The sequence below is a fragment of the Camelina sativa genome, chromosome 11 (assembly GCF_030686135.1).
Source record: "Camelina sativa cultivar CO46 ecotype springtype chromosome 11, ASM3068613v1".
In the NCBI taxonomy this organism is placed as follows: domain Eukaryota; kingdom Viridiplantae; phylum Streptophyta; class Magnoliopsida; order Brassicales; family Brassicaceae; genus Camelina; species Camelina sativa.
The window spans coordinates 37,011,821-37,080,938 of NC_141890.1; the positions used below are offsets into that span (position 1 = coordinate 37,011,821).

The 69,118-nt window shown below is 37.7% G+C and overlaps 10 protein-coding genes, 2 long non-coding RNA genes and 2 pseudogenes across 23 annotated transcripts; 6 read left to right on the forward strand and 8 right to left on the reverse strand.

Annotated features, from left to right (window-relative positions):
* The first annotated feature begins 1,915 nt into the window (after window positions 1-1,915).
* LOC104725195 (dihydroflavonol 4-reductase) lies at window positions 1,916-3,971 on the forward strand. Its single transcript, XM_010443813.3, has 6 exons — window positions 1,916-2,345; window positions 2,433-2,602; window positions 2,670-2,864; window positions 2,966-3,125; window positions 3,202-3,394; window positions 3,512-3,971. Exons 1-6 carry the CDS (start codon window positions 2,228-2,230, stop codon window positions 3,807-3,809), a joined length of 1,134 nt encoding a protein of 377 aa, XP_010442115.1. The 5' UTR covers window positions 1,916-2,227; the 3' UTR covers window positions 3,810-3,971.
* A 363-nt stretch (window positions 3,972-4,334) lies between these two features.
* LOC104725196 (proteasome subunit alpha type-1-A-like) lies at window positions 4,335-6,728 on the forward strand. The gene is made up of 2 exons (XM_010443814.3): window positions 4,335-4,894; window positions 6,047-6,728. Exons 1-2 carry the CDS (start codon window positions 4,544-4,546, stop codon window positions 6,527-6,529), a joined length of 834 nt encoding a protein of 277 aa, XP_010442116.1. The 5' UTR covers window positions 4,335-4,543; the 3' UTR covers window positions 6,530-6,728.
* An 881-nt stretch (window positions 6,729-7,609) lies between these two features.
* LOC104725197 (uncharacterized) lies at window positions 7,610-8,597 on the forward strand. The gene is made up of 2 exons (XM_010443816.2): window positions 7,610-7,856; window positions 8,131-8,597. The coding sequence occupies exons 1-2, from the start codon at window positions 7,736-7,738 to the stop codon at window positions 8,361-8,363; spliced, it is 354 nt and encodes a 117-aa protein (XP_010442118.1). The 5' UTR covers window positions 7,610-7,735; the 3' UTR covers window positions 8,364-8,597.
* Window positions 8,598-13,343: 4,746 nt separating this feature from the next.
* LOC104725198 (zinc-finger homeodomain protein 13-like) lies at window positions 13,344-14,391 on the reverse strand. The gene has a single exon (XM_010443817.3). It carries the CDS (start codon window positions 14,246-14,248, stop codon window positions 13,565-13,567), a length of 684 nt encoding a protein of 227 aa, XP_010442119.1. The 5' UTR covers window positions 14,249-14,391; the 3' UTR covers window positions 13,344-13,564.
* A 126-nt stretch (window positions 14,392-14,517) lies between these two features.
* LOC104725199 (uncharacterized) lies at window positions 14,518-17,036 on the reverse strand. Of its 6 annotated transcripts, none has more exons than XM_087471257.1 (9): window positions 16,889-17,036; window positions 16,614-16,783; window positions 16,433-16,507; window positions 15,761-15,841; window positions 15,448-15,517; window positions 15,283-15,374; window positions 15,146-15,187; window positions 14,975-15,055; window positions 14,518-14,760 (listed from the first exon to the last, which is right to left on the reverse strand). In XM_087471257.1, exons 2-9 carry the CDS (start codon window positions 16,635-16,637, stop codon window positions 14,674-14,676), a joined length of 552 nt encoding a protein of 183 aa, XP_087327383.1. In that variant the 5' UTR covers window positions 16,638-16,783; window positions 16,889-17,036; the 3' UTR covers window positions 14,518-14,673. The 6 variants fall into 6 exon arrangements, with proteins under 6 accessions (XP_087327383.1, XP_010442120.1, XP_010442121.1 ...); XM_010443818.3 differs by having other exon boundaries at window positions 16,614-16,685; window positions 16,889-17,034; XM_010443819.3 differs by having other exon boundaries at window positions 16,614-16,726; window positions 16,889-17,029.
* A 4,212-nt stretch (window positions 17,037-21,248) lies between these two features.
* Window positions 21,249-22,600, forward strand: LOC104725201 (uncharacterized). The gene is made up of 5 exons (XM_087470851.1): window positions 21,249-21,594; window positions 21,690-21,925; window positions 22,036-22,136; window positions 22,210-22,269; window positions 22,374-22,600. Exons 1-5 carry the CDS (start codon window positions 21,378-21,380, stop codon window positions 22,456-22,458), a joined length of 699 nt encoding a protein of 232 aa, XP_087326977.1. The 5' UTR covers window positions 21,249-21,377; the 3' UTR covers window positions 22,459-22,600.
* Window positions 22,601-22,679: 79 nt separating this feature from the next.
* On the reverse strand, window positions 22,680-24,204 carry LOC104760686 (uncharacterized). Its single transcript, XM_010443820.3, has 2 exons — window positions 23,579-24,204; window positions 22,680-23,474 (listed from the first exon to the last, which is right to left on the reverse strand). The coding sequence occupies exons 1-2, from the start codon at window positions 24,006-24,008 to the stop codon at window positions 22,834-22,836; spliced, it is 1,071 nt and encodes a 356-aa protein (XP_010442122.1). The 5' UTR covers window positions 24,009-24,204; the 3' UTR covers window positions 22,680-22,833.
* Window positions 24,205-24,608: 404 nt separating this feature from the next.
* Window positions 24,609-40,599, reverse strand: LOC104725204 (uncharacterized). Of its 5 annotated transcripts, none has more exons than XR_015570364.1 (4): window positions 40,346-40,525; window positions 39,916-40,171; window positions 39,548-39,740; window positions 24,609-24,834 (listed from the first exon to the last, which is right to left on the reverse strand). It is a non-coding gene; the product is annotated as an uncharacterized LOC104725204 (long non-coding RNA). The 5 variants fall into 5 exon arrangements; XR_015570361.1 differs by lacking the exon at window positions 24,609-24,834 and adding an exon at window positions 27,169-27,397; XR_015570360.1 differs by lacking the exon at window positions 24,609-24,834 and adding an exon at window positions 36,748-37,084.
* On the reverse strand, window positions 37,393-39,200 carry LOC147934914 (glutathione S-transferase T3 pseudogene; annotated as a pseudogene). The gene has a single exon (XR_015570359.1). The product of XR_015570359.1 is annotated as a glutathione S-transferase T3 pseudogene (transcript).
* Window positions 40,600-49,486: 8,887 nt separating the features above from the next.
* On the reverse strand, window positions 49,487-50,344 carry LOC104728645 (MADS-box transcription factor PHERES 2 pseudogene; annotated as a pseudogene).
* A 918-nt stretch (window positions 50,345-51,262) lies between these two features.
* Window positions 51,263-53,214, reverse strand: LOC147934915 (uncharacterized). The gene is made up of 6 exons (XR_015571392.1): window positions 52,787-53,214; window positions 52,345-52,485; window positions 52,019-52,071; window positions 51,755-51,891; window positions 51,596-51,666; window positions 51,263-51,512 (listed from the first exon to the last, which is right to left on the reverse strand). It is a non-coding gene; the product is annotated as an uncharacterized LOC147934915 (long non-coding RNA).
* A 5,583-nt stretch (window positions 53,215-58,797) lies between these two features.
* On the reverse strand, window positions 58,798-63,140 carry LOC104725206 (uncharacterized). Of its 2 annotated transcripts, none has more exons than XM_087476548.1 (2): window positions 60,028-63,127; window positions 58,798-59,449 (listed from the first exon to the last, which is right to left on the reverse strand). In XM_087476548.1, exon 1 carries the CDS (start codon window positions 62,682-62,684, stop codon window positions 61,899-61,901), a length of 786 nt encoding a protein of 261 aa, XP_087332674.1. In that variant the 5' UTR covers window positions 62,685-63,127; the 3' UTR covers window positions 58,798-59,449; window positions 60,028-61,898. The 2 variants fall into 2 exon arrangements, with proteins under 2 accessions (XP_087332674.1, XP_010442126.1); XM_010443824.2 differs by lacking the exon at window positions 58,798-59,449 and having other exon boundaries at window positions 61,752-62,027; window positions 62,318-63,140.
* LOC104725207 (BRI1 kinase inhibitor 1) lies at window positions 63,039-64,635 on the forward strand. The gene has a single exon (XM_010443825.3). The coding sequence runs from the start codon at window positions 63,393-63,395 to the stop codon at window positions 64,416-64,418; it is 1,026 nt and encodes a 341-aa protein (XP_010442127.1). The 5' UTR covers window positions 63,039-63,392; the 3' UTR covers window positions 64,419-64,635.
* A 3,081-nt stretch (window positions 64,636-67,716) lies between these two features.
* On the forward strand, window positions 67,717-68,861 carry LOC147934916 (uncharacterized). Its single transcript, XM_087471872.1, has 3 exons — window positions 67,717-68,010; window positions 68,092-68,313; window positions 68,397-68,861. The coding sequence occupies exons 1-3, from the start codon at window positions 68,008-68,010 to the stop codon at window positions 68,592-68,594; spliced, it is 423 nt and encodes a 140-aa protein (XP_087327998.1). The 5' UTR covers window positions 67,717-68,007; the 3' UTR covers window positions 68,595-68,861.
* The last annotated feature ends 257 nt before the right edge of the window (window positions 68,862-69,118 follow it).

A 69,118-nucleotide genomic window follows, 5' to 3' on the forward strand; every position in this document is an offset into this window, starting at 1 on the left:
GAGGTTTCAACTAACTTGGATTTTTTTTTTATGTGTTGGTTTTTGCTTAAAGCATTTTTTCAGCTAATTTTCTCGAACTCTTTTCCTTTCTATTATATGAAAAAGTGTTAAAAAGAAATGATTATTTAGTTCATAACAAATAACATACTAACATTTATAATTATATTTATAAAAATAAAACTTATAAATTTTCTTTTTTGTAGTAAAAAATTAAAAAAAAATATATTGAAATGATGTTTCTACAATTTTAGGTGGTTTAAGAGGTCATTTATCAGGCCAACAATTATTCTCAGTTTTTCTTCTAATTATTTAATTCCACTATCCTTTCATACATTTTAAATTGAAACCATACATATGTCTAACTTTATGATTGACTTAAATGTTACTTTATTAGTATTTATGTTATAAGCTTATTAATAGACTAAAAGGATGTGTTATTGCATCATATTTATATAACTTCAATTTCAGTTTAAAATATTTTAATGCACCTATAAAATTTTTGTTTTTGTTTAAATCATTATTGTAAAAAAGTTTCATCTTTCTTTATTCATAACAAATATCATTTTTTAGTTCTAAAAGTTTGGAATCATAATAAATTGTCTTTGGAAGAAAGAAACTTAACAGAACATGTATATACCTTTCTGGGTTAAAAACTTTGATATGTATGCTTATATTTATTATATTTATTTTTATATACATAACTTATACATAAGTATATTTTTAAATAATTATATATATTGTATATGTGTGTGGATATTATTAAATTATTGACCCATAGTTAGATAATCTACTTTGATTTTCGAATTGTGTTTAAATATATTATAAAACTAAAACAATAATTTGATTTTTGATTTGTGTAGAAAACAAACACAACCACTATTTACCTTTTTTTATCGTAATAAAAAGTTTTTATAAGCTATATAGTGAACAAAAACCAATTACGTATTGTCTCCGTAACTATGTAACAGATGCAGTAGTAAGTAACAGATCTGTTGCTTAAATATGGTATGGACCATCGGTTGCTTGCTTCTTGTCTTAGGGACCTCACGAATGATATTGACGTGAAATGTTGGTTTCCACAAAATTTTCTATAAACTTGAACAAATAATCTTCCCTCTCCACCACAAACGTTTAGACTGTTTTTATTCATTTTATGATTTGCTTACGTAAAATTTTGACTGTATATATATGTTTTCTTTGTCAATGAAAGTTTGGTTTAATAATAAATAAAAAGTTTGAAAACGATTAATTAAAAGAAAAAAGAACGTAAAAGAAACTCTCGTCTCTCTATCTCCCTCACCAAACAAATTCTAGTCAAACGTATTACACCCACCAGTCGACTAAAAAATACACACCGACGGAAATAATAAAATCAACTTACCAGATTGTGGCGTACTCGTGAGTAAACCCCCTTTCCCCCTTTGTACTATTTATTTTTCTCTTTTTTTTTTAAGGTTGATTTTAAACTTGTTCTATGTCCAGTTTAATTTTATTTTTTTCCTTAACAAAAGTAACTGTTTTTCGCTTTATTTAATTTTTCTATTTAAAGTTTATTTTAAAAAAAGTTAATTCATATTTTTATTGTATATATATATATATATCTTAACTGGAAAATTGATGGTAAAACTAGCTAATTAGTAACATTAAAAACTATTATCATTTTTAATTAATTATTCTTTTTAGGATTTAAGTTTGTGTGATATGGTTAGATAAATAATTTTAATTATATATTCTATAGTGAATTATAAGTTTTGTAATTGTGCATTTGTCTACTTAATTTTTTTAAAATATATTTCTTTACCAATAAAAAAAATACTTTTAAAATTTAGGCTCATCAAAGATGCAAAACATACTTTGAAATTATCAAAAAGATATATATATATATATATATATATGTACATATTTAACAAGTTTTATTATTTAGTTTTAATATTTTTATTATATATCATTTGTGTCCAGACAATATATTTTCCTAGATCCTCCACTGGTGACGTACCATACACATCTCTGTAGTCTTTCGCCAACCAACGTTCCCCACGTGCTCCGCCGGTTGGTAATCACGTGTCCGGCAGCTTCTTTGTTCCCACAATCTGTTTTCTTCAAGAAACGATTCTTGATCTCTAGTGTCTTATTTATAACGTCTTCGTAGCACATAGAATTGTACCAAAACCTACATAGAACATTAATCTTTCCCTAAAGCACAATCCATCTTTGTGACACAAACAAAATGGTAAGTCAGAGAGAGACCGTGTGTGTGACCGGCGCTTCAGGATTCATTGGTTCATGGCTAGTGATGCGATTACTAGAACGTGGTTACTTTGTTCGTGCCACTGTTCGCGATCCTGGTACGTATCTATATATGTTCTCTTACAAACTCGTTTCTCCTAAGATTATATAAACTTAACTTTAGTAACCGGATTTAATTTATAAAGGGAATTTGAAGAAAGTGAAACATCTCCTTGACTTGCCAAACGCCAAATCGAAACTCACTTTATGGAAGGCCGATTTGTCTGACGAAGGAAGCTACGATGACGCCATAAAAGGATGCGACGGTGTTTTCCACGTGGCAACTCCCATGGATTTTGAGTCAAAAGACCCTGAGGTGAGTATATTGTATATATGAATAATTATTAATAATCAATATTGAGTTTTTAATGTTTGTGAATCAGAACGAAGTGATAAAACCGACAGTGAATGGAATCTTGGGGATATTGAAAGCATGTGTCGAGGCAAAGACTGTACGAAGATTCGTATTTACTTCATCTGCGGGAACTGTTAATGTCGAAGAAAATCAAAAGAGTGTCTATGATGAACAAGATTGGAGTGATCTTGAGTTTATCATGTCCAAGAAGATGACAGGATGGGTATACATACTAATTAAAATCACTTTAGCTAAGGCTGATCTTCTTCAAAGTAATTTAAAGTTGATCATATATATATATATATATATACGTTTTTTTGGCAGATGTATTTCGTGTCGAAAACATTAGCGGAGAAAGCAGCGTGGGATTACGCCGAGGAAAAAGGATTAGATTTCATTAGTATTATTCCAACATTGGTGGTCGGTCCATTCATCACAACATCTATGCCGCCTAGCCTCATCACCGCGCTCTCTCCTATCACTCGTACGTGTGCGCTTCTTCTTTTGTTAGAATGTGAATTATGTTATATCTAAAACGATGAATAAACATAATGCTTCAGGGAACGAGGCACATTACTCGATCATAAGACAAGGACAGTATGTGCATTTGGACGACCTATGTAATGCTCATATCTTCTTGTACGAAAAAACTGCTGCCAAGGGACGTTATATTTGTTCCTCTCACGATGCCACCATTCTTACTATGTCCAAATTTCTCAGGCAAAAATACCCCGAATACAACGTACCTTCAACGTAAGTAATACCGGCTAAAGCCTCTGATCTCCTCGGGATAAGGACTTGAGAAAATATTTAGGCCCAGTTTCCTTAATTATGCAATCAAATATTTCGCTAAATAACTCTTTGGAACAGGTTTGAAGGTGTTGATGAGAATCTAAAGGGCATTGTGTTCAGTTCCAAGAAGCTGACTGAGATGGGGTTTAACTTCAAGTATAGTCTCGAGGAAATGTTCATTGAATCTATCGAGACATGTCGACAAAAGGGGTTTCTCCCGGTTTCTTTCAACAAAGTTCCGAGTAAGGATGACAATATTGAGCTCAAAACAGGAATTGGACTAACCGATGGTATGATGTCATGTAACGAGACAGAACCAGGGGTAACCAGCGAGAGAAACGATGCTCCCATGCAAGCACAACAGATGTGTGCTTAGAAAATTTTATATTATTAAATTGTGTCATATCGATTTACGATTGGAGGTATGATTTGGGTTTGTCTTTACGTTACTAATCATAATTTATCATTGGCGAGTGATATGAACTGATATATAATGTATGTGTGAGTATAACGGTATATGAATGAACCTATTTACGTATTTTAAGAGTGTTGTCTTTGAATCGACTGAAACTTTTGCAAGTTATATTTGTTACAAAAATCTTAGACTTTTGAATGGTTGTTTATAAGTTTACCATGATATGGAGTTTTTGAATAGTGGAATGAAAAAAAAAAACAGATTAATATGGAGTTTTATGCTCAAGTGCGTACTAATAGGAAGATTTTTTGTACGCAACAATGTATACTAGTCTGTAATAATGAACGGTGAATTAAGTGCCGATTAGTCTGCTCCGAAACATACAACCATTCAAAAAGCCTTAAGATGATTTGATCATTATTGAAAAAGACATTGAAAGATGATGCTATTGTTAATAAACATAGGCCTAAAGTCTCGGCCCAATAAGTTAGAGAGCCAATACTTGGGCCAACAGTAAATCAAAGCCCATTTGTTAAGTTGTATCGAAGAGAGAGAGAGAGAGAGAGAGAGAGGAGCATCAAAAAGAGTAAAGAGCATCCATGGCTTGAAGGAAAAGAAAAGTTTCCTGAGCTTTGGTCTGTTCTATATAAAACCCTTTAGACCGACGAGTAAAGAAGAAGAAGAAGAAGCAAAAAATGTTCAGAAACCAGTACGACACAGATGTTACGACATGGAGTCCCACAGGTCGTTTATTCCAAGTGGAATACGCCATGGAAGCAGTGAAGCAAGGATCTGCAGCAATTGGACTCAGATCTCGTTCCCATGTCGTCCTCGCTTGTGTCAACAAAGCTCAATCGGAGCTTTCTTCTCACCAGAGGAAGATCTTCAAAGTCGATGACCATATTGGTGTCGCAATCGCTGGTCTTACCGCCGACGGCCGTGTTCTCTCTCGGTATATGAGATCGGAGTCTATCAATCACTCTTTTACTTATGAGTCTCCTCTTCCTGTTGGTCGTCTCGTTGTTCATCTTGCTGATAAGGCTCAGGTTCGTTTTTTTCGATGATGCTCTTAGCTATTAGTGTAATTGTTGATTTAGATTTGGGTAATTTTGGAATGAATCATACTTTGACTCACTTAGCTATTAGTGTAATCGAAATTGAGATTTGGAATCGATTACACTTGATTTTTGTGTGAATCACTGAGCCCAAATTTAGCCAAATAGCTTCTTGAATTTGCGCTTAGGGTTTAGATATAATGTCTTAGTGATTTGCTCTTTTCTAAGATGTGACGATATGCTGAGAATGTGTTTTTGTCTTCTTCAATTACTGATTTGAGTATGTGATGAATTTTTGATGATTTGGAATTAGAGATGAGGTTAAGAGCAAGTGTAATAGTGATCTGAGGTGATTAAGACTTAAATTAATAGGGGTTTACTTGATTTAGCGGATACTGAGTTGTAGGATTTATCAATTCCTGTTTTGTAAATTCTTAGGATGTTGTTGTTGTCACAGTTGCATAATCGTGTATACAGAGGTTTTACCATTACCAAGAACATGTCATGACATTAGGATTTTGAGAATGAGTTTTGTTTTTCTTCCGGTACATTTACTTGTTTCTGCAGTTGCCATTACGAGGATCTATCGTTATTTCGTCTAATAATTGGATTTAGGTTTGTATACAAACATTCACTTTTAAAATTAGGATGCTAGAAGACTCAGTTTGATTTTCTTTTGGTACTTTTGCTTGTTTGTGGAGCTGTCACTAAGAGATTCAGTTGTCATTTTTAAGATTTGGACTTTGGTCTTCATTTTGCATCTAGTGTTCCATTTGTTGGCTTTATTACATAGTTTGTCCTGCCCTCATCTTTTTTCACTTTTCTCACCGGTCATTACTCCTGCTATGATGTTCAACATCTTGCCTATCATTATGTGATACATATCTCTTCTGTTTAATCTCTCTAACTAATGGTTTCTTAAATTAGCTATTTTACTTTTCAGCTACATCTCACGTTTGTTGATGTCTATAACGCAACTGTCGTTATATTCCCATTTTTGATTGTTGGCTTGCTACAAAGCCACTAGCAATATGTCTTTCTAAAACGAACAGTCTTACATGTTTCTCATTCTTATGTTTTTTTATGTGATACTTCTTGATCTAAATAATATATTCTTCTTGTGTGTGTTTTCCTTGTGAACAGGTCTGTACCCAACGATCATGGAAACGGCCCTATGGTGTGGGTTTACTGGTAGGTGGATTGGATGAGTCTGGCGCCCACCTTTACTACAATTGTCCAAGCGGAAACTACTTTGAGTACCAAGCTTTTGCTATTGGATCCCGTTCCCAAGCGGCAAAGACCTATCTGGAACGCAGGTTTGAGAGCTTTGGGGATTCTTCAAGAGAAGATCTTATCAAAGATGCAATTTTGGCTGTTAGGGAGACATTGCAAGGGGAAACGCTGAAGAGTTCTCTCTGCACAGTCGCTATTCTAGGAGTCGATGAGCCATTCCACTTCTTAGACCAAGAAGCGATACAGAAAGTGATTGACACATTTGAGAAAGTGCCAGAGGAAGAGGAAGGCGACGAGGCTGGTGAGGGTGAGGCCGAAGCTGCTGCTGTTGCACCTGCAGAACAAGGTGGTGCTGGTGCAGGTGACCAAGACGTGGCTCCAATGGAAATGTAAGGCTTTTGTGTGTGTGTAACGCTGGAACTATTTTATTTTGATGTTAGCTGGATTTACTTTGCAAATGGCTGCGGGTTTAGATGTATGCTTGGGAACCTCGTGAAGTTGTCATTTGGTGAGATAAACTCAATAGCTGCCATTAAGACTTTCTAGTAGTTTGCTCTTTTGGTTTTAAATCTGAAATCTGTTCACGACTTCCTATCTCGTTGTTTCTGCAATTCCTTGGTGAGTTGGTGTCAAGCTAAACGTAGACTTTGATTATAATATCAAATTTATGATAAGTTCGACGTCATTTAGTCAAATAGAAAACATAAGTGGCCCCCTACATGGTGACAACTACGGAAAACATTGGCTGATGCGGACCATGTAAACCAGACCCATTGACTTTGCCTTCTCTCTCAATCATTTGCTTATCCACCATTTGTTTCCGTATATACCATTAACCATCAAAGAAAAAATGATTAAGAGTTTAGAATTGTTATCTACGAACTAGTTGATCATATGTAATTAGGTTAACAAAGAACAAACGTGTTTTTGGTATACGAAGCCATTTTGAACTAAGCACTAAACAACGTCCAAATTGATTGAAGAATTCGAGGGGAAAAAAAAACTAAGAAAAACACTATCTTTCACGATTCATATTTGTATAAATATCCTACATTCCGAGAAGGTTGTAGCGACAATCCAATGTCAATCCGTTTCGATCAAGAACATAGGAGCACTGAATTGCTCTGTGAATATGGGCATCAAACCCTGATTCTGCAACATTGTAACATCAAGTCATGTGGTCTACTATCTATCTAGTCATAGTTGCTATTTAACGTTCCAAATATGGATTTAAAATTAGTCAGTTGGACCAAATGACAAAACAAAAAAATTAGGAGCGGATTAGACCGGACCGAAAATGATACCAAAACAACCACCATCCTAACCACCAAACATAAGTTAATTAAATCAAACAAACTTGTTGAAATGCTTGACTTCATGCGAGATTATTAAAACATACAAATAATAAAAATAAAATAAACAAGGAAGAAAGTGTTGAGAATGTTATGCAAACATGGCCAGCTCGACGTTTATTTGTTGGAAGAAGTTGTCTTCTTCCCAAACCCATTTTGTATTTTCTGGTTGGGTTATTAAGGATGAAACAAACATCATCAATCTTTAATTTGGTTAGAAAATAAAAATAAAAATTGTTGTTGAGAAATGAAAGGAAGGGCCTACGTCATGATCTTCTTCTTCTGGGCTCTTCTCACCATTATCACCCCAATGCTTATTAGCTGGTCTCAATCTCTCAAAAACCTTCCAACACTCTCTGATGATCAAGGTATACTTCTTAACAATCTCTTCTTACATCAAACGTCATTTATATAAGTCATGAAAATGATCGTTGACTCGGTCCTTCAAAGGAAGTTGAACCTTGCATCTTCAATTCAATCCCGCTTGGAAATAATTATTTAAACCCAATAAGGGTATTATCAAATGCTTGTTCCAGGCTTAGGGAGGCTACTGGCTCAGGCCCGAACGTTTTGGTTGATAAAAGTGAACATTTTAGTTTTTCTTCTATAAAAATATTCAATATTTTTTTATATGGATTTCAGAAAAAAAAATCAAGGAATCTAGTCCAAGGCGGATGATGGGATATACAGAAGAAATGCATTTGGCACAAGAGTTTGTTAGTCGCGTAGAAGAAGAGAAGTTGGTAATGGAGCCTTCGATGGCGCCAACGCCTGAAGATAAGCCTGTTATGCCTTCACTATCTTTTGCGCGATTAGAACAACATGAAGGATTAGTCGCTAAAGATGCACATCCCATGAGTTTGCGACAATTTTAAAGAGATTCTTTCTTTGTTTGTTTATATCGGAGATTATCTAAATTATCTTCTTTAATCAAGTAAGTGTTCATAAGGTTTTTTTCGTACCTTTTCGATTATATGAAGCCTAATGCTGGCGAGAGAAGCTCTTGTAAATATGTAAAATTGTCATCCTTTCGACAAAAGCCAATGGTAAGAAAAAAAAATTTAAACCAAAAAAAAAGCCAATGGTAAGAAACTTTCTTTTGGTTATTATTACTACTATATTTTGAAATATACGGATGCAAGTTTAGAGATGCCAAATTAAACCTAAAGACGTCTGGTCGCATAATACTGTAAAGTGGAGAAAAATCATTCAGGCAAAACTTAGTATACGATGAAACCTAATGTGTGTGACTCTCACTTTTTCGCCTGTATTAAAGGTTATCATTGCATTTGCATTAGGACCACCAACGTTGAAATCTTGTTGAGCGAAGTAATCTTTTTTCGGTGATGTCTTCTTGAATAATGGTGTCACCATATGTATCATGGACACGATCCACTTCTCCTAACTTCTCAATTACCTTCTCTTCATACTGGTTGATTTGTGGTGGATTTTTTTTTCTTTTTATAATTTAATGTTAAATTATATTCAAACAAAATATAATATTTTTATGACTATTGCATTGTATAGTTGAAAAGAATAAAGCCGAAAACTAATTTGAAATCAAGGTCTAGAGGAACCAGGCTTGCAAGCTGTTATCATATCGTCTATCCCTAATGAGGAGAAGAGATAAAAATTGGTTCCATTGGATCGTGCGGTCTCCGGTTGATAATCTGTCTTGCACTGCAAACCAAATACAGAAGGAAAACTTTGGCATGGCATGCATAAACCATACCCCATTATACCAAGTCACGTTGGTTGCCACTCTGCATGTGTGATTCCACGTATCAGTTGTAGAGAACTTTGATTTGTAAACATTATTTCTTCCCTTCCATATACAACCACATCGTCCCCCTCATTACGGTTCTGCCATTTGACATAAAGTGCATTTTTTTACCGTGTTTAAAACGACCACTCGGTGTCGCACTCGACAATGACTAGTCCACGCCTCTGCTAATGACTTGTTTTTGCGGATACCCATATCAATAATTGTAAAACCCCAACAGCCATCTTATTTCGTGGGTCCTATGTCCACTTCTGATCCATGGGCCCACCTTGTTTAGTGGGCCTCATGTATTCTCACTAGGCTCGTGAGCTCATCCATATCTGACGATTGGTTTGCTATGTTCAGAAGGCTTTAAAGATTTGTTGCCGTTTCTACAAATCACCACATGATATTTTCCTGTGTTTTGTCCTCACTCGCACAGTTCCGACAATCACTTCCCGGAAGGTCACCCATCATGAGACTACTCGAGCTCAAACACGCTTAACTCTGGAGTTCTCTCAGGACCTTTGACCAAAAATATAAGTCCACTTTGGTGACATTGGTGGTCAAATCAATTCTTTTCAACCTCTATGCAAACCAGGGTGTCAAAGTTCACCCCCACTAAAATATTGCACTGTGCTCATTGTGCACCAAGACCGTCATCTATGACGGTGTGAGCCCACTCGACTCCACACTCGTCTGGGTTCGATTTTGGTATACCACTTACAACGCCTCGACCGCCACCTTAATTAGTGGGCCCTATGTACACTTCCGACCATGCGCCACCTCTCCTACAAACTTACTCCAAGATATACATTATTGGGCTTCATGTTATGAAACTTATGGTTGTATAATTCATTCAATGGTAAGAGTACATATATATAGGGGTACACAAGCCCTAAACTCAATAGAATCATAAACCTATTTACAGTGGGAATAGGTAGCGACGATGGGCCTTGTAAACATGGCCTTGTATGGATCGGTTATGGAGATCCATCTTCAATGGTTTACAACACTCCCCCTTGGATGACATAACCGTGTAGATGCTAAGAGATCATAATAATACGCTTGGGGATGCTGCCTCATTAAAACCTTACCAGGAAAACCTAGTGGGACAAAACCATGGTGAAGGAAAAAGAGTATAGCACGTATTACTCCCCTTGTTCTGAACATCACTAAAGATCCTTGAGTCTATGCATCCCAATCTGATGCGTGAGCTTCCTGAATGTTGATGTTGGTAATGACTTGGTGAAAAGATCGGCTGAGTTGTCGCTAGATCGGACTTGTACCACTTGAACTTCACCGGCCTTTTGTAGTTCATGTGTGAAGAAGAACTTAGGCAAAATATGCTTCGTCCGATCTCCCTTGATGTAACCGCCCTCTAGTAATCTTATATATATTTCATTATCCAGTGGATCATATAAAAATGCGGTCACTACATCCATTAGCCGCAGATCAAGACTTTCTCTTATAGCCATACTTATCAAAAATCTAAAAGTCGTTGCATCCAACACAGGGGAGTATGTCTCCTCATAATCTATCCCCGGTCTTTGTGAGAATCCTTGTGCTACAAGCCGTGCCTTATATCTCACGATTTCATTATGCTCATTTATCTTCCTCACAAAGATCCATTTGTGTCCTACTGGTTTTACATCGAATGGTGTCCATATGATCAGACCAAACACATTTCTTTTCTTTAATGAATTCAACTCCACGTTTATGGCTTCTTTCCATTTTAGCCAATATGATCCTTGAGTGCACTCTAATATGGACGTGGGTTCATGATCCTTATTCATTTCAAATGCTACCTTATATGCAAATATTTCATCGATGTCAACATCTTTTCGGTTCCATTGAATTCCATACATGATATAGTTTGTTGAGATCTCATTATTATCAATACCTTCAGGACCTTGAGGTTTGGCGTCCCAAACCTCATTGATCGGTTCTTTAGGGTCTACCGCGGTCATGTCTATGGTTTCCTTAACCTCGGTTTTAATTGCACCTTTCTTTGATTTCTGAGGGTTCTTATCTTTGGAACCTATTGGTCTACCACGTTTCAAACGTGTCTTAGACTCTTTACCAACTTGATTGTGTCCCTTTTGAACATCAATACGTACTGGTGCATCACAAGCTGGTATGTACGATTTTGTAACTTTCTTTGGGTCAGCAAAGGAATCTGGCAATTGATTAGCTAGCTTTTGTAAATGTATAATCTTTTGGATCTCTGCTTCACATTCCAGAGTCCGAGGATCTTGCCAATTCATAGATGTTTGATTCCATGATATCTCTTTGACCAGCTTGTTTGTCTCTCCACCTAATGTAGGGAATTCGGATTCAGCAAACTGACAATCCACGTATCTAGCCTTAAATAGATCACCGTGGTTGGCTCTAGATACTTAATGATGGTGGGAGAATCATATCCAACATATATTCCCATCCTCCTTTGAGGTCCCATCTTAGTTCTCTGTGGTGGTGCAATGAGTACATAAACGGCACACCCAAATGTCTTTAGATGGGATATGTCTGGCTCATGACCCGTGAGTAATTGGGATGGTGAATATCTGCTCACTAGATGGCCTGATGCGTATAAGCTCTGCTGCATATAATACTGCGTGTCCCCAAGCCGACACAGGAAGCTTCGACCTCATGAGTAATGGTCGAGCAATCAATTGAATTCGTTTAATGAAGTATTCAGCTAATCCATTATGTGTATGTACATGTGCCACGGGATGTTCCACACTTACCCCCATGGACATACAATAATCATTAAACGCTTGGGATGTAAATTCACCAGCATTATCTAGACGTATAGTCTTAAGTGGAAAATCTGGAAAGTGTGCTCGTAGACGTATGATATGGGCCAACAATCTAGCAAACGCTAGGTTTCCAGTGGACAATAGACAAACATGCGACCATCTGGTCGATGCATCAATGAGGACCATAAAATATCTAAACGTCCCACATGGTGGGTGTATTGGTCCACATATATCTCCTTGTATCCTTTCCAGAAAATTTAAAGTCTCTTTAGTTACTTTGACTGGTGATGGCCTTATAATGAGTTTCCCTTGTGCACATGCTACACACGTGAGATTCTTAGGGATAACTCGTCTCTCTTTTAGAGTGTGCCCTTTTGAATTTAAGATTAGCTTACGCATCATGTTAGAACTGGGATGGCCAAGCCGGTCATGCCATAAAGTGAATTGTTCATTGAACATCTTGTTCATTGCCATATTAGCTTCTATCATATTTACTTTGGCATAGTAAAGGCCAGTAGATAATGCGGGTATAGTCTCTAAGACTTTCTTAAAGCCTTGGGTGATCTCAGTAATGTGTAGGAACTCTTGGTTTCCTTCACCCTTAGTTTCAATATGGAAACCATTCAAACAAAATATCTTTGAAACTCAATAAGCTCCTTTTTGAGCTGGGTGAATTTAAAGCATATGATATTTCAAGATGCGTGCCCTTAGGTAAAAGAATATGGGCCTGGCCGTAGCCTTCAATGAGACTAGCTATACCCGCTATTGTGCTAATATTCGCGTTTTCAAAGTGAGATTCATAAAATATCTCTTGTCCTTCAAAATCGTGTGGCTTGATCCACTATCCACCACAAGTATGTTCTTGTCTTCAGTCATTTCTTAACCACCGATTGGGTTGAATGGATTGATCCGAGAGCTATAAGACCATGGAAACAACGAGCTGATCACGAGCTGTAACGAATTGCGAGCTTGAACAAACAAGGGCTGACGTGTGGTTTTAGCGATTTAGGGTTAAGGGATTTTCTCGTGATGAGTTTGTTAATTCGAAAACTTTCTAGTGTTTAGAGCAAACTCGTGCTGATAACGTGTTATGAAACTTATGGTTGTATTATTCATTCAATGGTAAGAGTACATATATATAAACAAGCCCTAAACTCAATAGAATCATAAACCTATTTACAGTGGGAATAGGTAGCGACGATGGGCCTCGTAAACATGGCTTGTATGAGTCAGTATTGGAGATCCATCTTTAATGGTTTACAACACTTCAAAATTTATTTTCCTATGTTTTTTTTTTTACAATAGGAGAATGTAATAAAGTAGTAGCTCACTTGTTACCACAATTTGGATGTATTGATAGAGTTTTATGCTGAATCTCTAATGCAGCCAATCTGGCTACAAGAGCAACTTTGTATGGAACAAGTTTAAAATTAATACAAGCACATTTTTGAGGAAAAAAAAAAAACTACCGATTAGGGTAAGCCGATAATGATGAAATCGTTAATTATACGTTACATCATTACACAGTTGCACAAAATAGAGTTTGGTAAACTCATCAGTTCTTATCCTTGTGATTGTTCATCCAAATCTTAAACTTCTTCCGATTTACTCCAATCTCTACGCAAAACTCTTCAACTTCATCTCTCATCTCAGGCCTCACCTTCCACCGTAGCTTCTCCGCGTAATCCTTCATTTTCTCCGTCTGCTCCGCCGTAAACTTCGTCTTCAACCTCTTCACTCTCTTCTCCACCAAATCTTCTCCTTTCTCCTCTTTCTTCTTCTTCGCTTTGCTTTTTCCGCCGCCGTAAGGTGAGCAGAAGATCTGACGGAACTGAAGCGACGAAATCTTGAGAACTTCAAGAACCGTCTCGGCGACTCCGTTGTCAGTGATCAGTTCTTCACGGTGGAAGTTGCGGTGACAGCCGCATGCGGCGCAATTTAGAGACTGGTCTTCCTCCTCCTCGGCGGCCGTGACGAACTCGCCGCAGCCGTCGTAAGCGGTGGTGCCGATATCGGCGGCGTGATTCTTCCTGCATTCTCCGTAGTGTGGTTTGTGAGTGACTTTGAAGATTGATTCGAGGATCGGTGGTGGCGCGTGATGAGTACGCGTGGGTTTGGATTTAGGTTTGCGTGTTGTTGGTGGTGGATAATGGACGTGGTCTCCAGTTTCACGGCAAATGGGTTTGACGTTACGGCGTCGTTTGAGTTTTTCTGCTTCCTTTGGTTTGATCTCATCCATCTGTGATGATGAAAGAGGAAAGAGAGTGTTTGTGGGAAGAAGAAGAGTCGATACTTTTTAGGCTGGTAGAAATTTTTTTTTACAGTATTCAAATTCCAACAAAACTTTAATGGTTCGGTTTGGAAAGAATTCTAACTAAACCGAAATGAAGGCTCGGTTTGATTGTTTAATAGTCTACCAAACCGAACCAACATCATACAATCTTTTTCCAAGTTGTGGATTTGCTGACCGGAACCAAAACTAATCACCTAAACACTAGTTTGGTGTACTTTGATTTTAATGCCCATGGCCATAAGTAATCAAATTATTAAATTCCTTTCAGAGACAACGAGAAAAAAAAAAAACACAACTTCAATAAACTAGTTTTAAAAAATACTTGTTCTGTTGTTCATGTTTCTATGTCTGAGAGACCAGGAACGTATTAGCTAAATGCTTGCCATTGCCAATACTTCCTTTATCAGTTTCTCAGTCAATTCTTTGGGCAGACCCATCACGCTATCGGTTGTCCCAGCCTGGTACAAACAATTTATCAATAACTCAACATTCATGGTTCAAATCGATATCAAAAGATAAGAGAAACAAAATCATAAGATCAACTTCTTGCAGTACATATTTGTAATCTATCTATGATATTGAAGGAATAAGACTCTAGACTTGAATCCACGTAAAGTGATGTGTTATGGTTCAGATTATGTTAATATATGGAGAAAGCAAGAGGACTCTAACCACTTCCTTAACGCATGGCAATATTAGAGGATGTTCGATTAGGAGTGCACCAGCCACCTTAAGCACTGTGCCTTCCTCAATCTGGTCACCAACACAGCCCTTAACTTAGTAGAGCCCAAGTAATGTTAATAAGGTGACATATGTATTAAACTTGTACCAAACACCACTCACCAGTTTCTCGATAGTCTCCTCCGGTATTTCATTGAAATAGGTCTGTTAGGAATTTACATCATCAGCTGGTGCTATATATATTTTACAAAATGTAAAATATCCCAACTCTTACGGAATACAAAAGTAAAAAATGTTACCTCCACTCTATCAACGCCGGATTTTCTGAGTCCTGTTTTGAGATTTGTCACAGCCACAGAACTCACTGTTGCTGTGTGTCCCTTGGAATAGCCTGCGTTTTGAATTTATATATTGAACCTAAGCCTTTTGAGTTGTAGTTAACAAGGACGATCATGTGAACGTACCTCTTATGTACTCCCTTGCCTCTTCGACACTCGAGGGTTTCTCTCTGACGGCATCTTCATAGACTACCACCTTCACAGAAGTCAGATCATTAAATCCAAGTCTCACCTAGACTATCCAATATCACCAAGTACCACTTATGTCCTTAGAATGCCCCATCTTTCATTAGTCAACTTACATACCAACTAACAATTTATACAATCTTAGCTCTTTAGACTCCATTTTATCACTAACGTAACCTATTTACAGCTAGCTAGATGATAATGTCAAAGTAAACTTTGCGCCAACACAGAAAGTTCAAATATAGATCAGTACTTGGTCACAAGTAATAAGTAAGGTCGACTTATCCTCCTCTATGTTGTCACCATCAGGGATCCGCCGCATGATTGCTTCAGCCTGGGAAAAAAATTTCGCCGGTTTATTAATGTGTCTGACGAAGAGGAAATGCTATATGAAACACCTTTGGTTATACGGTGGCCTAAGATAAGATATATGCATGAAAGAAGGTCCTTCCAATTATTAAAACTCTGGCGGAAATAATAGAACATGTGATCTCATATCATGTAGGCAGATCATAAAGATATAACTTGCACAGAAGATAACAGATACGGAAAACAAAAGTAGATCAAGACCTAGAGAAATGACACATAATAGCCTGAGAGTAAAATATAGAGAACCCAAGCCCGTAGGGCTATTAAGAATGTGTTTTGCCAAGAAGATGATGCATCCCCAGAGACATAAAATGGAACTTGGTGATAGTAGATGGAGACTTTACTAGTACTTAGCCAAACCAAAAACTACATACTGTATCCGATGCAATCAAGATTGTAGGTTGTTGGTCCTCATCCTCACATGCAGTATGTAGTTTCGACACAATAGCATCAGCATGTGATGCAGTATGTAAATAAATGCTTTCTTTATTTGAAGAAAACAACATGAACAAGACTTCAAAGCAGTCAATCAATATACACAAATAACCCATTTTACCTTTGCCTCAGCTAAAGCCAAAACCAACTCCTCAGGTTTATCTTTGCGGATGCTTTTCTCATCAATATCAGCACTCTACATTAACAATTACAAGTAAACTTTTACTTACAATTAAACGAACCCAAATACAAAAAATGCAATCTTTGAATAAGTTCAAAAGGGACAAGAAATTAGAAATTACCATGAGAGTGAATTGGTATCCCATGTCTGTGAGTATCTTACGTCGAGCAATCGAAGATGATCCCAAAATTAGCTGCGAGGAAAGAAGAATCACATCACATCACCAACCTCTCTCTACATAGACACCAAATTCCACCAAGGGATGGTTTTGAAAACGCAGAAAGGTTCTAGCTTTAGCAGATACATTAAAAAAAGGAACAAGCAAAAACATCAAATTCCACAGTTCAATTGCAGAGATGGGGGCAAATCTAGAAACCTAATGGAAAAGAAGCGGACCTTGAAGTGAGGATGAATCGATTCCATTTTTCTTCTGCAACTAGATTGCTGGAACTTGAATAATCGTTATCAATAATCGGTAGTGTTGGAGTTGGAGGCTCAAATCGTTAGCAAAGCAGCAAATTTTTTTTTTTGGTTTTCAACTTCTACTAAATTGCATTACGAGCCCTTTTATTTTTAGTTATTTCCGTTTCTCGGTTTATAAATTAAGCTGAAAAACCAAATTGCGTCCATCGAACGTTAGGGTGGGCAAACCGAACCGAACCAAAAAATCCCAGACAGTAATCAAACCGAAGTTTCTTAAATAACATGAATGGTTAGTAAAATCCCATATCCAAATTAACCAAAACCAAACCGAACCAATAATTAAATAATTAACTGAAATATTCGAAAACTTAGAATATATCTAAAATAAAAAAGGGCAATTGTCTAATTAGGCTTTTGTGCCACAAAAAATTAGAAATTAGACATTTTTATTCATGCTTCTAGTTTTAGGCTTTTTTTGTGTTGCAAAATGATGGTTTTGCCCTTGTATAATGGGTGAGATTTTTAGCGCTTCTACTATGAACGAAATCAAATCCACTTCTGTTATTAATCTTACACTCAAGATACCAAACTACAAATAACCAATTTGTTTATTTCAGAAAGCATTCATTTCGAAAACAGAGTAATCAGAAAAGCAAAATTTATTAAAATAATATTTATACTTCTTGTTAGAAGATTTTGAAGATTCATTGCACCATATTAACATGTCTAAACTTGCGACATATTCAATGGCCTTTAAAGCTTGAGCAGTAGTGCATGTCCCAGAATCCTACAAAAGAAGCAAAATAATATGATTGAGCAACTTGAAAGTTAAAAGGAGATACAATTTTAATACACACATTTAACAAACATCACTATACCGTAAGAAAAAATGGGACTAAAGGAACCCAAACATGAAACATATAACATAACAGACATTTACCATCCAGCACTATTTACACCCTAAGAATAAATAGAATCAAGGGAACCCAAACTAATCATATGAAACGAACACTATATACAACACTATACCCTAAAAAAAATGGGACCAAAGGAACCCGAACATACCGAATAAACCACAAAGAAATAGATAGAAAGAAGAAAATTGTAACTACTGAGGGATAACATAGGAAGTTATATGCACAAGATCGAAAGCTGAACAACATAACAAAACTGTATCTAGAAACTAAGCGTATCTACAATATAGAAATTAGAAATAATATATATGTATAAACTAAGTAATATATGTGTGCTCCAATTTGTAAATAGTTCCAGGGTTCCCTTGCTCAGGCAAAAACATATAGGTAGCCAACAACTTGTAGCTTTCTGCATCAGTTCCTCTGCTATTCCTAACAGCAGCTTCTTTTGCATACCAAGCCTTCATGTAGGTCACAGAAACTTTCAGCTTGGCAAAAACAATGTCTGGGATATCACTTGCTCTTGGTCCTGGGCGACCATTTGCGTACTTTCCGTTAAGAACAGATGCAATAACCTTTGACGATGCAAGCTTTGCATATTGTGCCCTGGATGTTATTGTGCACGTGTGGATTAAGGTACAAGTACGAACTTCAAAGTTTTTTGAAAACTTCGACACAACATGCCCAAACACTCTCCATCGGCATTTAAGATCAACACAAACAAATATAAGCCTCTGCGGGTCAGACCTTGTTTGCCGGAAATAGAACAGTCGTTTGATGGCATATATGGACATGGTGTTTTGCATTTCTTCTTTGTCTTTGAACACGCGCCCTTTAAAAATTGCATCTTCTTCCGCTGATAGAGTCCCACAACCGTTAGTGTTGGTCAAGTAAAGAACATCGTCAAACACTGGCTCTGCATCTTCAGCTGGCATATTCTGCTCATATGTAATGGCGTCATTCAAGGTTGGTCGAGAAACCCGGTCATACCTTGCAGTAGCAACATATGACAGAACCTGGTCGCCAACATCTCCTGTACCCCCATCTGGACCTTGCCCTCCCACTGAATCTTCAACCAAAGAGTCTCGAACATGTGGCATGCTATGACATTCAGCATCTTGTGGTTCTACTAAAGAAGATGGACCACCTTCTTCTAGACGAGATCCAACAAATTGTCCATCAAAGTTCTGGTTAATAGCATCATTCCAACCAGAGTAGTCAAAATCTTCATCGGCTTCGTTAGGAGAAGCAACAACACCATCTGTGAAATATTGATCAGTCCCAGGACTTAGGATATTGTCTCCATAAAAGTCTTGGGTTAAATCTGAAAGAAAGTATGGAAAATATCGACTATTTTTTGAATCTTTTTAAAGAATCCAATATGGGTGGTATCTCTGAGATGGTTCAAAAATTTACTTCTTTTTATTATGGAGAGTAGGAAAACTTTTAGAGCAACTCCATTGCTTATGCAGCCACTTGGATGTAAAAAAAAAAATAATAATACTACTTTTAATTTGATTTAATTATTTAATTATTTTTTAATTTGCCCAACCAATCAAATAAGATAATAGTAGACTCTGTGTTTTAATAGTTTTCAGCAGAGACACTTTTTTTTCATCTCTCTTCTTTTCTTATTTTTTTCATTTTTTTTATTCTCCATACCCTCTATCAGATATGCCCGATGAAGATGGTCTTAGAATCTGAAGTTAAGAAAACATTATTTATACGCATCCAGAGAAAACTACAAGACCAGATGGAATGCCATATTTATTCTACCAATTTTTTGGGTATTTTTAGGGACTTCTTTCTAACCGAAAAATTTGATAAAAGACTAAACAAGAAAAATATTTTCTAATTCCAAAAATAGATAAGCAATTCAAAGGATAGTAGAGTTTAGGCCAGCTAGTTTTTGCAACGTGAATTATAAGATTATATCTAAGATTCTTTGTCTAAGGCTTAAGAAAGTCTTGCTTATTTCAGAATCACAGTCGGCATTCGTTTTCAGCAGACTAATCATAGATAACATCATAATTTCTCATGAGATGTTCCATGGCTTACGCCGAATAAGAATTGCAAATCGGATTTTGGCCATTAAAATAGATATGAGTAAAGGTTATGATAGAGTAGAATAGAGTTTTTTAGAAACTGTTTTTTGATACGGTTAGGCTTTAATTCAAAATGGATATCTTGGATCATGTGGAGTGTGAGATCACTCTCGTACCAAGTGTTACTAAATGGTCATCCTCGAGGATACATTACTCTTCAAAGAGATTTACGACAAAGAAATTCATTATCACCTTACTTATTTATTCTATTATATAAAAGTCTTGATTGCTAATATTAGAAAAGCAGAGAGGGAGGAGAAACTGATCAGTATAAAGTGAGCTTGGAATTTCACTTCTATATCGCACTTATGCTTAGTGGATGAAGAACAGCATAAAATGGTCATTGATATTATAGGAAACTATGGGAAAGCCTCTGTGCAGGATTAAGGATGTCTCTGAACTAAAGAAATTTTAAAATAGATTATATACTGTAATTTTTGTGGTGATCTGTAGGAATGGTAAACAAGTCTTTAAAGCATCTGAAAATAATGCCAGCCACAAACCTAGAAACGGTATGGAGGCCTACGGAAGATAGTGGTTACGAGATATAGTATATGTACTAGATGATCATAGACATGTGCATTAATCAATATAGCCTCGACGAGTAGAGAAACAAAAGCCCACATAGTTTTTTCATCCCTCATTTCTTCTTTGAAGCTAAAAACATTGGAACTAGGCCTTGACTTTCGAGTAATTCAATCAGTTCTAATTCGATTATATTCGGTTTTGGTTTTAGAGTTTAGGATCCATATAGGTTCCAAAAAAAATTTGGTTTGGAGTTGGTTCTTTCGGTTATGGAGTTTAGAATCCATTAAGATATTTTTTGAAGTATGTTTTGGTGTTCAGGTACTTTGAGGTAATTCTAATAATACAATTATAAATTCAAAAATATCAATTATTCTTTGATCTAAATAATTAAAATATTAAATTAACCAAAATATAGAGAAAATTTATTTATATTCTCTCTGTTTCACAAAGAGTGTCATTTGGACACAACTCACAATGTAGAATTATACATGTTTGCCCGTAATTATTAAATGATAAATGATTTAAAGTTAATGAAAATGAAATTTTAGTTAAGAGATAAATTAAAAAAATTAGTATAAAAAATACATTAGAATTGTAATGTAAACAAGGAAAAATCTCTAGAATGACATTGTTTATTATGAAACAAAGGGAATATTCATCAAAATTTAACCAACTCTCTAAATTTTTTAGATTTTTTTAGTTTTTCAATTACGTAAAATAACCCGAACATAATCTAAACCCGAACCCGAAAATAGAAAATACCCTTCGAATAGGCACTATATCCACAATCCCAAAAGACTCGAAACGAACCTGAACGGTAGGGATACCCGATTAACAAAAACAATTAAACAAATCACAGCATTCTTATAAATACAACATGGGCGGGGGGTTGCACACATATCTTAACTTTAGTTAATGTTAGCCATGGCTCGTCTTATCCCAATTTCCCAACCGTTCTTCTCTTCAAACACTAAACCTCAACCACCACCAATCCCCGCCGCTCAAATCTCCGACCACCAATCCCCACCGCAAATTCTCTCTCGCAGAGACACCATTCTCCTCTCCTCCACCGCTTCTCTTCTCCTCTCACTCTCCCCCACCGATCCCGCTTCTGCCTTCTCCTTAGGAATCTGTACACACACACAAACACTTCCCACTCTCCGTTTTATCACCATATCTTCAATTTGTGATTTTTCTTTTTTTTTTTTTGAAATAATTTGAACGCAGCAGGACCTAAAGAGTGGCTTAAAGAACAGAAGAAGAAGTCATCAAGATTCTTACTCGCTCCCATTGGTGCATCTCGTGAAGCTCTCCGATCTGCTTACCTTTCGATTACTAGTGAATCTGAGTATACGGATAAAGATTTGGAGAATCTTCAGAGTCTGTTTAAGTCTTCTGCAAGAGACTGTGTTCCTAATGAGAGAAGCTCTCTTGTGGACTTTCAGTCTAAATCCGGAGTCGAGGTTTTGTTGCTGTAATCTTAAAGTTTTTTTTTTTTTTTTTTTTTTAATTATCAAATGATCTTAAAGTTTCGATTTTTATGAAGATGGTGTGATGTGATGTTGTTGTTTAGGTTTGTACATTCAAGCTTGTTGTGAAGAATGCTGCTTCATTACTAGATGATAAAGACCCACTCAAGTTAGAAGCTGAGAATATACTCAGTGATCTCGTTAGGTATGTGCTAGTTTGATTCTATTGAATGTCTCTGAAATGTGGTTCTTTGTTAGTTGATTTCGTGTATCCGCAGGTCTTTCGGTTCCTTGATCGTGTTGTCGAATGGGATTGATATGAATCTTCCTTCTGATAGGTTAGTGATTTAAATTATGAAGGGATCTTATTCCTTTTATGTCTTCTCTGTTACTTATAGAACGATGTTTATATAATGCTTTCAATGTTTAACTTGTTTCTCAGAAAAAAGGTTGCGGATGCGGTTACTGATGCTATCTCTTATCTTGACAAATTTGAGAAGGGTGTTAAGGACTGCCTTGAGATATGATCTGAGATGAAGTCTAGTTCTCTATTCCTTCTCTTCTTGTGAACTAGTTATGGCTGTATAGGTGTACCAACAACATCTGTTACAAGTGTCTTGTTGAAAGAGATCTCGTTTTATATAAATATAATCATATGCTTGATGCTTAGCTTCGTTTGAGTTACAGTAAGTAAGGAAGGTTATGCTAGATATTGAAAGGCATGATAAGCATTCTTTCTTCTTTGTAGTTTTGCAAGCAGATGAAATGTAGTGAATTGTTCATACCAATGTTTTATACATCATCAAATTACCAATAACCTCCTACACAATTTCTGTGGTGTGAAAGACTCATATATATGTTCTGCAAAAGCGTGCAGTGCCAAATGTACATCTGCAAGGAGTTTACAAGCTCACATGATTCTCTACGAAATTATCTTGAGGCGGTGAACCAGAAGCTTCGACCAAATACAAACGGCAGCATGGTTTTCCATCATCTGGATGGATCTGTGCAGTCCTTGGCAGGCTAAGAAGTTTGTTGAAGAGATTGAGTGGATCATGCAGCAGACCGAAGTTTGCATCTGGGTCACCAATCTGTGAAAGCCTGACATGAGAGAACCCCAAAGATGGTAAGAGCTGGTCAGGCCAGTCACTGTAAAAGTGGAACACAGAGTTTGGGAGTGTAGCAGACGGTTTGTTCATGAAATCCGCCAAGAGTACTGTGCTGGTTACTGCACACTTCTGAGCTATGAGCTTCAGTACTTGCATTGCCTCTGTGTGAGACAGGTAATAAAGAATGCCTTCAAGAACCCATACAGTGTTTATATCTGGCAGAAAACCCGATTTCTTAAGCTGTTCAAACCAATCGCTGTCTCTTATATCAATTGCTACTCTGACTAGTGATTTCGCTGTCATCCTAAGCTCATCTTTAGAATTTACTGCAGCTTGAACTAAGCTTGTTTTTGTTTCCAAGACATCTTGAAAATCCACTTCAAATACATTACTTTTGCTCAAGCAATTTAGTCTGTATGATCTCGCATCCATTCCTGTAATTTCATTACACCATTCCATGTTGGCTACTTATCTTAAACTCATGCTTAACATATATCATGTAATTTCACAAATATAAATTAAATAGGGGAAACCAAACCTGCACCAAGTAGCACAACCTGCGAAGATGCATCACTTTCGAAAGAATCCAGAGCAGCTTGAATCCTTGTGTCAAACCATAGAGTTCGAACGGCTAGAATCACACCGGAAATCTCTCGAGCATTGTTGAGCCGGTCAGTCTGAATCTTTGTGTGTAGGTTTCTCAAATGTGTCTCTCCAGCAAACAAGTGAGCGAGAGGATCATGAATGACATGTTTCCACAAAGCTCTTCCTGCAGCTGTTTGACAAGCAGACTTCTGTAGGTAATCCCACTCACTTTGAATGCTCATATGCAGTTTCTTCACACCTTCACTATGTAAAACCTCGGGTATCACGAATTCTTCCTCTATATCCGGCCATGTCGTCGTAGTAGACGCTGATGATTCTTCTTCTGCTTCTTCTTTTGGCTTCTGCTTTTCTATTTCAGACATGGTTTCTTTCTAGTTCTCTCTCCTGAGTGAATAATGTTTTGTCTGATATATAATGAAGGAATGTGGAGAAATTATTTGGTATTGGTCATAGAGATAAGAAAAGAGAACCACACATAAAAACAAAGGCTTAGAAGCAAAAGCATACGTTCTTCTCTGCGTAACCACTGGCTTTTTTCTTTCCTCTTAAAAGAGCAACGAGTGGCTCCACACTCAAGTTGCTTCTTTTAGCCCCTTCCACTATTTCATATTTTTTTAACTTAATGATTTTGACCAACTAATTCTAAAGCTCGAGTGTCCACTCGTTTTTTCTGTTCTTTTAAAACGTTTCTTTATCAATTTGTGAAAGAACCCATTTCACTAGTTTTTCCAGTTCTTTTAAAACGTTTCTTTTTCAGTTGATTTTGTCCAATGTGAGAAATTTTTGATGTTATTTTTATTTCAATTTGTGAAAGAACCCATTTCAATTTGTGAAAGTAAGATAAATTTCATGTTGAATTCTAAAACAATCTGATCTGTTTTTTATATATATAAATATTCTAATAACTAATAACTAGTGATCTCATACTCACTAGCAACCTAATCCTAATCAATAACAACGGATAACACAAAGCAATTACACTATACAATAATGAATAAAATAATTACATAATACCAATTCCAGCAACAAATCAAAACATAAACAAAGTCACATAACCAGCAATCCTAACAACCGTTCTAGACAACTAAGTTCCACTATAGCATTCTATCAAAGACAGAGCAATCAACCGACCCTCTAAAACATCTTCCTCTTCATAGTCTTGATTACACGATCACACTTTGCCTTTACCTGCGCCACAACACAAAAGAGAGGCGTAAGTATTACCAAAAATACTTAATGAGGTAATCCTTCCATCTACTGGGCTATACATACAAGCAATAAGATCTCTCATGCCACAATCAACAAACAATAAAAACAAACCAAGCAACACAGAGCAAACACATCAACAGCCGCTGTTGAAGGTTGGTGTCAACCTATACCCGTCTGGTGTCGATCATCACTAACACCTGACGAAGGCTGTGTCGACCGACAAACGACATGTGTCGATCGATACAGACTACCTTTCGTCGACCGACACACTCCTTGTGTCGATCGATGCATGCTCGATATTTCACGAAATCCCTAATTGCATCGACCAACACCTCCACATGGCATCGATCAATGCACGTAGGTTTCTCGTGCCGCCCTCGCATTAGTGTCGACCGACACACGCTTTGTGTCGATCGACACTCATGCTGAGCATCGCTTCTTCACGATCAGAAACTCTGAATCTCGCCTCTAGGATTATTAGTCTACCTACCTTAGAGCGTCGATTCCTTGGGAGAATCATATCAAGTGGTGATGAGCATACCCTTGAGTTTGGTATTCTATCATTTTACGATCTTATAACCTTTCATCTTCTTTCTATCATTTTCTATCTTTTCTATCTTCTTTCTTTTATCTTCTATCTTTTTCATCTTCTATCTTTTCATCTTCATCATTTCTTTATTTAATTTTGTATTCAGTTTAAAACGAAAAAGAAAAGAAGAAGAAGAAAAGAAAAAAAGAAACAAGAAAAAAAAACAAAAAAAAACAAAAAAAAACAAAAAAACCAAAAAAAATGTAGAATAATCGTCGAGAACGTGGGATCATCGAAGATGGAGGGCTTGAGATTCCAAATCTACAATTTCAAGCACTTATGGGAGAGACGCGATGCTCATTGAGGGTTGAGAAGAATGTCCTCTACGAGAGGTTGGATGAAGTTGAAGCAGAGGCAAAACATAGATAACCAAATGTTTTCAATCATAGCAGAGAAAGAGATCGACCTAGGTGTAACAGAAATGAAGAAGATGACTACTACAGCCAAAGAGGCATTCGTCTAGTGAGGGTCAACGGCGTCTGAGATGAAACAGAGAGGCTAGAGAAAGAAATGATGATGATTTGAGAGGAATCAAACTGAAAATAGCACCATTTTATGGAAAGAATGATCCATATGCTTACTTGGAGTGGGAAAAAAATGGAATTAGTCTTTAAATGTCAAGACTATTCGGACCGTGAGAAGGTTCAAGTGGCTGCTACAGAGTTTTATGATCATGCAATCAATTGGTGGTATCAACTGGTTACTAGCAGGATGCGCAACCGAGATCGGCCTGTTGACACATGGGATGAAATGAAAGCAGTCTTGAGAAAGAGATTTGTGCCCAACCATTATTACCAAGAGTTACACCGAAGACAACAAAGGTTATCTGAGAGAAGTAGAAACATGGAGGATATGTTGCCCAAGGATGATTTGGTTGAGAAACAACTCAAGAGGAGGGGTCCAACACATCAAGCTTGTGGTTTAAGTTCATCAACTTTGAAACCAAGCTATTCTATGGAGAAGAAGACAACCCCAAAATTGAGCATTGAAGCAAAGCCTACTACTACCTCCAAAGAAACAAGAGAAAAGTGTGGGGAACTTGTTGCCAAAGGAGAGTTGTTGGTTGCGAAAATACCATTAAGTGTGCAAGTCAAGAGAGAGGAGAATGTGCAGCGTGAGAATATGGTTCATACAAAATGCCACATTCAAGACAAGGAGCATAAGGAGTTGCCAATTCAGGATAATATGTTGGAAATAACAAATTCACTGAGTGAGCAAACGGAAGCCGAGGAACTATAGCACAAAGAGGTCAGCAAAGATCAGACTAAGGAAGCCGCGAAGGAAGGCATGATCATCAACAATCTTGGCAGTAAGGATGATTCAGCTAATGCCAACAAAAAGAGGTATTTTATATTTTTTACACTTGAAGTTTATACCCTGGATTTCAAAATGGTGGAAGCAGTCGACTTTATTTTTGGAGATTCAACATTTTTCAAACCAGAAAACAGAGTAAAGAGTTTACTGGCAGTGGTTCTGGAACCAAGTAGAGGAAAGCCAACGGTCCATATATTCTCTTAAAGAGAAGCCACCAAAATCACTTCAACACACTCTAACCCATGGCCTTACAGTTTCGAAGACGAAACTTTTTCAAGAGAAGGGGTATTATATGATCATGAGGCCATCTGAAACAACCCTTCCCTTTTTTTTTTTTTTTTTTTTGACATTAACAATATTAACTCACTAGTGGTCCCATACCCACTAACAACCTAGCAACAATCAACAACAGCGGATAAAAAAGTTTCGATTAAACCAATAAGATTTCCAACAATAAAAATCCAATAACCAACAATGCAATAATCCAGAACCAACAATGAAATAGCCAAGTTCCAACATCCTACAATGTTCAATCAACTCGACACTAGCAACCTAACAATAGCTAGAACACAATCAATCAAGCCTCTAGAATATCCTCCTCCTCATCGCCTTGATTCTACGATCACACTTTGCCTTTACCTGCACCACAAACACATATTGAGATGCATGAGTATTGTCAAAAACACTCAGTGAGGCCATCCTCTCATCTACTGGTCTATACACACAAGCAACTGAGATTCCAATGTTAAGCTAAGCAAATAAACACAATCAACACATCAATCCAGGCAAAACTCAACATCGGATAAGACTGGTGTCGATCGACGCTAACACAATAGGGTGTCGACCGACACTATACTGGTGTCGATCGACACCACGCGAACTGCACGAATCTGAACGTCGATTCTCCATTTCAAATCATCCCAAAACCGTCTCAAACTCTCCCAAACGCCTCAGGAACCTATGGGAAACACGAAAACAACAAACCCAAGCAAGCAAACACCACAAAAAACAAAGAACAACCAAACAAAAGAGATCTCAGGCTTAGATCAGCCATGGTCAAGCACTCACCTCTTTTGCAGGAAGATTGGATTGAGAAACGGTGGAAACAACACCTTCACAAGCTTCTTCTTCGTTCCCAGCAACAACTCTCCCTTTCACAGCTACATATCTCACCAAAAACCACCAAGAACAAGCCAAAATCTCTCAGGAACACTCTCCAACATTTTCTCTCTTCCTTCTCTCTTTTCCCACTTAACGGTGACAAGACAATTCTCCAAACCCTCACTTTCGTCGCTTCCTCTCTTATAAATGCGGTTAGGGATTTCTAATTGAACCAAACCAAACAAAACATCAATTAAAACAAACCAGATAAAACCGGAAAATATTGGTGTCGATCGATACACCAATGGTGTCGATTGACACTCAGACAAAAAATGCCATATTTGGATCGCGGATGTTACACCATCCAAGAAGATCCTTGAGTCTTGTTCAACACGAACAAAGTCGAAGATCAATTCTTCCAGCCAAATGACTATTTGGAATACATTCTTACCTCATTTAGAGCATATCTCGAAGTGGAATCAGTCTAATCAGATTTCGGATGATGGAGTTATTCATTTTACAAATCAGGTGAACTCATGGCTATGCGATATGGACCTACGAGTATTCAACGGAGGATTCCGAGTAAGTCCGAAGGATTCAAGCTATGGACCAAAATGTTCTGCAATCTTGATCCATTCCAGAACCACGGAGAATTGGAATCACATTAATATAAGTTCATATGTGAAAGATTTGAATATTTCAAGTCAGTGGATCTATCCTAGTCTCAGTTTCACGTCTGAGTCAAAGATCATATTACAAATATCAACTCAGCAACACTTTCGACACAAAACCACTTGGAAGATGTTAATGGAACTCGTATTTTTCCAACAAGCTCAGGAACAGAAGATTTGGCACATGGAATACAAGGATACACTTTATTTGTCAAAGGAGGTCAGTCTAGTTCTTCACCTAAAGAGCTTTAGGTCCAATTGGTTTATGTGCTTCCAGAATTATGTTTGGCAACCAGGAATTGTTTCTACTAAACCCAAGGTGAAGAAATCATACAGTCCATTTTGTTTCTCATCAGCAAGTTGGACCAAAGAGTCAAACAGAAAGAAAATCAAGGATGCACTTAATGGGTCAATTCAAGAGCTTATGGGTAAAGAGAACATGAGAAGTTCTATTGGGGATGTTTTCTATCAAGTCTAGCCTACTTTCAGCCTAATTCAAGTCCAAGAAAGCCCAAAATAATCACTTTATTTTGTGGTCAAAGAGGAGTGACGAAAATAAAGATTAAGAGTCACATTGGGGGAAGAAAAACATGCACCAAGAGTTGGGTCTTCATTCAACTTACTATCTTAATGAACTCCTACTTTCAAGAATAATTAATACTTGACTTTGTTACCAAGTTTCTTATCTCTTTATAAACACATGTAATCTCATTTGAGAACCATCGATCAATAATCCAAGAGATCTTTTATCTTTTATTTGAGATTGGAAAACTCCTTTGTTTCTTTTGGAACTTGTTCTTTCTCCTTGGTGGGTTACATCAAAGAGTTCTCCTTGGTGGGTTACATCAACGAGTTTTCGTTATATCAAGTGATTTCGCCGCACTTGATGTTGCCATTCATTAGCTGAGGAGTGAAGAGTCGTTAAAAGAGAATCTTGGGCATAAGGATTTTCGGGATTCGTCTCACCACTTGTCATCTTTCTCTGCGAAGCTTCTGTCTAAATTTCCATCGCCTTGCTTTGTTTGGTTTGTTTTAAGAGAGTTTGGGGCATTTAGATTTCCGAGTTTATATCATGCCTTATCGTCCAGCTTCGCGAGCCATCAGAGTTCTAGGATTATCAGTCTACCTACCTTAGAGCGTCGATTCCTTGGGAGAATGACATTAAGAGGCATTCACCATCCCCATGTCCTTATCCTGAGCCAACCGCACTATGCTCAGAAGATCTGCTCTATCAACCGCCTCCAAACCCAATAGCTCCTGAGAGACAACACACTAATCTCTCCTACCATAGACTCCATGTCCTGCTCCTGAGTCGAAGCCGCCCTTTTCCGACTCAGAGCATCTGCAACCAAATTAGCCTTACCAGGGTGGTATGCTATCTCTAGATCATAATCTGCCACCAGCTCCATCCACCACCTCTGCCTCAAATTCAGCTCATGATGAGTGAATATATACTCTTATGATCTGTAAATAACTGCACCTTCGCGCCATAAAGAAAATATCTCCAAATCTTCAGGGAGAAAAGTACAGCAGCCATATCCAAGTCATGGGTAGGATAATTTTCGTCGTGCTTCCGCAACTGCCGCAAAGCATAGGCAATAACCTTCCCATGCCGCATCAACACACACCCCAAGCCAACTCTAGATGCATCTATAAACACCACATAGGGCTCACCCTGCTTTGACAATGCCAACACTGGTGTAGTATTCAGCATCTCTTTCAGCCTTGTGAATCCCTCCTCACACTCCTGTGACAAAAAAAAAGGGACATCCTTCCCTGTCAACTTAGTCATTGGCCGTGCCTTGCTTGCAAATCCCAGCACAAACCTCCTATTACAACCCAAGAAAACTCCTGATCTGTGTGGCATTCTGCGGTCTAGGCCAATCCCTGATGGTCTGAATCTTCTCCGGATCTACAGAAACTGTAGTGATCCACTCCTTGTGGTGCAGGCCGGACGGACGTGAGAGTACGGACAGGCCAGACCGGGAAGAAGTACTATGAAGTGGTCAAGGAGTATTCAATCAATCGTGGGATTGACCAGCCACGATTGATGAGGAAAACCTACCAAACGGTCGATCAAACGGTCGAACGTACCAGTATACGTAGCATGCACGGGATCATGCATGGGAAGGTCACAGTACGTACCAAGTCCGAGTGAGACGTACAAGATGATGGGAGAAAATTTAAGTGCCATGGAACAGGACACCGTATGTGAGGGAAGAGTGGATCAGAGATGGACCAAGAACCATGTACCACGAACAAATGATAATTGGACATGAAACACGTATGGGACATGGCCAGGACAAGGGGGGGAAGAGGAAAGGTCTCGCCATGGGATGCTAAGCCACATGTCAGCATCTTAAAGCTTCTCCGCCAGTGTGTGAGATGCACGCGCTCGTGAGACTCGTCTTGCGCCAACAAGTGTCAAATGCATGGGAGAAAAATGACACTTGTCAATTGAAATTTGCCACATGCTTGCATGAAGGAGAGATCGAATGGGCTATAAATATGACCCTCATTCCTCTCATTTTTGACCAAAACCTCTCATTACACCCAAATTCTACCAAAATTATCTCTCAACCTTTTGGAGTTAAAAACCAAGAGTTTTCGAGCAAATAAGAGGAAGAAGAAGGAGTCTCGCTGGAGGGAAGAGCTAAGGAGCAAAGGAAAGTGTTGTCAGATCGGCGTGGTGTGGTGAAGCTCAATCGGCCAAGTTCTTCAAGTGAGGTGAGTTGTGATTTGTTGTTTGTGGGAGATACACTAGCTTTCTAGCTCTTGTATCAGTCCTTGTGTGTTGCATGTTCCTTGTTGCATGTAGATCTAGAGGACTGCATGTAGACAAGAGGAGATTAAAGGGGGGGGGGGGGGGGTTCATGCATTTTTGGGGAAGTAATGCATGATAACCTAAGGGAAATATTTTCTTGAGGTCAGCTGCAAGTGTGAAATGCCTTGCATGCTCGATTTTGGGGATTTTTGATCATTGGATCAATGGGAATAATTTTGGAAAATTAGCTGCAAGTGTAAATGGCCTTGCATGCTAGATTTGGGGGGTTTTGATCCTTTGGATCGGTGGAAAAATTAGTACAAATTTTTCTAACATTAAAAATTAGATATGGCGGTTGTGCATGATATTAAAAATATTTTGCAAGTATTTTGGGAGAGGTTAAACCCTCATAGACATGATGGGAGATCTGTCTACGGGATGGGTTATTTTTGGTGAGGCCATGCAAGAATCTACGGGATGGAAAGAGCCGCATGTGTGCCCAAAAATAGAAAAGAATGATATTGCGAAACCTCATGGATTTTATTGGAGATCAATCCATTGGAGAGTTATTTTATGAAACATGCGAGAATCTCCGTGATGGAAAGAGCCGCATGCATGTGATAACAAGGAGAATTAATCTTGGAGAATATTTAACCCGGGGGTTAAATGATGGGATAGGTGCATATAGTTTGCATGCATGAGTAGGAAAATCATATGTTGCATGATCGTTTCTTGCTTCTTATAATTGTGATACTTTGTTTGATTGCTTGCGTGTGACACTTGCTTGGTTGTGTGTTTGTGATTGATCTAGTACTTAATTCTTTGTGTCGATAGACTTAGAGTTAAGTGCTTGTCCTAGCTAGTCCGCGAGTTAAATGTCTTGGTTCGTAGCTAGAGGTTGATCTCTGTTCCCGACATGTGTGAGGATGTCCGGTGAGCTAATCTAGAGGGATCTCACAGAAGGACATTTTGGTGTCTAACTAGCTACTAGCCCGAACTGCTGCATGACGATGCGGCCATGAATGCCCGGTTGTTTACAAGGAGGTAGCAATGCGGAGGATGTGGGTGTGTCCGGTTGGTTGCTTTTGTGGTATCAATGCGGAAGGTGTGTTTGGGACAGAACAGAGGATCGAAGGGCCCTAGGATGTTGTGTGGTTGTCTAAGTAAGGCATGGTTGCCTAGAGTGTGGCGTGGCGGCCCACTTTTGGAAAGTCTAGAGTGGTCAAGTTATCTTGACGCACGACTAGCAATCTTACCCAGGGTTTTGCGGGTAATAAGGTGTGGATGCCAAGTTAGAGTCAAGGTCTAGATGAGTCAAGAGTCTTGATTGTTCATAGACTTGATTGTTTGTTTGTGTGATTGACTGCTTGCTTGTTTACGCTTCCGCATTGCGTGCTTGTTGTTTGTTGTTTGGGGGTAGTTGGATGGGGGAAGATAGCGTGTTAGAGGGTTACCCAACTCACTGAGTAATCTTAGTTTACTCACTCCTATCCACAAATGTTTTTGTCTTGCAAGGAAGACTAAGTGGGTAGAGTTGAGGGTTAAATAACCGGCTAGGGTCTTTTCGTGCTGTGTAGCAAATCCTATATTTCTTCAACATGTTTTTCTTCGAATGGATCCAACTTTTTTATTTAAGTATTTCTATTTGATTTGTAAACATTTTACTTAAGTAATAAATCAAGATATTTTCTTATATATTCGGACAAGTGGAAATGGTATGGTCTAGTCCGGACCAGCACAACGCCGCGTGCGTTCCGAGGGTTGAAAAGCCTAAGGGATGTACATAGTGGGTAGGCGGCTGTCGGTGGACTGGCTGGGGAACGTAATTCATTGGTGGAACCTCGGTCGGATCGCGGGCAGTTGTCCTCTATGTGACGTCGTCCGGGCCGGTCCGCGGTTAGTCTGGCCATGTGGACGGTTCAGGGGCGTGACAGAAACTCCCTCTCCAGACACAATGTGACCTAGAAATCTCATCTCCCTCTACCAGAATCTACAGTTGCTCAACTTGGCAAACAGTTTCTGCTCCCACAGCTTCTCTAGAACTGCTTTCAGATGCACTGCATGCTCCTCAGGACTCTTAGAATAAACCAGGATATCGTCGATAAAAATAATGACAAATATATCCATAAGTATGCTTAATTATTCATGAACTTGACTATCAATGTGCTTGTCTCTAGAAGTTGCCTACTCCCTATGCCGTCGCTGATTCCTCTCTCGTTCTTTAGTGGATCCAAACATAAAAAACATAATGCAGAATGAATAGCATTGTAGCTAGTACATAGTCTAACATTAGTAGAGGAGAAAGCCTCTAGTTAATTTATCCAAGATGCATGGTTGAGTAACTGCAAGTAAAAAGGTGGTCCTATGACTCGCTGGGGCAATTGCAAATAATACAAGCATAAAATGATATCCAATTATAGATTCCATCCCTACGTGTAGACATTTGATTGAGCATAAAATGATATCTTTTCATTTGAAAGGTAATTGGTAATCTTATTAATATATTATTATAATTGTAAAGGAGCATGAAGACTAGATATTATATTGAGGATAAATTTTGTATCATATGTGTAATGTGAGTTTTCTTTTTTTAGGATGTCCACTTAAGGGAAAAAAAATAACATTAAAGTTAATTAAAATTACAAAAAAATTTAGCATTTTTATATTTAATTACTGGTATTTTCATATGAAAATAATAAATACAAAATATCTATTTAAATGCATAAAATAAAGTTACAAAAAGAAATTAAGTTATAAAAAATAAAAAAAATGTTAGTGGTCTAGAAAATAATAATATATATATAATTCGAAACTATACTATCAAAAGCGGAGATAAAAAAACAAGAGAGAAATGTTTTTAGTTAAATGATTACAACACCAACTCGCCGAACCAGAAATCATTGGTGTCGACCAACACCATCCTTGGTATCGATCGACACCCATCCCCAAAACCCACATTTTTGGTTCGCGGATGTTACAGTAGAGATTGACTATGAATCGGTATTTGTCGATTCAATGACGAAAAAAAATAATAAGAGGAGAGCAGCGAAGGGAAGGCGATTTTACGGTTTTGATCCATCAATGCTTGGGATCGTTTCCGAGATTGGTTTTTGGTTAGAAATTGGGGTTGCTTCGGTTTTTGGTGTGTGTTGGGTCTGATTTTATAGGAGGAGGGTGTTTCTCCGACAATGGCAACGCCATATCTGGACTACATACGAATGTTTTCTTTGGTTGGTTTGGTCTAAAGGGTTGGTACGGTGGATTGATGGATGTATTGGTTTCGACAGTGTGGGATTTGGTTTGAAAATGTCTCGAGATAAACTCATTGAGTTTATAAACAAGGAACTTATATTCAAGGATTTATGGGTCAAATTGAATAATTGTGTGATATTTGTTGGAATAAATATTAAATTTATTTAACCAAAAATCATTTTATATTTATATTATATGCAACCTTTCAGCTAAAGATTTAGAAAGAGTTTGAAAGAAGGACGAAAGTTAGGCAAAATGACTAATGATCTCTAAAGTATGGTCTTGAGCTCCAAACTAAAGCTTTGAACTTGGAGGATTCTCTTTTCTGAAATGTGCTTAATTTTTCATGAACTTGACTATCATTGTGCTTGCATTTAGAAGTTGCTTGTTACCTATACCGTCGCTGATTCCTCTCTCCTTATTTAGTGGATCGAAACATAAAAAAAAATAATGCGAAATGAATAGCGTTGTAGCAGTGAAGTCATACTCAGATACTAGGAGAAGCAGGTTATCAAAGCTAGTATGTAGTCTAACATTAGTAGAGGAGAAGGCGTCGAGTTAATTTATCCAAGATGCATGGTTGATTAACTACAAGTGAAAAGGTGGTCTTGTGACTCGATGGGGCAGTTGCAGAACATACAAGCAGAGGAAGCGCCCTTGTACCAGGTAATCATTTTATCACTGGTTGTCAAATGGTTGTGAACATCAAGCGAATCTATGAATGCATATTTGGGTGTTGCCAAAATATACATTATATGTGTTATTCATGGTTTAACGATATTAGAATACTGTTTCTCGGCAAAATGTAGGATCCACACCACTAGCCAAACTCATCAAAAAACAACCTTTTTATGTGTGGTTTGTTTTGTTGGTATAATAATTGTTTATATAGGAAATGAAAGGTGCTTCTTACCTATTAGGGATTTTATTTCTTTTATGGTCTCATTAGTCTTAGATTTTTGTTGAATTTCAGATATTGTATTTGTTTCACGCCTACGTGTAGGCATTAGATTGTGTATAAAAGGATAACCCTTTAATTTTAAAGATAATTGGCAATCCCAATTATAGAATCCATCCCTACATGTAGGTATTTGATTGAGCACAAAATGATATCTTTTCTTTTAAAAGATAATTGGTGATCTTATTAATATATTATTTTATGTGTAAAGGAGCATGAAGACTAGATATTATATTGAGGGTAAATTTTGTATCACATGTGTACTGTGAGTTTTATTTTTGTTTAGGATGTCCACTTAAGGGAGAAAAATTACATTAAAGTTAATTAAAATTACATAATACTGAGCAGTTTTATATTTAATTACTGATATTTTCATATTAAAATAATAAATACAAAATATCATTTTAAATGCATAAAAAAAATTACAAAATGAAATTAATTTATAAAAAAATACAAAAATATTAGTGGAATAAAAAATAATAATATATAATTCGAAACTATACTAGTGATAAAAAAAAATGAGAGGGAATTGTCTTTAGTGAAATTGTTACGATACAACCTGTGCGACCGATCCTACCGGAGTTCGACTCTACTAAATCATGTTATCCCGCGTAGTAGGGATTGGCTACGAATCGTTCTTGTCGATTCAATGATGACAAAAAAACAAGAGGAGAGTAGCGAAGGGAAGGCGATTTTTAGGGTTTTGATCCATCAATGCTTGGGATCTTTCCCGAGGTTTGTTTTTTTGTTAGTAATTGGGTTTGGTTCGGTTTTTGGTGTTTGCTTGGTCTGATTTTATAGGAGGAGGGTGTTTCTCCGACAATGGCAACACCATATCTGGACTACATACGAATGTTTTCTTTGGTTGGTTTGGTCTAAAGGTTTGGTACGGTGGATTGATGGATGTCTTGGTTTCGACAGTGTGGGAATTGGTTTGAAAATCTCTCAAGATAAACTCATTGAGTTTATAAACAAGGAACTCAGATTCAAGGATTTCTGGGTCAAATTGAGTTAGAGTTACTAGAATAATTATGTGATATTTGTTGTTTTCTTTTTAAATTTTTTGGAATAAATATTAAATTTATTTAACCAAAAATCGTTTTATATTTATATTATATGCACCCTTTCAGCTAAAGATTTTGAAAGAGTTTGAAAGAAGGAGGAAAGTTAGGCAAAATGGCTAATGAATCTCTAAAGTATGGTCTTGAGCTTCAAACTAAAGCTTTAAACTTGGAAGATCCTCTTTGCTGAAGTGTGCTTAATTTTTCATGAACTTGACTATCAATGTGCTTGCATGTAAAAGTTGTTTGTTACCTATGCCGTCGCTGATTCCTCTCTCCTTATTTAGTGGATCGAAACATAAAAAAATATAATGCAGAATGAATAGCGTTGTAGCAGTGAAGTCATACGAAGAGACGAGGAGAAGCAGGTTATCAAAGCTAGTATGTAGTCTAACATTAGTAGAGGAGAAGGCGTCGAGTTAATTTATCCAAGATGCATGGTTGAGTAACTACAAGTGAAAAGGTGGTCCTGTGCACTCGACGGGGCAGTTACAGAACATACAAGCAGAGGAAGCGCCCCTGTACAAGGTAATCATTTTATCAGTTTTTGTCAAATGGTTGTGAACAGCAAGCGAATCTATGAATGCATATTTGGGTGTTTCCAAAATATACATTAGGGCAACTCCATTGGTGGAGTGTTAGCAAAGTTGCTAAGAACAATAATTTTGCATAAAAGTAAATAAAAGTGAAGTTAACAAGTTTTTAAGAAACTTTCTATTTTTATGGGTCCATTGGCAGTATCTAAAATTGGGATCCTTAATTCAAAAATTTTATTTTGGAAATTATTAAAGTTTAATAAATTTTGTTTAATATTATATATTTATAAAAACTTGAAAATGAATATATTTCATAAGATTTTAAACAAACAATACATAAAAGGATATTTAAAACACATTACAAACACAATTAATTGTAATCTTGATTGGTGCCAAATTTCTGCCATATATTCTCAACCAAATCATCTTTCAATCTTTGATGTATTTTTCGATCATGAACTTTATTTCGTCTGTTCATTATCATTATGTTAGTGAGATTTGAAGACATATCTGTTGAATATGCGAGATCAACTTGTGAAGCTCTACTTGAATCTGCTTGTGCGAATGCTGCGGCATCAAACTGAGTAGCGTACCCATCTCTTTCGTCTTCTACTATCATATTGTGCAATATGATACACGCTCTTATTATTTTTCCAATTTTTGCCTTATCATGGACAAGAGCTGGATTCTTTACTATGGCAAATCGAGCTTGTAAGACGCCAAAAGCACGCTCGACATCTTTACGTGTGGCTTCTTGACATGTAGCAAATAAAGATGATTTCGGATCTTGTGGCATTGGAATTGATTGGATAAAAGTAGCCCAATTAGGATAAATACCATCCGTGAGATAGTAAACCATATGATATGCTCGTCCGTTGACAAAGAATTTCACTTTAGGAGCTATACCTTGTAATACGTCATCAAAAACTGGTGAGCGATCGAGAACATTGATATCGTTCAATGTTCCTGGAGGTCCAAAAAATGCGTGCCATATCCAAAGGTCTTGTGAAGCTACAACCTCTAAAACAATTGTTGGCTTTCCAGATCCACGTGTGTATTGACCTTTCCATGCAGTCGGGCAATTCTTCCACTCCCAATGCATATAATCTATGCTGTAAGTGGCTCTGTTTTAGCAAGGAGTAGGTCAAGCATTTTATGCATTGTTTGCTTCTCTTTGATCTTACTTTGCTTATCTTTCAAATCAAATTCCTTTTGCCTAATCTCCCACATGCTCTGAAACTCCTCAAGCGAAGCACCTTCTTCTTCCACAGTCTTTGGCCTGCTCACAACCCTTTTACCCTTGGCCTTTGCTTCCTTAGCCTTTGCTGCCTTAATAACTAAAGGACGAGCTTCTTTTTCCACATTCGTTGGAACTGAGGTTGATGACTGTGAAGGTTGTTCATTAGCCTTTCTTCTCTTTGAAGCTCCAGTACCTTTCGTACTAGAAGCTCGACACCATTTTTGATCATGGCGAAGCTCCCTCCAAGCATGCTCAAGGGTAAAATTCACCTTGTAATCATTGTGGAATATCTCGTAAGCCAATTTAATCACATCATCCTCATTCTGGCCACTAGATTTTGCTTTTGTTGTAGCTTCATAGCTTCCAACAAACTTGCACACCGTCTCGTTGATCCTCTGCCACCTTTGTTTGCAGTGCTTGGGATCTCTTTTCTAGAGACCAGCAAGCTTAGGACTTGCAGCATAATAAGTTGCAATACGTGACCAAAAAGTATTACGTTTTTGGCCATTTGAAATAACTGCATCCTTACTTATATTGATCCAAGCACTAATGAGAGAGACATCTTCAGTGTGAGACCATTTTCTTCTTTGTTGACGCTCCTCAGGTTGGTGTTCACCTTCGCTTGCAACCTCATCAGTTTCATTGGTTTCGACAGTGTTGGTTGTGGTTTGACTAGTTAACAGATCCATAAAACCCAAAGTTTCACTAAATGGATCCATATCCAAGTTTCTGGTTGGTGTTTAAAAGAAAGAAAGAAGGTTGTAATAATTAGGCGTGATTATGGTTTGAGCTTAAAGGGATGGAAGAGTAAGAAGAATCGTGTAAGTTTAAAGGAAAAGATAGAAGGCGTGTTTATGGTTTGTGTTTAAAGGAGAAGGAAGAGCAAAACCTAAAGACTAGCAATCAATGGTGCAATTGGAGTTTATGGTTAAAGGTCACATAACTAGCAATCAGTGGCCCTAATGACAAAAAACCAACCATTTATCACAGAGCACAACCATTTATCACATAGCAAAACCATTTAACACAAAGCAGAAGTAATGGTACACTAAATACTGATTTGACAGTTAGCTACATATCAAACAAAATTAAATAAGAAAACCATTCAAATCTCTCCTTAGGTAAGCATTTAATAAGCTAGTGAGACTATTTCCAATTGGTTTGTTAAATGAGATTAACATTGACAAAAGAGCATATAGAGGATACCTTGATTTTGCTGTCATTGCATTCGGATCAAATTGTCCTCTTCACACCCAATACGTCACCAAGGAGTCAGAGCTGTACTGGGAAAGATAGACACTGATGAAACGACGAAGAACATCACCGGAAGCCATGGAGATCGTAGGAACTGCAACTAGATCTTGTTGGTGCTTTCTTGACTTCAGAGCTTGGAGGATCACTGCAAAGCAAAAGAAATACTAAGATAACACAAAAGGACCTTAAGAAAAAACGAATCTTAAAAACAAACACCAAACAATTAAATCAAACTACAACAAATATAGCAATTAGCTCAAACCTATTTTCATCCTGATAATTATAAACACAAATAACAAGAACACAAATCTAGAGGATACCTTACACAAGTCAGAACAAGAACAAATTCCTTACAAGCTTCCTTTAACGTTTTGTATATTTTTTTTATGCAGAGTTCTACTTCAATTAAACAAATTCGAAGCTAAAAAAACCCAGGAAACAAAATAAAAAAAAGAGAGAGGAAAAGCTTGAAAGAGAGAACGTCCTTGAGAAAGGAGACGATTAGCATCGCATAGATCTCTAGCTTTGGTAACATCAATTCCCAATCGTTTTAAGAAGATGATAACCCATCTGAAACTAAAACATTAATACATGAAGTCAAACATTAGCAATTAGCAATTCCCAATCGGCTAAACAACCTAGAACTCTAATTTTGTTAACATCAATTCCCAATTCGTTTAACCCTAATTTCATATCACATCAAAAACCTAATTCATCATGCTCTACAACTGAAATCAGAGAGATTCTTACCAATATAAACAGTTTGAAGCATCATTTAACATCCACAGTCGCCAAATAGAGAGAGATACGAAGAGATGAAGTCGGAGAAAAGAGCGAGTAGAAGAAAAAAAAATAAGTTATTTTTCTTTTATCCAATCAGAAGGTGACACACATAAGGTACTTAATAGTTCTAAAACTCCTTCTGTAAACATCGATTGTTAACATTTTGCTTCACTTTTACATTTAATTATTTATTTATATTGCTAAGCAACCTTGTCAACACTATCTAAATACCACCAATGGAGATGATCTTATATATGTTATTCATGGTTTAAAGATATTAGAATACTGTTTCTCGGCAAAATATAGGATCCACACCACTAGCCAAACTCATCAAAAAAACAACCTTAATATTCTTATTTACACATTGAATTGATGAACTGAACCTACTGTGAATTGGTCTTAGGTAGTTAGTAATATCACAATTGGTTTAAACTATTGCAACTACTGATTATTTTTTCATTATGATTTAAGTTTCTCAAAATAAAATGATAATTTTTCCAAAAAAATTCATTACTTAGTAATCAGATGAACATTACAATAACTTAAAACTAAAATATTTATTATTATCACACAAAAAAACGAACAAAATGAATTTACATACAGATTTTGTCTTTTAAAATGGCGAAAACACATATCCAAACAATCAAATGCTTCATCACTAAAATTTAAACAACTCTCCTTAAGAATTAAGATTGTTGGTGATGTTGGGAGCACAAACATCAGCCATGGTGGTAGCGAGACAGTCAAGTTTCAGGTTGGTGGTGGCTCCCTTCCATGGAAGGAATGTCTTCATCCTTTTCAACATTCGAGTTTTGATCCAAATCCAAAATCATATTTTGGTTCGAATTCAAATTCATATCCAAATTGACATTCATTTTAAATCTTAAGAAGTTCATTTTTGGGTTGAATCATTTTCTGCTGATTTTGATTCTGCTTTTTAAGATCAAAATATCCGACTGGGACAGCAACTCCATCTGCAACAACAAGAGGATCTAAAGAAGAAGAAGATTCACTATTCTCCACAAGGTTCTCCATCCTGCAAGTAAGCTTATTGATATACTTATCAATAAAAGACATCAAATCTCGCATATCTTTTTCACCGAGCTTATGTACATCATTCTTTCCTTTGAGACAACCCCACATAATTTCTTGAATCTAAAGGTTTCGGTTCTCACTACACAATTTTTGCAATTCTGCTATCTCTTTGGCGATCATCTTAAGCAAAAGAGCCTATTGATCCACCATCTTTTTATGTATGGTTTGTTTTGTTGGTATAAGGATTGTTTATATAGGAAATGAAAGGTGCTGCTTACCTATTAGGGACTTATTTCTTTTCTGGTCTCATTAGTCTTAGATTTTTGTTGAATTTTAGATATCGTATCCGTTCCACCCCTACGTGAAGGCATTTGATTGAGTATAAAAGGATAACCCTTTCATTTTAAAGACAATTGGAAATCCCAATTATAGATTCTATCCCTATGTGTAGGCATTTGATTGAGCATAAAATGATATATTTTCTTCTGAAAGATAATTGATAATCTTATTAATATATTATTATATGTGTAAAAGAGCATGAAGACTAGATATTATATTGAGGGTAAATTTTGTATCACATGTGTAGGGGTGTCAAAATGGGTCAAATTTAATGGATAGACTCAACTCAACTCAATCCATGAACACTAATGAGTTAAAAAGTTTTAACCAAATGAATTCATGGATAAAATAAGTTAGTGGGTCAATTGGTTTAATGGATCAAATGAATTTAATTGTAATGGGTAATGGTTTAAAAATTTAATCCATCAATTCTACTTTTATTGAGTCAAATTAACTCAAATGCTTAAATCAGTTAAGAATAACCAAAAATCACTAAACCAATCAAATGTACAAACCGATTAATGCTTTGATTTTACCCCAAAACAGTTTCATCGTGATTTGAGGGTGGGGAGAAAATAGAATTTGGATTCATAAGCCTGAGAATAATCGTAAAAATGATATGATTCTTCTCTTTTTGTCCATGTCTCTCTCTCTCTCTCTCTAATGTTTGTTACTGTTTCTTCTAGCTATTATTGTGTTTTTAAGTTGCTAGATGTTTGTCTTATCATATAAGTTGATCAGAAACTGGTTTTGATCACAAACTGGTTTGAAACTTTGAATACAAACCTGGACACGTTTAAAGGTATTCTGGATTTGGCCATTGGTCGAGTGTTTAGAGCTCTCAGTCTGGTGTAGTTCTTTGGTGAATTCAGTTGGATGAGTTCAATTGTACAAATATTTTGCATGATATGTGTGCTGACCAGTTGGATATTTGTTCAAGTCTAATATGTTTGCACTCGTTTTGCTAAAGGCAGTGAAACAAACAAGACATATTATGACCGAGTTGGAGAGGTAAAACAGAGCAAGTACAACAGAGCACCGTAACAAACTATGATGAGTATATAAGATGAGACTTGAGAACTAGATTGTGGTTAATACACTCGAACCGACTTTTAGTTGATAGGAAAAATATGGATGAAGAAGTCCATGTCTACGTGTGAAACAACCCGACCCATTTTTTTTTTAATCATAATTAAGCATCCCATAATACTTAATTAAGCATCAAACCACAAACCATCATTAAACCGACAACGATCATTATGCACAGCGGAAACATACCAATAATAGGAACATTCCTAACCATGCTACTACACCGGATTCCAACATTAATAAACATAACCAAGACCAACAACATATAACTGAGACCCTAGATCATCTTCCTCCTCATCGCCTTAATTCCACGATCACACATCGCATTTACCTGCACCACAAACACAAATTGAGATGCATGAGTATTGTCATAAACACTCAGTGAGGCAATCTTCTCATCTACTGGGCTATACACACAAGCAACTGAGAACCTCTTGTTAAAGCAAACAAACAAATACAAACAACACAAAAAACCAGGAAAAACAAGTCACAGATAAGTCTGGTGTCGACCGACACTGACACAACCATGGTGTCGATCGACACCGCCTTCGCAGACACGATCTGCACTAAACCGAACGTCGAACATCCGTTCCAAATCGCCTCCAATCCATCCCAAACTCTCCCAAGCGCTTCAGGGACCTAAGGAAACATGAAACCAACCAAACCACGCAAGCAATACACCACAAACAACAAAGAACAACCATCACAAAGAGATCTCAGGCTTAGATCAGCAATGGTCAAGCACTCACCTCCTTTGCAGGAAGATTTGATTGAGAAATGATGGAAACAACACCTTAAGAAGCTTCTCCTTTATTCCCAGCAACAACTCTTCCTTCCTCAGCCACAGATCTCACCAACACAGCCAAGAACAATCCCAAAAACCTCTCAACTCACAAACTCTCCCTTTTCTCTCTTTTCTTCTGCAAACGGCGACAAAACACACCCTAAACCCTCAATTCGTCGCTTTCCTACTTATATATTCGGTTTACATAACCCAATTAAACGAAACCAACCCAAAAATCGCAAAATAAAACAATTTGGACGAACCAGCAAAAAGTTGGTGTCGATCAACACATCCCAAATTTCACTATTAAGTTCGCGGATGTTACAATTCTCCCCCACCAACAAGGATTCGTCCTCGAATCCCGCAGAACCGTCCATCTACCAAGGACCTCTGTGCCACCGTCAACACGGCCCACACGTCCTCTGACCGGACTGAACACCATCAGCCAAAGTTTCCCGTGCAACTGTCGCAACAGCACGCACACCTCCGACTGACCCCGAGGTCTCCCTCTAGCCAATACACTCACACCATACACGTTATTTTCTCTTAACTCAGTGCTTCCTCTGTCTGTAGTCGCAACTAACGAATCATGCCGGCTCGCTATCAGGCCAACTGCCTTAAGCTATAACATCCAGGAAGTCACTCACACTCCCCCCGCTCTCAGGTCGTAACCTTCGAGTCATACCGGCTCACTGCCAGGCCACAGCCTACAGCTACGGTACCAGGAAGTCACTCACACCCACTCCCCCGCTCTCGAGTCGCAACCCTCGAGACATACCAGCTCACTGTCGAGCCACGGCTTACAGCTACGGTATCAAGGAAGTCTCAAAATCCCGCTCTTGGGTCGTCACCCTAAAGCGCGCTATCGGATCGTCATCCGAAGCAACATACCAATCCCATTCTATGGCCACAAAGTCCATCAAGCTATCGGTATCACATGATTTGGGCCCACACGGCCTTGAGTAATACCATCGAGTATCTCCCGACTACATCTACCTCAACACTTCCGCAAGAACATTGCAATGTCCTACAGTGAACATCGCCACTAAGGCTACCGAGACGTCACAAAGACCCTAAACACGTCAAAAAGACTCCAAACACGTCACAAAGACCACACAAACGTTCCACAGGACCGCCACTAAGGCCACAAACGTCACCAGGACCGCCGCCATTTTATCCGGCGTCCTAAGACCACCACCAAGGTACACATCCCGTAAGATCACCACAGAGATCACCACACTTTCCACAAAAACCTTTCCATTTTTAGAAACTTTCTAATTATGGAGACCTCCTTTTTATGGAAATTTTCTATTTATGGAAGCTTTCCAATTATAGAAACTCCGAGCTATTTTTCTTTTCCCATGACAACACCAATCAAAAATAAAGAATACTCATCTTATTAATCTCAAAATGTCATAATCGTTACAACCTCAACGAAAATACATAAACAAAAGAAAGAAACAAAAAGCTAAAACTAAACACCGGGATGGGCACCCGGTCCTCCCTTCGGCTGCGCCTCAACCTCCATCATCTGCCTCCATTTAGGACAGAAAGGCCTGATATGCCCCTCCTCCCCACAATGATAACACAATCGACAGTACTCCTGCGAGTCACCTTTCTTGGGGCAGTCTGCCAACATGTGATCCCTGCCTCCACATTCGAAACACCCTCGTCCGCCTTGCCGCATATCTGACGTGTCTTCTAGCTTCCTCTTATGCCTTTGCTCTAAATTTCTACCCTTGCCTCGAATGCTTTGCTCCAATATCTCTTCTATCTGAACAGTAGGGCTAGCCACCACTACCTGTGACCTCAAGTCATCCTCTATCCCAGCTGCAATCTCTACCAGCTCTGCTCTAGTAGTATAAATCCTCACCCTGCACCGAGTCCTCATATCGTCACGCGGAGCCAACAAGAACCTTCGCACTTGAGCCGATTCTGGCTCCAAAATCCGACCTGCATATACCACAATCCGACTGAACTCCGCATCCAGCTCCCGCACCGTACGGTTCCCCTGGGTCAACCCTAAGAACCCCACCTCCATGCGATCAAGTGCTTCCTATGGAAAATACTTAGCGTTGAACTCTCTCACAAAGTCCCTCCAAGTTATCTCACGCTGCACTCTCTGTGCCGTCACCGACCTCCACCAGACCCTCGCATCCCCCGAAACGTAATGTGCTTCCAAGTCTACCCGATAGTGGTCGAAACACCGGAGTGACTGGAAAATATCCTCCATCCTCTCTCACGACTCATCCGCTGCACTCGGATCTGTGCCTCCTGGGAAAAATCCCACGCCCACATGTCGTAACTGCACCAACATCTGAACATACTGAGCATCCACTACCTCGGCCCCTGGCTGCACACCAGCTACAGGCTTCACCACTGGACCTCGCCAACCAACCACTGGCGGCACTACTGGAACCTGCCCACCATCCACTGGCGGCACAACTGGAACCTGCCCACCATCCACTGGCGGCACCACTGCTGGAAGTCACGCCAAAACCTGAGCTAGCAAGCCCGCCAAGACATCCTCTCTACCTGGAACACCCTCCGCTGCAACCCCCCCCACCCCCAGGGCAACACCGTGGCCGACACTGGGCCCATCCACCCTGCCGATAACACCACCAGCTAGGTCTCCAGACACACTAGGATGAACATGCGACTCTGCCACCTCCTCACTGGCCATGCTCTGGGTCACACTCTCACTGACGCTCACGACCACAACCACGATCACGCCCGCAAACATCAGCTCCCTCACCCCTAACCATCTGTATCACCAAGAACAGAAGGCTAAACAAACAAACGACCTTAACTACACAATGAACACAACTCACCGTGGAATCAAAAAGTAGGCTCGAAGAGGATGATACTAGGACTCCATACCACATGCAAGTTGACTAACTACTCATAATCAATTCCATCACAAAACAACATGCATCCAACAACAGGAAAATAATTCAACCAATTAAGTTCCTATTTTGCTATAAACCATCCACTTAGCCATATAACCAAGACCAACAACATATAATCGAGACCCTAAATCATCCTCCTCCTCATCGCCTTGATTCCACGATCACACTTTGCCTTTACCTGCACCACAAACACAAATTGAGTTGCATGAGTATTGTCATAAACACTTAGTGAGGCAATCCTCCCATCTATTGGGCTATACACATAAGCAACTGATAACCTCTTGTTAAAGCAAACAAACAAACACAAACAACACAACAAACCAAGAAAAACAAGTCACAGATAAGTCTGGTGTCGACCGACTCTAGGTCGGTGTCGACCGACACTGACACAACCATGGTGTCGACCAACACCCAACTGGTGTCGATTGATACCGCCTTCGCAGACACGATCCGCATGAAACCAAACATCGAATATCCGTTCCAAATCGCCTCCAATCCATCCCAAACTCTCCCAAACGCTTCAGGGACATAAGGAAACATGGAACCAACCAAACCACACAAGCAATACACCACAAACAACAAAGAACAGCCATCACAAAGAGATCTCATGCTTAGATCAGTTGTGGTCAAGCACTCACCTCTTTTGCAGGAAGATTTGATTGAGAAACGGTGGAAACAACACCTTAAGAAGCTTCTCCTTCGTTCCCAACAACAACTCTCCCTTCCTCAGCCAAGAACAATCCCAAAAACCTCTCAACTCACAGACTCTCCGTTTTCTCTCTTTTCTTTAGCAAACAGCGACAAAACACACCCTAAACCCTCAATTCGTCTCTTCCCCACTTATATATTCAGTTTACATAACCCAATTATACCAAACCAACACAAAAATCGCGAAATAAAACAATCTGGATGAACCAGAAAAAGTTGGTGTCGATCGACACCCATCCCCAAGTTTCACTATTTGGTTCGCGGATGTTACAATGTGTAACTTTAGGAACTAAACAATTTTTTACTCATACTTGCAATTTCTCATTCTCTAAAATCAAGATTAACCTATTTAACCATTTAACTCATCAAATTAAATGAGTTTATGGGTTAACCCAGCTTATTTAAATAAATGACTTGGGTTAATCCATGAAGTCATTTAATTTAAACTCATTAGGTAATGAGTTGATTTGAGTTGAGTTAATCATTTTGACATCCCTACACATGTGTAATGTGAGTTTTCTTTCTTATTTAGAATGTCCACTTAAGGGAAAACAATTACATTAAAGTTAATTAAAAATACATAATACTAAGCAGTTTTATATTTAGTTACTGATATTTTCATATTAAAATAATAAATACAAAATATCATTTTAAATGAATAAAATAAAGTTACAAAATGAAATTAAGTTATCAAAAATAAAAAAAATATTAGTGGAATAAAAAATAATAATATATATAATTCGAAACTATACTATCAAAAGCGGTGATAAAAAAACGAGAGAGAATTGTGTTTAGTGAAATTGTTACGATACAACATGTGCGACCGATCCTACTGGAGTTCGACTCTACTAAGTCATGTTATCCCGCGTAGTAGGGATTGGCTACGAATCGTTCTTGTCGATTCAATGATAACAAAAAAACAAGAGGAGAGCAGCGAAGGGAAGGCGATCGGTAAGGTTTTGATCCATCAGTGCTTGGGATCGTTTCCTAGATTTGTTTTTTGTTAGTAATTGGGTTTGGTTCGGTTTTTGGTTTGTGCTGGCTATGATTTGATAGGAGGAGGGTGTTTCTCCGACAATGGCAACGCCATATCTGGACTACATATGAATGTTTTCTTTGGTTGGTTTGGTTTAAAGGGTTGGTACGGTGGATTGATGGATGTCTTGGTTTCGACGGTGTGGGATTTGGTTTGAAAATCTCTCGAGATAAACTCATTGAGTTTATAAACAAGGAATTCAGATTCAAGGATTTCTTGGTCAAATTGAGTTAGAGTTACCAAAATAATTATGTACTATTTGTTGTTTTCTTTTTTAAATTTTTGGAATAAATATTAAATTTCTTTAACCAAAAATCGTTTTATAATTATATTATATGCAACCTTTCAGCTAATGATTTTGAAAGAGTTTGAAAGAAGGAGGAAAGTTAGGCAAAATGGCTAATGAATCTCTAAAGTATGGTCTTGAGCTCCAAACCAAAGCTTTGAACTTGGAAGATCCTCTTTGCTGAAGTGTGCTTAATTTTTCATGTACTTGATAATTAATGTGCTTTCATGTAGAAGTTGCTTGTTACCTATGCCGTCGCTGATTCCTCTCTCCTTATTTAGTGGATCGAAACATAAAAAACATAATGCAGAATGAATAGCGTTGTAGCAGTGAAGTCATACTGAGAGATTAGGAGAAGCAGGTTATCAAAGCTAGTATGTAGTCTAACATTAGTAGAGGAAAAGGCGTCAAGTTAATTTATCCAAGATGCATTGTTGAGTAACTACAAGTGAAAAGGTGGTCCTGTGACTTGACGGGGCAGTTGCAGAACCATTTTATTACTGGTTGTCATTTTATTACTGGTTGTCAAATGGAAGCGCCCCTGTACCAGGTAATCATTTTATTACTGGTTGTCAAATGGTTGTGAACAGCAAGCGAATCTATGAATGCATATTTGGGTGTTGCCAAAATATACATTATATGTGTTATTCATGGTTTAACGATATTGGAATACTATTTCTCGACAAAAGTAGGATCCACACCACTAGCCAAACTCATCAAAAACAACCTTAATATTCTTATTTTCACATTGAATTGATGAACTGAACCTACAGTGAATTGGTCTTAGGTAGTTAGTAATATCACAATTGGTTTAAACTATTGAACCTACTGATTATTTTTTTAATATGATTTAAGTTTCTCAAAATAAAATGATAATTTTTCCACAAAAATTCATTACTTAGTAATCAGACGAACATAACAATAACTTAAAACCAAAATATTTATTATTACCACACAAAAAACTAGCAAAATGAATTCACATACAGATTTTGTCTTTTAAAATGGCGAAAACACAAATCCAAACAATCAAATGCTTCATCACTAAAATTTAAACAACTCTCCTTAAGAATTAAGATTGTTGGTGATGTTGGGAGCACAAACATCAGCAATGGTGGTAGCGAGACAGTCAAGTTTCAGGTTGGTGGTGGCTCCCTTCCATGGAAGGAATGTCTTCATCCTTTTCAACATTTGAAATTTGATCCAAATTCAAAATCATATTTTGGTTCGAATTCAAATTCATATCTAAATCAACATTCATTTTAAAATCATTAAGAAGTTCATTTTGGGGTTGAATCAGTTTCTGCTGATTTTGATTCTGCTTTTCATGATCCAAATATCCGACTGGGACAACAACTCCATCTGCAACAACAAGAGGAGTTAAAGAAGAAGAAGATTCACCATTCTTCACAAGGTTCTCCATCCTGCAAGTAAGCTTATTGATATACTTATCAATAAAAAGAAATCAAATCTCGCATATCTTTTTCACCGAGCTTATGAACATCATTCTTTCCTTTGAGACAACCCCACATAATTTCTTGAATCTGAAGGTTTCGGTTCTCACTACGCAATTTTTGCAATTCTGCTATCTCTTTGGCGATCATCTTACGCAAAAGAGCCTCTTGATCCGCCATCTTTTTATGTCTGGTTTGTTTTGTTGGCATAAAGATTTTTGATATAGGAAATGAAAGGTGTTGCTTACCTATTAGGGATTTTATTTCCTTTATGGTCTCATTAGTCTTAGATTTTTGTTGAATTTCATATCTCGTATCCGTTCCATCCCTATGTGTAGGCATTGGATTGAGTATAAAAGGATAACCCTTCCATTTTAAAGACAATTGGCAATCCACATTGTCGATTTCATCCCTATGTGTAGGTATTTGATTGAGCTAAAATAATATCATTTCTTTGGAAAAGTAATTGGTAATCTTATTAATATATTATTATATGTGTAAAGGAGCATGAAGACTAGATATTATTTTGAGGGTAAATTTTGTATCACCTGTGTAATGTGAATTTTCTTGTAACGCCCCGGCTGCTATCTCTTAGTGGGCCCCATGTCCAATCCTAGTCCATGGGTCCACTTTTCTTAATGGATCTCACGTCCTCTCACTAGGCCCGTGAGCCCATCCATATCTGACGGCTGGTTTGCTATGTCCGGGAGGTATTAAAGACTTGTTACCGTTCCTACAAATCATTACATGATCTTTCCCTATGTTTTGTCCTCACTCGCACAGTTTCGACAGTCACTTCCCAGAAGGTCACCCATCCTCAGACTACTCCAGCTCAAGCATGCTTTACTCTAGAGGTCTCTCAGGACACTACAACAAATATGTACATTGTTAGGACGAGAGAAACGCTATAATATGTAATTCATAGCTCTTTTACAAACGCTATATTAGGCCACTGTTATTGTAGATACCTCACATATGATAGCGAAAAGTTCGTATGCTATGGTATAGTATTATACCATAGCAGTACAGAAATGCTATGTTATCCCGCTTTTCAAATTTTTAAAGATAATGTTATAAGTCATTTTACACGCTATGCTAGGAGCTTCTACCGTAGCTATATCATAGCAATAATCGAATGCTATAAATATATTTTATTGTATCACAAAATTAATGCTATTTTATTTATTATTGTAATTTTTTTTTTCAAAATTTATTTAAATAGATTTATATTTTTACATTTCATAAAATAATCAACATACATAACATAAATTACATTAACCAAAATAAGTCTTACATAACAAAGTGTCACCAAGTCTTAAATAAAATAAAACTAACATCAAAAAGAATAGAAACACTACTTGACATGTACATGTAACCCTTCAAAGCTTTTCTTACTTGTAGCAAAGGGTCTCTTTTAGCTGCTCACTTAGCGTTTCTTGAAACAGTCCAATGAACAGCTACTAGTTCACTTTGAATATATGAATCAAGTATCCAAAGCTGCACATAGATACAGTAGAAAAACAACAGTCATTAAAATTGTTGCACATAACGAGTTTATGGAGATGAGGCGAGACACTTACTTCTCGTGTAGTTCCTTAATTTATATGTTTCTTGTTCTTTGCTAAAGGAACTCACTCTCTTTCTGGTGTTCCTGTTTCAAAATCAGTAGATAAAAGCCGTTAAAATCCAAAACTAAATGTGCTAAGTTGGAAATTCCGTAAACTCTAAAAGACACTCACGAAGGTTGGCAAATGATGTTGCATAGAGCTATCACCATGCCGAAGCCTTTTTCTTGTTTCGAAACCTAGTCCTAGACCATAACAAAGCTTCAAGATTTCAACCCATGCTATCACAGATCCATCGGATGAAAACAGGGCTAGTGAATGCCAATGACAATATTATAAGAAAAGCATCCAGTCAAAATATTATACAAAGAGCTTAAATCAACAAGGCATAATCAAAGACATAAATTGTTAGAAAAACTAGAGATCAGAACGTATAACCTGTAGCAATGATCCCAAGTCTATACTCGACTTCTTGTACTCGACTTCTTGTCCTGCAGTTAACAATCACAAGACCTCAATCTAATCTAGAACTGGAACTCTCAATTCCAAGAGTCAGCAGACAGCAACTTTCACAAATTTTAGAAACTACAACAGATATCATAGCCATTGCCATCTCATTGGCTCAATAAACTTATGTTGCCAAATTTTGGATAGTAACTCGGAATCATTGACTAAAATCGAAAACAATAATGAATAGAGAAACCACAAAATCCAGAAAATTCTCAATCAGCAAAGCTAGACTCACGGTTTAAGCCATGGCTTACATTATCAGTTTTTCACCATCAAGAATACATATAACAAAGCTTCATATAATTTGGCGATTAATTTTCTCAACAGGAAAAGAAGAAGAGTCACCGAGATTTGTTCCTTGAGTCTGTGAAATGAGAATTGTTGAATGTATCACCCTGTTTCACAGTGAGAAACCAAAATCAGAGGTTCAAAGAAGAAACATGAGCAACAAGATACAAGTCACTTTCAATAGATATTGTACTCATGAAATATATCATCTTACAACTCCATACAGAATCTAAAAGGCATGTCATCACTTCTAATCAACAAGAGTTCTTACAATAGCAAGACTGATAAGTGATAGGCAAATAATCGAACATGAAAATCAAAAGCAAATTGGATCTGAAACCGTGCGACGACCCGACGGAGAGAGATCGAGCTACTACTTTGCAAAATATGATTGAGAAGAAGGGAAACCTTGACGAGTTCAGAAGAGATTGTAAACTGAGAGGGATCGAGAGTGAAAGATGTGACAAACAAATTGGGATCGAGTTTAGATCGGGTTTCGAATCAAGTTTCAGAACGGGTTTCGAATCAAGTTTCAGCGAGACAGAAGAGAGAAGAAGCAGAGGAAGAAGAAGAAGGCTTCGAAAGAAGAACCATCGTCTTTGTCGCCGGTATCAGCAACGAGAATCAAAAGCTCTCGATCTCTTCGTGTTAATCACTTTGTCGCCGAGATATAACATCGGAATGGACGCGAAATGAGGCTGCCGACGAGCTTCACGGTGGAGTCTATGGTGACTCAAAAAGACCTAGATTTCAATTTGGGGAAGAAAATTTTTCTAGAAGTTTTGTTCGTCTTCTCGTACAGAGAAGGGATAATGTTTTATTTTTGCTGTAAACGTGGCACTTAAATTTTTTGGTTCTTGATACAAAAACAAAAATTGGATCTAAAAGACGCTTAAACGAAAATTTTCATCTAAGTATTGGCGGAATAAACGATTTTAGGTTCTCATTTAATGAATTTTTATCTTAGCGTTTTTCTAGTGCTATTATATGGTAATAACAAAAAAAGTATATTTTTCATAGCTGTTGAAGAGAATGAGCTATAATCTATTGCTATCAATGTGGACTTTTCTTGTAGTGGGACCCTTAATCGAAAAGATAAGTGCACTTTGGTGACATAGATGGTCAAATCAATTCTTTTAAACATCTCCGCAAGTCTCTGAAACCGGGGTGTCACAATTCACCCCACTAATAGATCGCAACATCCTCGTTGTGACCGTCACTCCCGACGGTAGCCCACTTGACTCCACACTTTTCTGTGTTCGGCTCTGATACCACTTGTAATGCCCTGGTCGGCACCTCTTAGTGGGCCACATGTCTAATCCCTGTCCATGGGCCCACTTTCCTTAATGGGCCTCACGTCCTCTCACTAGGCCCGTGAAGCCATCCATATTCGACGGCCGGTTTGCTACGTCTGGGAGGCATTAAAGACTTGTTACCGTCCCTACAAATCACCACATGACCTTTCCCTGTGTTTTGTCCTCACTTGCACAGTTCCAACAGTCACTTCTCGGAAGGTCACACATCCTGAGACTACTCCAGCTGAAGCACGCTTAACTTTAGAGTTCTCTCAGGACTCTTAACCGAAAAGATAAGTGCACTTTGGTGACATAGGTGGCCAAATCAATTCTTTGGTTCCTACTTTTATACTCGATTTTAGGGTTTTTCTAACCCAAAAATGTAACGTTTAACTTACTCGTTTCCTGACCCAACCAGGCTTGCATCGATCGACACAACACTTGCATCGATCGATGCACATCCCAAACTAGGATTCCGGTTCGTGGATGTTACAAAACCAAACCAGAAATCGTTGGTGTCGAAAATTACGACAAACTCGCCAAACCAGAAATCGTTGGTGTTGACCGACACCACCCTTGGTGTCGATTGACACCGATCCCCAAAACTCACATTTTGGTTTGCGGATGTTAAAGATGTCATATGTCGGTGGTTGTTTGAAACACCACCAATCCAACGAAGCTGTCTTCGATCAATAATGGTTCAATAAGTGATGCTTAAGTATTTTACATAGTGATGCCTCCAAGTTTGGCATATGCGTAGTTTTGAGCCAAGCGTGTCGATCTGTTGCATTTTCACTGAAAAGATTGTTGTCACGGGTCGGTATAGCACATATAATGTTGATTTACATGCGGTGGTTTATGCCATCAAACATTGGTGTCATTCTCTTTTTTACAAGGAATATTTTATATTCACCAATCATGACACTTTGAAGCATATGGATTCTCAAAAAAAAAATTATGCTCGTCATGCGGCGCGGTTTGCTTGCGTATCTCCATCAATGTACATTTTTTATTATGCACAAAATGGGTACAATTAACAGAATAGCTGATGAGTTAAGTAGACTTCACTCTCTTCTTGGCTCACTTCAAGTGTCTGTTTCGGGGTTTGATGTCTCGTCTGGTCTATACCCAACTGATCCATTCTTTACCAAGATTTAGAGTGACGCACGTGAACGTTTTTCTGATGAATTTTTGGATGTTGATGGGATTTTTTTCGCAGTGTGCAGCTGTGTATTCCTGAATATATAGTTTACACTTACAATTAATCAAAGAATTGCATGATGAAGGCCATATTTGCGTGATCGTACTCTCCTTTTGATTTCAGCTTCGTACTATTGGCCATCTTTAGGAAGAGATGTTGAGTGATTAGTATAGATTTTGTGTTTGGGTTCCCAAGAACACAATATGGTAATTATTCTATCTTTTTGGGTGGTGGACATTTCTCTAAAATGGTGCATTTTATCCTCATAAGAAGACAACATAATGCAATTCAAGTTGTGACACTCTTTTTCCGAGATATTTACAATCTTCATGGTCTTTCCTTTTCAATTGTCTCTTATTGTGATACTCGTTTTCTCGGACACTTTTGGCATTCTTTTATTGCGCAGTAGTGTTGACATGAGCTCCACTTACAATCCACAAATAGATGGTCAAACAGAGGTAGTTAATCGTGCACTTGGAGATCTTTTGTGATGTTTAGTTGGTAAGAACATCAATTTGTGGGATAAAGCTCTATGTCAGGCTGAGTTTACTCATAATCATGCACTTAATCGGAGTACCGGTTTTGGTCCATTTCGTATAGTTTATGGCTTGCTTCCGTGAGGACTTGTTGAATTGAGTAATGCTCCTGATCGTTCGCAGCTCCATGGTCGTGCTTGTGATTTTGTGGAAGAGTTTGTCACACTCCATGAACAAGTTCGTACTATCTTGAAACAGCCACGGTGAGGTAAAAGGCTAATGGCTATTCACATAGAGAGATATCCAATTTAATGTTGGTGACTTGGTGTGGGTTGTATTAACTAAAGATTGATTTTTGGCTCGCACTTTTAAGAAGCTGAAAGCTCAAAAGATCGGACCGTTGGGGGTGCGGATCAATTATATGCACACGGATGATGTCTTCAATGTCAACCATTTGGTTCCTTATCTTCCAAAGGATGACATGGCAAATTAAGGGACAAATTTTTCTTAGCGAGATCTTCACTCTTTTGATTTTAGGCTTTCATTCACATAAACTTGAACTTGTTTCACTGAAGAACGAGAACTTGTTCTCCTTTGAAGTCTTTTAACTTTCTGTTTTTCTTTCACGAAAACCTTAAGCTCCGAGCAAGCTAGGTTTGACTTTTGATCACTACATACTTGAGTGCCGCTAGTTTCTACCCCATCCCCCGGAATATATAGTGACACTAAAGTTGAATTTGATTGCCTTTAACCTAAGGTAACAATAATTAAAAATACAAGAGCTTGAGCTTCAAAATTAGATAGACATATAAGTGGAAAAAGCAAAAGGGGACCTAACAAAATCCAGCATTAAATTGGGTTGAGGTCATTTGAAAGGAAGAGAACCCATGTTGACACTTTTGGACATAAGTCGTTTCACGTACGGATGAATAACAAAGTGACATGTTGTTCTTCTCACTCAATTCCCCATGACAAATCTTATCGAATGAATGGTTCCACAAAATATTTGGTAACTTTCTATTTGTCCTTTGTACCCAAATGAATCTTTCTCTCACAGCTACATTCCATCCACGTGAATTTTGGTTCTTCCGAGGAACAAATTAACACACCTTAGCTAGGGGGATTATTAACCGGAATTCGAAATCTACTTCATTCGGATCCACCTCTAGATCTAAAAGATCCGATAATCTTATTATATAAAACTTATTTTCTAAAGTTAGTAATTCACAATACATGTTAGTTTTAATAATTAGAGATTCTCTCATCTATTAAAAAATTATCTGTATTTAACAATTATAAAATTGTAAATATATATTTATAAGAAAAATATAAAATTAAACAATATTAAAAATGTTAAAGGATAATTCTAATATGTATATCAACAAAATTTGTTTCAAAAATATAAAAAACATGCTGATAAGGAAAATTCACAATTTTAAAAATATAAATAGAAAATTCTTTTTTTTCTTGATAAATAGAATATTCTAATACATATACATATAAACAAAAAAATATTGTTTTTAAATATTTGATTTTTAACAAATATAAAATGAAAATTACAATAATATATAAATATTTTAAATAGTTTTTAAATGTAAAAACATTAATATGTATTTTTCAATAATATTAGAAATTATGAAATTATTTACTAATTCTAATTTTAAGTTACTAATTTTACAAGAAATTTTTTCTTTAAAATAGAAATGGATTAACAAAATTATATAATTAATTAATATAATATCATAATTAAAAAAATTATACAATCAATTACTAATCCTAAAAAATAGATAGTACTGCTCCGACCGCCACTTTTTAGTGGATCTAATGTCCACACCTCTCCCATGGGCGCACCTTCCTTAATAGACCTCATGTCCTCTCACTAGGCATGTGAGTCCATCCATATCCGAGTGTCGGTTTGTTATGTCTACGAGGCTTTAAAGACTTGTTTACCGTCCCTATAAATCACCACATGATATTTCCATGTGTTTTTTTCTCACTCGTAGAGTTCTGACAATCAATTCTCGGAAGGTCACCCATCCTTAAACTACTCCAGCTCAAGCAAACTTAACTCTAGAGATCTCTCAGGACTCTTGACCGAAAAGATAAGTGCACTTTGATGACATAGATAGCCAAATCAATTTTTTTAAACCTCTCCATAATCCGGGATGTCACATATCATCTCATATTTTCTCACCAAACGAATTAATTTCATTTAAAACACCAACATTGCTTCAATTTCTTGCTTCTCTTTTTCTGTAGAAAATTTATTTATTTATTATGAGGTTATCTCATTCTTGTGAGGATGTTTCATATAAAAAAGTGAAGCTACACAATAATTCTATAGGATATCTCATAATTTCTTCTTTTTTTTCTAATTATCAAAATTATGTTATGAGGCTAAGCTTTTCTAAACTCACACACGTATGAAATTTGGTGTGTCTTAAGTTAAAAATAGGAATTTAGATTTTATATTCCTTCATCTCTAGTTTTTTTATCTTTTTTTTATCTATTTCCATGTTAACGATTAGTAAATATGAGTACTGTACATCATTCATCACGTAATGTATACGTTAAATATAAATGTTTACTTTTTATCCATTAGACTACACATTAAAAAAAAATAAACAGAAAATTATAAGTTAAAATTGTTAAACATAAAATATATAATAATTAGGAATGTCAAAATGGGTAGAGATTCATGGGTCAACAAAGCTCAGCTCAATAATAATCAGATATAGTATAGATGAAACATTATAAACTTAAATGTAAATACATATTTTAAAGTAAAAACGCACTAAACTCCATATTAGAAATATTTCCATCTATTAAACCATCATTAGTTGACCTAATCTTGTTATGTATGATGATTACATATGGAACCTATGCGATGACGATGAATATCTTCCATGAACAACGATTCCACGATGCTCTCTCTCTGAAATATTTGGATCCACGGACCACGACAGACGGCTCTGCCACCAGTACATTAGAACCAACGATAAATTTTGTTATCACTAACAAAAATATATTCTTTTTGGGAGTCAAACCCCAGAACTGGTGTACGACCTTTAAACCTTTGACGACCAAAAAGGCTTCCGCAACCATATGTGTCTAAAGATTTTTTTTTAATTATATAAATATCATAAAACTAATGAGATCTTTTTTTCTCGACAACGAAGCCAAAACATAACTATACAAGCTTAGCAAAAAAAAAAAAACATAACTATACAACATAAAAAAATCAAAACATAATTTTAAGAAATTAATCCATATTGAATAGAATTTATCAAGATTGGTCAAAAAAACTGAGACTAAACCATCAGATGATCAAAACTAACTTGGTCTTTGCATCACATGGGGAGAGACTTTTAGTTGGGAGCAAGTCAAGGGGATCCAAATTTGTATACAAGGAGAGGGGTAAAAATGAACACCCACACTGAACAGAAAGAGACTGAATATGTGTATTCTATTGACAAGCCACAAAGGCAGAGATATATACAGATGCAGACTTGGTGAAGAAGCTATAGACTTAAATGCCTAATTACAATGCAGATATCAATTAGAGATATGCACAACTGTAAGAAAATGAATTGATAGCATTTCCTTATCTAGTGATATTGTATTTACTCCAATACCCTCCCTTAAGTTGGAGACTGAGGAGGATGAAGACCCAACTTGCCAATTAGTCCCTCGAAGTCGCGGCGTCCTAAGGCTTTGGTGAAGACATCCGCAAGCTGGGAAGTTGAGCGAACAAAACGAAGACGAATGAGATTAACTTTAGCAGCGTCACGAACGTTGTGAGAATCGAGTTTGACATGTTTGGTGCGTTCATGAAAGACAGGATTTGCGGCAATGTGAATCGCGGCTTGGCTGTCACAATGTAAGTCGATAGGAAGGGTTTGCTTGATGCCCAAGTCTTCTAACAAACCCTTTAACCACTTGAGCTCACGAAGTGTTAAGGACATACTGCGATATTCGGCTTCTGCCGAAGACATGGAGACAACATTTTGTTTCTTCGATCTCCATGATAAGGGTGAGTTGCCAAGAGAAACAAACCAGCCGGTGAGGGAGCGTCTACTAACGGGACAACCACCTCAATCTGCATCACACCAACCAGTGAGCTGTAGATCATCATCAGAACTTAAAAGAATACCTTGACTAGGGAAACCATGTAAATAGCGGACAACTCATAGGGCAGCGTCCCAATGTGCATGAGTTGGACGCTGCATAAACTGAGACAAGATGTGAACCGAGTACGTCAGGTCGGGGCGTGTCGCAAGGAGATAGATCAGGCGGCCAACTAAGCGGCGATACCTTGCTGGGTCGGATAAGAGAGGACTGGTCACACGACCAAGACTGTGTTGTTGTTCCATGGGGAATGTTTCGGGTTGAAAGTTTTGAAGGACACTTTCTTGGAGAATATCGAGAGCTTATTTCCTTTGATTGAGAAAGATGCCATCGGATCGCCTGGTGACCTCGATACCCAATAAATTTTTGAGAGCACCTAGATCTTTCATATGAAAACAGAAACTCAAATACTCTTTCAACTCGGAAATTGTATCGAGGCAGCTTCCCGTGATGACTAAGTCATCAACATAAACCAAAACGTAAAGCTAAACATGACCTCTCGTTAATATGAATAATGAATAATCACGATAAGATTTTTTGAAACCATACCAAAGTAATGCAGTCTGTAGTTTCTCAAACCAGCAACGAGGCGCTTGACGAAGACCATATAAAGACTTCCGAAGGCGACAAACAAGATTGTGATCACCATTCTCAGGTTGAAACCCAGGTGGCAGTTTCATATAAATTTCCTCATTCAAATCACCGTGTAGGAATACATTATGCACGTCCATTTGATGTAAGGACCAGTTTCGAGCAGCAGCAACCTTGAGTGTGGCTCGAATTGTAGTCATCTTTACAACTGGGGCGAATGTTTCGGAATAGTCGACACCTTCCTTCTGGTTGTTGCCAAAGACCACTAACCGCGCTTTATAGCGCTCAATCGTGCCGTCTGCAAGGTATTTAATGCGATAAACCCATTTGCATCCAAGAGCTTTCTTACCTTTGGGTAATTCAGTAATGTCCCATGTGTGATTAATTCCATGAGCATCGATTTCAGATCCCATGGCTGCAGACCATCTTGTGTCAGTGACTGCATCCCGGAAAGTGGTTGGTTCAGTGTTATCGGTGAGAGCCATTAGAAAAGCACGATGCTGTGGAGAGAATTCCTCCGAGGTCAGAATATCCGAAATTGGAAAACGACAAGTGGGTTCCGGCAAAATTGGATCTGCTGTCACCGTACGAACCACGAAATCCTTTAGCTTAATGGAAGGTTGCTTCACTCGCTTTCCACGACCCAGTGCTTCGAGAATCTCATGTTTATCGTGGGATGAACCCTCCCTGTCGTCGGGATCTACAGGTTCAATTGTGTGATGTGTATCGGCGGAAGAGGAAGGAGATGATGGAGCAGATGGGCTGGGCTCAGGCCCATTTTGAGTGGTTGTTTCTGGCTCAATATCCGGTGGTGGATCAATATGAGAAGTAGGCCCAGTTGATGATGGAGAATGAACGGTGCCATCGCTAAATTCAGCAGGACCCGGAACAGAACTCGATTCACCAACATTGGTAGTGTTGTTGAGAGGCGATTCATCAGGAAGCCAATCACCATCTAAGTCAACATCAACCTTAGAAACACCGGGAGACAAATCGTAAGAGGGAAAGACATCCTCAACGAAGACAACATCTCGTGAAACAAAAATTTGCTCTGGCTTGAGATCAAACAGAGTCCACCCCTTTTTGCCGAATGGGTATCCAACAAAAACGCACTTCTTACTCCTAGAGGCGAATTTTTCACCACCTCGCTATTGGTTGTGTGCATATGCTAAACAACCAAAAACTTTGAGGTGGTCATACTCCGGAGCAACATCGTAAAGAAGTTCGTAAGGCGTTTTTCCTTGAAGTAACAGAGACGGTGTGCGATTGATGACATAAGCAGCTGTCAAGACACTCTCGCCCCAAAATTTCACAGGCAGGTTGGACTGAAAAAGCAGAGCCCGTGCAATGTTTAACAAGTGACGATGTTTACGCTCTGCTCGGCTGTTTTGTTGAGGTGTGCCGACGCATGACGTTTGATGAATGATTCCTTGTTCAGCAAACATGTCGCGCATACACACAAATTCGGTGCCGTTGTCGCTACGGACAATCTGAACTTCCTTATCAAACTGAAGAGAAACAAGTTTTAGAAAGGTTGAAAAGATATTCTTTACTTGAGCTTTATCGTGTAGCAAGTATACCCACGTTCCTCGTGAGAAATCATCCACAATGGTTAGAAAGTAGTTGGAGTTGCAAGTACTAGAGGTGCGATAGGGTCCCCATACATTCAAATGTACTAATTCAAAAATCTTCGACGCTTTATTAAGACTGGAATGAAACGTATCGCGAGTTTGTTTAGCTCGCAAACATACATCACAAGATGAAAAATCCGAAACTCCTTTACTAAAAACTGGAAGTAAATCATAGACGCCATTAGACGTATGGCCAAGTCACTGATGCCAAGTGTCTTCGGCTCCACTTTTATTTGTGCGAAAAGCTGAAAAAATTCCTATGCGTCGAAAGAAGTATAGACCCTCTCGTAATTCACCGGCGCCAATCAACTCCCGCGTTGTACGGTCCTGTAACACACACCCGATGTTAGCAACTTGCATGACACAATCGCAGTCCTTTACCAGCTGGGAGACAGAGATCAGATTACAACGCAACTGAGGAACCAACAAAACATTTTGCAATGCAAAATTGTCATCGAAGCAGACTGTCCCTTTCTTATCTGTCTTAGTCTCATGTCCATCAGGAAGACCAATTTTACAAGGCAGTATTGATGTGATATCACGAAGAAAAGCAGAACTACTTGTCATATGATTAGAAGCGCCAGTATCAAGAACCCAATCAAGAGAATCAGGCTTACCATTTAGGCGATTTGATGGCCCCTTGTTCTGGTTTTCGAGAAGCTGCATCAATGTTTTCCACTGATCATTGTTGAGCCCAGTGAATCCACTCCTTGAAGCTTCAGCACTTTGGTCCTCAGATCCTATGACCATCGTTGCGTTCGCTCTTGCAACACCACCAGATCCGCGACCACGAACAGATTTGCCTCCTCTCTCACCCCACCATTGTGGATAACCAACAAGTTGAAAACATGCTTCCTTGGTATGGCCACGTCTTTTACAATGGGAGCAGAGGTGCTTGCTTTTGTCTTCTGGTGCTTCAAGAGGTTTAGCGATTTGCACTGCAAAAGCTGCAGCTTGCGTGCCTTGCTCCTCACGATTCCTCATCACCGTACGTACACGTTCCACGGATTTCACCTTGGAATAGACTTGATTTAGGTTTGGTAATGGCTTGCTGCTGATAATTGTTGTGCGGAGACTACCATAAACCTCATCGTTGAGACCGAGAAGAAACTGATATACCTTGTCATCCTCTCTTTTCTTCTCCAACTGATGGCGTAAGTCGCAAGTGCATCCACTTGACACGTCGGGAATTGATCATAGTTCAGTAGATCCTCCCACAGGATCTGTAATTCGACATATCACATACCACATAGTTCAGCAGAGATATATACTACATATGGTATGTGATATGTCCATCCCACCTCGAACCAATTTGCTTTCACATCAATACTAACATGTGTTTTTGGCATTACATTCTTTTTTCCACGACACAATTCGTCTACTATTTTTGTATTGACCATTCTATAATTTTTCTCTTTCCTTCGTTGGTCGTCTCTCTCCACGGCTTCCTTATCTTCTCCTCAAGAAAAGTTTTTGTCATATTCTTCTTCCACCTTTACAGAAAAACCGGAAAAATACTAATAATCATAAATAAATAAAGGCATAAAAGAAAAACATAGAACCCCACTTAATGTAAGTCTCAAGACCGAACCTAAATAATAATATTATTATTACCATCATATCCTTTGATCAACACAAAACTCCCTTTTCCCTTTTTTTATTTTTCTTTTCTTTTTTTTTTCCTCAATCATCATGGAAACCCATCTACAACAGGTGAAGAACAGTTCTCAAACTTTTTCTGAAAAGCAAAACCCTAAACAAGAAGCTTTGCAATCATCACCTTCACCAATATCATCCACTTGTTCTTCTCCTTCTCATGACTTCTCTTTCACTATCTCTCTCCAGCCTCTCTCTTCTTCCTCTAAACACATCAGTCCTACTCTTAGAGGCTCAAACAAAACGACATCGTCTTATCAACAAACCGATCCATTCGCCGTCGACTTGTCCCCGGCCGATGAGATCTTCTTCCACGGCCATCTTCTCCCTCTCCACCTCCTCTCTCACCTCCCCGTCTCTCCTCGAACTTCCACCGGCTCGTATAATGACGGATTTACCCTTCCCGTTAATGAACCTGACCAGCCTACCACAAAGAACAACAACAACAACACTGAAAACGCTATCACAAACATCAGTACGGAGGCAAAGAACAACAACAGTACGGGCGATAAAGCGGAATGTGAGAACCGGATAAAAACCAAACCCGTCAAGTCATTTTCTCTCTTTGGTTTATCAAAATGGAAAAAAGGGTTTGAAAGCAACGAGCGAGAACAAGAACACCATCAGCAGAAGATCAAGAAACCTATGAGCTTAGATCTAAGTCACGCTGTCAAGAAGTACATAAGGATGTTATTTCAAAGGAGACGAAACGGCACGCAGTTTAGGAACAGAAGACAGACTTCATCTTATTCTTTCTCATCCTCTCTCATGGGTCCGAACGGAAACAGCAAAACAATGATTAGTGGATCGTACAACAAGAGAGATCTGATAAGAGGAAGGAGAGGTGAGTTGTTCTCGGCTCCGGCTTCAATGAGAACATCTCCGACTAATAGTGGACATCTCCGAGTGTCCACGGCGGGACTATCGTCAAGCTCAGCGTCGACGTCATCATCGTCTAGTGATAGCACCATGGAAGAGTTACAAGCTGCGATTCAAGCGGCCATTGCTCATTGCAAGAACTCAAGCGCCGTTGATCGTGATGATAAGGTTAAGGGTTCTTGATTTGTTTTTTTTTTTTTTCTTTTGTCCTTAATATGTTGTTCTTTCTTGTCAGAAAGGGGAAAAAAAAAAGTGTTTAGTGTGTGACATGGAATTTAAAAATTACAGTACAGGTAATTATTTTATTACGTGTATAGACAGGGAGTTACTGTTTCTATACTATGTCTCTCCATAATTCATTTAATAATGATAATAATAAAAGAGAATTATTTCAAAGAAAGTTGGGCAAGTTTTGTTAGATTAATAGAATTATAGAAAGATAACAAGAAGTCCAGGCTGGGTTTTATTGTTTGTTTCCACAAATTGGGGATGACCAGAAACTGAGAAAATGAGTGGAGTTTCATTTTGAAAAGCAAAACAAGAGATGGGGTTTGAGATCGGTCCTTTAAGGTTGGTCCTCTTCGTTTGCTTGTCTCTGAGACAAAACCAATGTAAACAGTTTGTGGTAGAGACTATGCATAAACATAAAAATGACTATAGATTTAACTTTTCACACTAACCACTATTCCTCAGCCTACAAAACTAAGTATTGCATTAAAAGCATATTAAGCAAATAAAGTGTTACAACTAACTTCAACAAATACCACATGCTAAGTCAATAAAAACATTTATAGATTTAAGAAGACAATTGCCCCTTAATTCTTGCTCTGATTCGTTCTTGCAAACTTCAAGTTCCTCATCTCGATCGACAACAACCTTTTCTAATTTTATAGTGAGACTTTCTTCCTTCATTTAAAAAATAATAATAATAAATAAATAAATAAATCCTTTTATATCCCAGCTCTATGGTTAGATAGAAACTGTTGGAAAACTTTTTTATTAACAATCGTTTTACTATTCAGTTCTACGGTCTACTTTTAAACAACAAATATATAACCTTCTTACATAGGTAAAATACATCCTCCAATGAGTGTTATACCAAACACCTTTTTTTAATTTTACCTATATGGCTATATCACAATTATATTGATTCAATATGTGATGTTGATCTTACCAACACCAACTTTGAACTTAGCCATCAAGTTTTTATTTTGTTTTTCTCTTGCACGAAATCAATGTCAAATGAATGTAAAATTCAAAAGTATCTCATTTATTGTAACACTCGATCAATCTAATTTTTTAAAAACAACACTCTTTAAATCATTAAATTTGATTATAAATATTAGAAAATATATTCAAAACAAAATGATCAAATCATGCATTAAAATGCCAAAACACATATTTCATAAATTCTGAAGGTAATTTCATCAATTTTTAAAATACCAAATACTCAAAAACTACTTTTAATAGGGAGTACAAATTAAAAAAAAAATCTCCTTTTCTCACAATCAAAATTAAAGTCCAAACTTAAAAATTGACCAAAGAAAACACAAAGAATAGGTGAGAAATACTCGATAAAATTAGCTTGATCTCCATGTCATGCATCTCCTTCTTCCGTAATTAGAAACACAAGGCATTAGCTAGCCCCTCATGACATTTTTCCCTTACAAAATACTAAAAGATATTGATTTTAAGAGGTATGTTATGATATACTAGGGGTGTTCAACTCGGATAAACCGATCCAAACTGAAATGTTAGATTCAAAAAACTAAACTATATCTTAATATATGGTTTAAATGGATTATCTTTTCTATATTCGATAAACCAAATCTGAATCCGAACAAAGAAAAAAACCGAAAGAAAACACCAATATGTTAATAATATAATTGACTAAACTCCTAATCTAAATCGAAACCGAATCTATCCAAACACTCCAATATGGATGTATACCATTATTCATAAACTGAAAATCTGAAACCAAATCAAAATCCTGATTGAACACACCTAACTAAAATTGTTTGAATTTGAACACGGAAGCTATATATAAACCATATATAAACACTACAAGAAAACATGGAATTGCCGACTCTAAGTTGCGACTAAAGACTGCATTGCGATTGTTTTGCTATTGAATGGCTACTAAAATAAAACAGTCGCCTAGTAGACGCTAATTCAAGACTGATGCATAATGTTACAGTTTAGTCGCCTATTTGCGACTAATTTCGAGACCAATTTGACAGTCGCCAAACATTGCGACTAAGCAGCTACTCATTAGCGATTGATATATTTAATTTGGGCCTTAAACCAAATTTTGGCCGTAACAAAACGGCGAAAACCCAAATCGATCTCATCCTCACCCCCGAGATACCCTAATCTCTCATTTCTCTTCATCCACCGAGAAAACCTTAGATCTCAATTGCTCTCAATCGAGAAAACCCTAAATCTTCATCCCCCTCCTTGTATCTCTCGATATTGATGGCTGGAGTAAAGAAAAGAGGAGGAGGGAAGAAACCCCTCAAATCGAACCGCTGGAACCTCACAAACGGTGAATCGAAGACCCGCTACTCTTCCCAACCAATATACCTTCACGCCGACGAACCAGCGAGATCCAAACACTGATTCTCAGGGAATTCCTGTCCCAATCCTCCAGCCTCCAGCGAGACCTACACCTTCTTACCGAGACTATCCACCTCCGACAAATCTGTTCCAGAACTCAAGGAGCTTTCCAGGAACATCCCCTTCCAGCGAAGCTCCAATTAGGCGTCCTTTTCCTCAACCTCTAGCCTCCGCGACGACTCCTCTACCTCCACAGTCTCCTCACGTCTCAAATCATCGACCACCCTCTTCTCAACCTAGTCAACCTCGAGCAGATTCTGCATCGCATCATAGTTCTCAAGCGCAAAACTCACATGAGGAAGAAGAAGCTGATTCTGAGGATGACGGTGTTAGGCAATCAAATCTCCCACCTGATGTACTCGCTGCTTTGCATGACATGCTTGTCCAACCAGGCCGTGAGTTGTATACCACTGTCCTCTTTCCCTCGTTAGAGCGTGGAACCACTTGGTAAGATTATAATTTTTAGTTGATTAGTTTGATTAGAATTTTACTTGAATTGATTAGAATTTTACTTGAATTGATTAGAATTTAGGTTTGTTTGTGTTTGATTAGAATTTTAAGAATTTTGTATTTTCGATTTGTTTATGTTTGAAGGGTTTTTTTGTGTTTGATTAGAATTTTATTTTTGATTTGTTTGTGTTTGAAGGTTTGGTAAAGACAAGTCATCAATTACTCGAAAGATTACAAAAGTGTTTACAAACAAGTTTGATGGTCCATATTACGGTTGGGGTTGTGTTCCTACTGCAAGAAGAGAAAAATACTTCTTGGAATTCGCGGTAAATTTCTACTCCTTTCAATTTGATTTCTGTATTTATAGTTTTTTTTTTTTTTGGTTTTTTATATCACTAACAGTCTTCTTTTGTAGAAAACACACACCTGGGATCCCTCACTAACCGGTGTGGTTCAAGAAAAGTTCTATACCATTTGTCAAAACCGTATGAAAGACATGGTTTCCAAGGCAGCAGCTCAGCGAGATCAAGTGAAACCGAGTTGGATTGAGAAAAATCTGTGGAAAAAAATGTGTGACTATTGGAACACAGAAGAAGCCATGGCAAAGTGTGCAACCAATTCAGCAGCTCGAATGTCTGACCGTAATGGTCTTGGCCCTCACAAGCATGTATCAAGGCCGAAGTCTTACTTATAAATCGAACAAGAGATGGTGAGTTACATCATAACCTTTTCATTGTTTAATTACTTGACATCATATGGTTCTTAACCTTTTAATTGTCTAACATTTCAGGAAGTGGAATTGGGAAGACCGCCAACTATTCCTGAAGTTTTTCTCAGGACTCATACCAAGAAAGATGGTACTTTTGTAGATAAGAAAGCGCAAGCAGTTCATGAGGCATATAAGAAAAAAAGGGAAGCTAAGTTGGCTGCTCTGGATAATGATGAGTCTTCTGATGGTACTTCATGTCGATCAGTGCTATCTCACGAGGAGGATGATGAGCTTTTTCTTCAGGTAATTTGCTACTTTCCAATAGTTATTAAGTTTTTCATTGTTATGTAATGATGTAACTTTTTATCTCTGTTTTGTTTATGCAGTCTACTTTCATAAATGATAGAGGAACATACTTTGGAGTTGGAAGCCTAGGGAGTTACATCAACAGAAAGCGGAAGTTCTCTGGAAGCTCTTCTACTTTCACAAGCCTGCAAAAACAGCTTGAAGAAGCTAACCGCAAAATAGAGCAACAAGCAGAGAGGGATGCAAAGGCTTCACGGGTTGCAGCTGAGGCTTTATGAGTTGCATCTGAGCAACAAGCAAAGATCTCACGCTTGGTGTGCTTCCTCAAGACTAACCCAAACTATGTCGCCTTCCTCGAGTCTCAAACCAATGACCCAAACCCTTATGATGTTCAAAGTTAGGTTCCTTCACTATCCCTCCTTCCCTCATGTTTATGAAAACTTTTGTAATATTTGCGACTTGTACTCTTGGATGCTTTCTTGAACTTATGTTGGATGTAAAATTAAACTTATGTCTTTGTTTAATTTCATGTTTGTTATGTTTTAGTTATAGTTTTCATAATCAGTTTTGGTATTCTAAAATCAAATAATTCATTTTTACCAGATTTTTTTTTAAAACATGATAATTAAACAGTCGTAAAACAGTCACCGAAACGTACACAAAACAGTGACCAAAACAGTCGCAAATGAGTAACTAGATCAATCGCTAAAGGGTTGCAATTCAGTCGCTAAATTTGGCAACTGAATGGCGAGGGAAGAACGACCATAATTATCAGTCACCTATTAGTAGCTCCGTTTCGACT

Excerpts from the sequence above, each read along its gene's own strand:
- LOC104725195 (XM_010443813.3), top strand. The coding sequence starts at position 2,228 with ATGGTAAGTCAGAGAGAGACCGTGTGTGTGACCGGCGCTTCAGGATTC. Across the intron at positions 3,126-3,201 it reads CGCGCTCTCTCCTATCACTC|GGAACGAGGCACATTACTCG; the intron begins GTACGTGTGCGC and ends ATAATGCTTCAG. Across the intron at positions 3,395-3,511 it reads GAATACAACGTACCTTCAAC|GTTTGAAGGTGTTGATGAGA; the intron begins GTAAGTAATACC and ends TCTTTGGAACAG.
- LOC104725196 (XM_010443814.3), top strand. The coding sequence starts at position 4,544 with ATGTTCAGAAACCAGTACGACACAGATGTTACGACATGGAGTCCCACA. Across the intron at positions 4,895-6,046 it reads ATCTTGCTGATAAGGCTCAG|GTCTGTACCCAACGATCATG; the intron begins GTTCGTTTTTTT and ends CCTTGTGAACAG.
- LOC104725197 (XM_010443816.2), top strand. The coding sequence starts at position 7,736 with ATGAAAGGAAGGGCCTACGTCATGATCTTCTTCTTCTGGGCTCTTCTC. Across the intron at positions 7,857-8,130 it reads AACACTCTCTGATGATCAAG|AAAAAAAAATCAAGGAATCT; the intron begins GTATACTTCTTA and ends TATGGATTTCAG.
- LOC104725198 (XM_010443817.3), bottom strand. The coding sequence starts at position 14,248 with ATGGATGAGATCAAACCAAAGGAAGCAGAAAAACTCAAACGACGCCGT.
- LOC104725199 (XM_010443818.3), bottom strand. The coding sequence starts at position 16,915 with ATGGAATCGATTCATCCTCACTTCAAG. Across the intron at positions 15,375-15,447 it reads GGCAAGGGAGTACATAAGAG|GCTATTCCAAGGGACACACA; the intron begins GTACGTTCACAT and ends TTCAAAACGCAG. Across the intron at positions 15,188-15,282 it reads CCGGCGTTGATAGAGTGGAG|ACCTATTTCAATGAAATACC; the intron begins GTAACATTTTTT and ends AATTCCTAACAG.
- LOC104725201 (XM_087470851.1), top strand. The coding sequence starts at position 21,378 with ATGTTAGCCATGGCTCGTCTTATCCCAATTTCCCAACCGTTCTTCTCT. Across the intron at positions 21,926-22,035 it reads AGTCTAAATCCGGAGTCGAG|GTTTGTACATTCAAGCTTGT; the intron begins GTTTTGTTGCTG and ends GTTGTTGTTTAG. Across the intron at positions 22,137-22,209 it reads ATACTCAGTGATCTCGTTAG|GTCTTTCGGTTCCTTGATCG; the intron begins GTATGTGCTAGT and ends GTGTATCCGCAG.
- LOC104760686 (XM_010443820.3), bottom strand. The coding sequence starts at position 24,008 with ATGTCTGAAATAGAAAAGCAGAAGCCAAAAGAAGAAGCAGAAGAAGAA. Across the intron at positions 23,475-23,578 it reads GGTTGTGCTACTTGGTGCAG|GAATGGATGCGAGATCATAC; the intron begins GTTTGGTTTCCC and ends ATGAAATTACAG.
- LOC104725206 (XM_087476548.1), bottom strand. The coding sequence starts at position 62,684 with ATGAGGAATCGTGAGGAGCAAGGCACGCAAGCTGCAGCTTTTGCAGTG.
- LOC104725207 (XM_010443825.3), top strand. The coding sequence starts at position 63,393 with ATGGAAACCCATCTACAACAGGTGAAGAACAGTTCTCAAACTTTTTCT.
- LOC147934916 (XM_087471872.1), top strand. Across the intron at positions 68,314-68,396 it reads ATGATGAGCTTTTTCTTCAG|TCTACTTTCATAAATGATAG; the intron begins GTAATTTGCTAC and ends TTGTTTATGCAG.